This window comes from Nothoprocta perdicaria, unplaced genomic scaffold, assembly GCF_003342845.1.
Source record: "Nothoprocta perdicaria isolate Ctin4 unplaced genomic scaffold, notPer1 scaffold_400, whole genome shotgun sequence".
Lineage (NCBI taxonomy): Eukaryota > Metazoa > Chordata > Aves > Tinamiformes > Tinamidae > Nothoprocta > Nothoprocta perdicaria.
Genome location: NW_020455645.1, coordinates 1,870 through 73,958, shown reverse-complemented (window position 1 = coordinate 73,958; position 72,089 = coordinate 1,870). Strand labels below are relative to the sequence as shown.

The window sequence follows — 72,089 nt, the reverse complement described above, 5'->3', positions numbered from 1 at the left end:
GTCCAGTCCAACAGAGAATGGGGGGTCAGCRGCAGCAAGGTCAGGCACTGCAGCASGAGCCTCTGCCCCCCTGCCAGCAATGAGTGTGACTGTCCAGGGCCTGGTGGCCCTGTCCCTGCAGCAGGACCTCTGCAGAGGTGCCCAGCTCTGGAGACAGTGGGTCACGCTTGGGAAGATGCCACCTCCCAGGCTCATAACATCTGGGCTGGGGATGGGCCGATAGGGATGCAGCCCCCGGCATGCAGGAGTGATGGAGGCCGGGCCAGAACATCTCAGCCTGCCCAGGGCCAAGGTTGCATGTGGGAGAGGTGCTCACTGGTTGGGAGCTTCCCCTTGTGCCAAGACTCCCGCAAACGGGGATTGTTTGGTTGATTAGGCTTGGAGGGTGAGAGAGATGAGGGGTCCATTTCCTTCCTCTGCATGACTGTTGTTCCCTGGTATTCCCTGGTGTTTTGGGCCAGTCTGGCTTTAGCCTTGCTAGCTGCTCAGTCTCAGGCTGCTTTAGCAGCATGGGCTCTTGCATTGCACGTTCTTGCCTGAATTTGCTCCTTTTGTGCCAGATCATGCCAGGAGAAATGCCAATCTAGTCTCCCCTCCCGAACGCCTTATTATTTCTAGATGCAACTTCTATCCTTCTTCCCGTGCTGCAGCCCAGCATTTTGGTTGATGGAGATTTCTCTCTGCCTCCTACTGTTCATTTGCTCCGGGACATGGATTTATAGATCCATTGCAGGCAGAAGCATCTCAGACTTCTCCCATCCCCAGCCTCATCCCCAGATCTGCAGTGAAAAATCAGATTTACATATGGGTGAAGGAATTTTTGTTGCCCTTTTAAACAATAATAACAACACGTTTAATAAAAGAGGAGAAATCAACATGAGGAAGGTGATTTGCTTTATTTGGAGCTGCATTTTTAAGAGGCTTGCACGAGAGGGAGAAGCTCCAGAACAATGTATGTTCCCTTGCATTTCCCCTGCAGGAAAAGGTGATTCTGGCTAATTCGAACCTAGTGATTAAGCTGCCGTTTTCCAAGCAGAGTCAATTAAATGGCATCTTCCTTCCCTGCTCACTCTGCGGGCCTGGGCCGTTATTAATCAAGGCACAGGGGGAATTGCTTCATCTGCTTGTGCAGGTCGCACTCGCATCACTGGGAGCCAAGCACTGAGCTGCTTTTGTCTGATGGAAGAGGCTTTTCTGCCCACTGCATTCAGCAGGAGAGGCGAGCCCTGGACTGCTGCTTGGTCCTAGTGGCCTCCTGGGGCCCCTTCCCTGTCCCCTTCTTGTCAGGAGGGGACAAATCATATCCATCTCGCCCCATCCCTTTAATGCTGCTGCTCCTCTTTGCTTTGGGGAAAACCGAGGCATGGCAACGCATTTGATGCAGGGTGAGTGGGCTGGGAAACTCGCAGCGGATCCTTCTGCGAGAGCGAATTTGAGGCCCCAGCGGATGGGTGGAGATGTTCAGAAATGGAGTTGCCTTAAAGAACTGCAAGAGGTGAAGAAAAAGGGAAAGGGGACGTGAATTTGCAAAATTCACAAATTTGCACCAAATTTGCAGTTGGTGAGAGGAGCCAGGAAGCCCATGAGGTGGCAGAGGATGACAAATTGATGCAGGCAGTTGCTGGCAGTGGGAAAAGGCRGCAGCTTTGGCTTAGGGACCCCGTGCCAGGAGATGGGAGCGAGGACAGACCATGCTGCAGCTCCCCCTGTCTTCTCGCACCCATTGGGTGCCCAGGTTTGGATCCCAGGATCCCAGCCTGTCCCCTTGATCCATGTGCCCTGCAAAGCCACCTGGCAAGAACTCGTGGTCCTGGGAGGGTCATCGATGCAGCTTCTGGCCCCTAAACCCTTCCCAAAACACACGAGAGGGCCACGCAGCACGGACCCAGCTGGCATTTGCAGGAAAGTCCATGGGGAAAAAAAGCACCATAGCCACAGGAGTCAGAGGAGCAAGGGACTGTTGCACGCAGCAATTCAGGGCACGAGAGATGTTCTCTGCCCTTTGGAGGTGCTGCTTTGCACGAGCTATCGCTTGGAGCATCTTGACAAGTTTTATTGCTTTTTCTGGGTCATTTTTTTTTTTTGCATACACTCAGCAAAATAATAAAACAAAAATCACAGCTGCTCTGGCACACACTCAAAATCCTGAAATCCTGAAGAGCTTTTGGCTGAAACGTGCCAAGTTTAAAAAAAAAGAGAAAGAAAAAAGAAACAACCCCAAAAAACAAAACAAAATCAAGACAGTAATGAGATCAGCAATTTCCTTTTGCCCCTGCTTCATTTTCTCTTCCACCAGGATGCTGGGAGACTTTCCCTGCCGTCGATAGCTCCTCATCAGCCCCGATGCTGCCCTTGGGTCTTGGCAGCTCTGGCAAGAGCAGGAGAGGTTCTCTTCCCACAGCCTGGTCAGGATGCAGCAATGGGAGCCAYGTGATGACTACAGACCCTTGCTCATTAATTTTGACTAATGGAAAACCGAACAACCTCGCAGACGAAGCCACACGAATCATTCAAGATCCACAAAATAAATGCTAACGGAGCCAGGGTTTACCAAGACGGGCGATTCTGAAAGTCCATCKCATGTTCTCTTGGTGCTGGGAGAGGGAGGGCTGGGCAGATGCTACAAGGACTCAGGGGAGGCAAGGAAACCAGTCCTTGCTCGGTAGGACACCATCCTGCCCACATGGCTGTAGATCGGCCCATGATGCCCCCAGTGTCAGCCCCCAACCTGCACAGAGTCAGCTTGTGGGTCCCCAGCACACGGAKTTGGCAGCAGGGACATGCCCAGATCTTGCCCTCTTTGTGATAGACATTGTCCAMGCCAAGTGCTGTCCTGGGATAGGGCTTTCCTGGACACCCAAATGCTCTTGGGAGGAGAGAGGGAAAAGAAGGGGGGCTATTGTGCTGCTTGGGCAGCAGTTTTGCAGAGACCCAAATTTGAGTGGAGAGTGACACCGCATGGCCAGAGGCAGCAAGGCCCACGGTGCCCGGGGCACTCCAGGACAGGGTTGTCTTCTCTGCCTAAAAGGGCAGGTCGTCTTCTCCAGCTCCATCAGCAGGCTCCTCACTAAGAGAGATGGCTCCCCGTCTACTACCAGCACCCATCACTTGCTCTCCTGTCCTTCCTCTTCACACCGTTACTTGGGCTGGGTGTGGGAGAGGAGCAGGGRACAGAAATGGGAGTGAGAGATCCCTCAGGGATTTGGGGAAGCACAGGCCAGGAACAACCCCATTCCTACAAGACTGTGAGCCACGTGTGGGACCTTCTCTGCAGGAAGCAGGAGTTGTTCCYCCACCTCAAAGCCTGTTTCCTGGGGCTTGCTCTGCCCTGACCCTGTTGTTGCTGTGGTCATGGTTTTGGATCTGCTGCAGAGCATGAACCCCGGAGAGAAGACCTCTCTCTCACCCTTGTATTTACCTACAAAGCACCGGACACACGTACCTGCCCTGCAAACACAGCCTGGCCTGATGACTAATCCCTGGTTACTTTTAATAAATMTTTGGTGACTAAAACAAAAGTTTGTGCAGCCAAGCACCTGCTGTCCTGCGCTGACTCCAGAGAAAACCCAAACCAGAGGAAAGGAAACCTTCCCCTGCCTTCACTCTGCTGACCCTCTGAGGGTCAGCAAAAAGGCAAAAGCAAAGCCCAGGGCCTTGTTACCCACTGCCCTGCACAAATCTTAAGCGAGCCCTTTTGCTTGCAGGCAGCAGAACTTGCACACAGGTTCTAGCATCTCCTTGTGCTCCCAAAGATGATCCTCGCTGGATGGGAAGCTCCACATTCCTACCCCCAGCTCCCTGTGCAATTGCATTGCCTCTCCCGAGCCCTGAGCCTGGAGATAGTCTCCTGCTSTAGGCAGCTCTAAGGTAGTCACAGAGCTGCCCCAAATAACCCCGCGCTGCTTCTGTGTTGATGGCTCAGGGCTACACAGAGTCACCAGCATCCTTCTCCCACCTTGCTCTGTGCTCAGCTGCCACTTTCTGGTTTGATTCAGACGATCAACCACAGTCCCAAGGCTCYGGGAGCAGGTGCTGACTGACAGAGGCGATGCCGCTGCCGAGCTTCATCAYTCCAACAGGAGATGCCACAGCCACAATCAGCTGCCCAAGCTGAGGATGGCAGCAAAGTGGCCTCCAACATCCCCTTCTGTRTCCCCTTGCACTCACCACCTGGAGCCACCAACCACTGGCTGCTCTCCTACCCCTTTGCCATGAGCAGCTCAGCTGCAGCCCCTGATTTACACAGCTCTGCAGATGGGCCACACACTGGGCAACTCATTTGGGGTCTGTCCACATTCACACCTGAGGAGTTTCTGTTTGTCATGCTAATATTTTCCTGGAAAATGTTCCGGGTGCCAGTATAGGGCAGACAAAAAGTCACCGAAAAGGAATGTTCCTCTTTCTCTCTCTCCTGCTATGATCTTCATCTCCAAAGAGATTTTTTTTCCTCTCTTGTTAAGACCGGGGTTTGCAGAGCCACCTCACATCCGCRGGTGTTCCCAGACAGTTGACAGGACCAGCCTGGCACAGCTGGGATGCCGTGATGGAGAAGGGCAGCGYGGCAGCTCACAGACCCCAGAACCCACCGCATCCGCTGCAGAGATCGAGTTTCCACCTCAGCTCGGCAGTGCTGGCCTTTCTGGATGGTGCTTGTGAATGTGGCGGGGAAGGGTCCCACTGACCCTTGGCAGGGGTCAGCTCATGCACCAGGACTAGTGCCATGTGGGGGAGTTTATGGCCAGCCTGGTGCTGGCCAGAGGGCTTTAGTACAGGCTCAGTGAAGGGTTTTCCTTTCTGGCCTCTTCGGATCCATGTCTCCTGCCTTGTCCTTGCAGGGAGCGATCACACAGGGACGGCAGGCATGTCCATGTCCATGAAGGGATCACACCTTCTGGAGGCCCCAAAGATGCTGTGCACAGCCTCCACTGTAGTCCATGCTGAGGCTCCAGGTTGGTGTGGGTCTACCTGGACTCTGCTCATGAGAAAGCACAGGTGATCTGACCCAAATGTGAATCCTGGCAACTCCGGTGCCACTACAGCTGGCAAAATGGGTCTTTATGTGGGTTGGGATGTGCCGGGGCACTATCTTGTGCATCTGGAGGCAGAGATGGGCAGGAGGAAAGACAAGCAAGCAAGACCCCTACAGCAAAATTGTCCATGACGCTGATTGTTCMATCCTCCTGTTTCCTTTGCATGGCAGAGGACTAAAGTAATTTAGTCTTAGCACCTGAACCGGAAAGGTCTAAGGCCTCACCACTCACCCATCACTCACAGGAGCACGAGGGGTCTCACACTAGAACAGCACCAAGTTTTTCCAACCCTACCTTGCCACCGGGGAGCCGGGGGCGGCCGCTCTGCTGCCTTGTAGCCCTCTCTCCCGCTAGGAAATTGCTCCTGATGAAATTCAGCCCACACTTCCCCTCGCTCAGCTGCGTCAGGCTCCCGCGAAACGCGCTCCCCGCCCCCGGCTCGCTTGCCCTCCCTCCACGCGCGGGTCCTGCYGGGTTTATCCGCGCACGGCATCGAAGCCCTCTCGGCAGCTCCGAGCTCATTTTCATCAGCGCTTTGCAGGCGGTTGGGATTGCCGCTGTGTCACGCATGGCAAACGTGCCATATGCACCTGCTAGCYAGAAACCGGCCCCGTTGCCTCCTCTGCCCCTGGGACCCTGGTGGGTTCTTCACACTTAATGCAAATAATCGGTGTTCCCACCTCTGCAAGAGTTTGCAGCCTTTCTCTGGCAGATGGAGCAGCTGTGACATTCGACCTTGATGGAGCTTAAGGGCAAAAACCTGCTGGGGATCAAAGGGCATTGGAGTAAACTGTCTGGAGCTGAACAGGGAGCGCTTGGCTGCCAGGGACGTGGGGAGGGTGGTGGCACAGGGTATAGCTGTGCGCATGGCTCTTGGCAGTTAGGGGYAAAGTGAGGTGTCCTGGTTGTAGATGGAGGAGGATCTCTGAGGAGGTGGGTCCAATGGCAGTGTTTTATGTCCTAATATGAATAATATGAATATGAATAATATGAATGTGTTGTAATGTCAGATGAACAGCCTGAAGTCATGGATTTAAGCTGTAGCCATGCCTGTTCCCTTCTCTTGGAGCTGCCGGTTCCTGGTTATGGAGAAGACACGCATCCTGGAGCCAGAGACAGGGCTGTTGCACTCAGTTCACTGCAGCCGCATTCCCAGGCAATCTACCCAAACGTGCATGGGTGTATCATATAAAGATGTGGCAATAAGAGCCCATAGCTGTGTCCATCTGCTCTGTGTGGGATGGTCCTGGCCCCATTCTCATACAAGGATGTAGAGCCTGTTCTTAACCAATCCATGCATCTGCTGAAAGCACCTAGCATTGAGGTGCTGTCAGCAACTTCAGGCACACGGGATCTCCCYTCCCTGAGCCTGGCATGAAGATGCCTGTAAATGCCACGAGCCAGGAGATGTGCTCCTCCTGTATTTTTAATGACTCTCTATCAATTATGCAGTGTCTCTGATGCATCTCCCAGTCTCTTGGGATCAAAGTTGCACTTTGATGTAAATCACGGAGGAACACATCCCCAGCTACTGCTTTTTTTTTTTTAAACTTCACTTGAAAGGAGCCAACTTAAAGTATCGAAGTCCACAGAGGAAACACTACTCTTGAGCTGGTGAAGAGACATGCAGCTGGAGGCAGCTGCAGAGCAAGGGGAGGAAGAGGGCCTGCAGCTGTGAACATCTCATGTGGCTGGGAGCACGTGTGTCACAGCAAGCCATGTTGGGGGGGCTACAGCTTCTTTTCCACCCCTGTAGCATGCTGAGCCTGAAGGACCAACATGGCCAAGGAGCCCCCAGGGCTTTGCTAAGACTCGCTATGGGCCTTGGCTGCTCTCCTGAGACTGCTGGACCTTACACAAAGTTCAAGCACAGCCACTCACACACTGACTGAAACAAGCTGACAGCTCCATCTTGTATTTCGTGATCCCTCCATTTCCATGTTGGCAGCTACCGAKGGGCTCTCAGCTGCCTCCGTGTCTGCTATGTCCAACAATAGCCAGCAGATGACAATGGTGTGTAACACACTTTGAACCTCTGCTTCTCAGGGGCTTCCAAGGCTTGGTTCATTTTGCAGCTGCCCTGTCTCTACTAGTTCAGGGTACCCATTGGAAAGTTCAATGGTTGATGGCTACRCRGAGGTGAGATGTCAAGACCTGACAATTTTCTTTGTCCTCCCTGACCTCATCTGTACCAYGTCCAAAGCAGAAAATCAAGTGACYACAGGAATAAGCTCCCCAAATCCTGTCTCTTACTACCCCACTGATTTCAGCATATGGGATCCTKCACTCTTTGGCTCTCTCTTGCTTTTGTCCCACAGCCTCAGAGTGGGATGGGAGACACTATGACAAAAGACAAGGCAAAYTATGCTCATACACAGTGATGGTGATTCTTATTCACAAGCCAGGTGGGCCTATGAGGTCTAATTTGGGATGAAACATAGCTGACAACTTCTTTAATAATGAGGAAGATGTAGAAAACTTTACATTTTCTTTTAAATCTCATTGTTTCTCAGTGGTTTAATGCATTTGTCATGCCCATCTTGGGACTCCACTTCAACTGCAGGATGAAAAGGCTTACATGGTTAGGAAACAGATTTTAAGTATGAAATGATTTAACAGGAAGGGGGTTTAAATTTTCCAGGAAGGTCATCCACATATCTGAGCGGTGGCCTCCAACAGTGTCAGCCAATAACAGCAGGAAGAGGGCATATGAAATGCCCACCTTCCTGCTGGGGAGCCCAGCTTTTTTCAGCCGTTGAGAGGTCCCTTCTGGCTACTGTGCAACATTTTGCTCTTTCTGTCTCCAAATGCCCTTGGGTGTTGGGGGCTTCAGCGATGAGAGACTTTCTGACGTAATCACCAGATGAAGCAGCAGTGAGAGCAGGCAAAGMGCATTCAGCCTCAGGCTGTCTCCGTGGTGCTTTCTGTGCCGTCCAGATTCCCCCGGGAGGTTTCAGATTCGTTTTCCACAGATGGCAAACATCATGGTAGGCCTCAGTTTTCTCTTTATTCCCAACTGTCCTTGCTTGTCTGGAGCTCTGAACGAGCTGATTCTCTCCTGGTTGTGTAGGAAGGAGGAGTTCTTCTTCCCAATACTCCCTGGATCTTCCAGTGCTAGAAAGATTTGTTGAACAGGCCATGGAGGGTGGGAGTCTGGCCATGGAGAGTAGCCCTGGTGTGAAAATCGGCTCCAAGATTGGAAGCTGCTTCTCAAGCTTCATGCTGAGGGAATTGACTTTGCTGCTTAAAGGTTGTCTGCAGCCAGAGAAGCAATTACAGTTTAGCTGTCAACCGTATTGAGACACAAATGCCTTGGAGGCTGGAGGGGAGAGGCTCTCCTTTTGCCTTTGGTAACTCAGCTGTAGGCYTTGCACCATCCTGGTCTAGTCCTGAACCACAGAGGGCTCCACAGAGAACAGAGTGGAGCCCTGGGATGGGGGATAGCATCCCAAGGCCAGGAGAGCAGGGGSTGGGCTGGGCTGAAGAAGCTTCTGAGGAGCATCAGCGCTGTAGGTGAGAACCCAAGCTGTGCTGCAGCACAGTGCCTGGTGCTGGKCCAGCATTATTAGTCTCTCACTCTCACAGGCAACAAATCCACCCACGTACTGAATTGAAGGAAAAACTGTTTGGAGACAAGGCTTCTACCTGGCAAACGTATCCAAATAAATTAATTACCTAGCACCTCCCTATCGAATGACTCCCTCTGGAAGGTACCCATCTCCAGACAACACAGGCTGCCGCTGTCCCATTGACAGCACAGCCCAGCTCTTACCCACACCCCTCACCCCACTCCCCTCCCCAAAAGTGGGTGTCCACATCCAGCCTGCTCTTTGGCGATGCTTCCAGGCCCATGTCCACCATCTTCCTAAAYRGTRCCAGYTRGCRTGAGCCAAAGCCATGCTGGGGACCTACCACTGATTTAATGATTGAAGGCCTGGCTTAGTTACCAGTGAAGAAACGGGTGTAAAGGCAGCTCCTGCTAGCGAAGGCTGAGATTTTTCTCAGCCCAGACTGCAGGAGAGCCAGGAGCTCAGAGGTCACCCTCCATAGAGAGGACTGTGGAGGCACCAGGCCTCCTGAAAGGTGAGTTCCAGCTCTGCCTACTGCAACTTTGGCTAAGCATCCTCACTCCTGTCCATCAACTCCACATGTGAAACTGGGGTCAGTCTTGCAGCCCAGCACTGGGAGCTGTTTTCCAGCCTGGCTTAAGGGCATCTCCCCATGCACTGTCCCCAGAGGAGGGCATCAGGAAGAGCTGAGGCACCTGGATCCTGTTGTRCCCAAAGGAACATGGATCCACCAGGACTGTTCCCATCATGCTTCCCTGATCCTCATGCCAGACAGCCTTCTGTACCTCTCAAAAACACACTTAAAATGCAAAGCAGAGGTGAAGGTCACTACACCCTGCCCAATGCAACGAATTCTTAATCCAGCATTACGCAGGCTGGAATGTTAAATCTTCTTCAGGCCCTGCTGGAAGAACTGGTCCAGGMTGGAGTGATCTGGGCTAAGTCATGTAGCCCGTGTGGGAATGCTGTGGCCTTCCCTTGCCCTGCCACTGAGCCACGAGGAAGGAAAGGTTKCTTTCAGGCTCCCCTGTACCACAGGGCAAAACATGCACCTATCTGCAGCAGGATTCACCCGTCGGTGACTGAGCAGTGATTCTGTAACTCTGGACAGCAGACTTGAGTGAAGATCCTGGAGTCTGCACATCCACACTCGGGATATCTGTCTCCTGCAGCCACATGTTTGGCAAGATTTTGTGGCAYGTAGGCACAGAGTGACATCATCAAAAGCTGAATCTTGAGGCCTTCCAGGCATATGCTGTGGCTCCTGGGAAGAACAGCCATGGTCAAAGTGGCCTGAAAGACGTAAACCCTCTGCAGTACCACTGCAGGGAACAAACCGGCACCTGGGAGCTCGGGTGCTGCTTAGGGAGCACCGGGGTGCCCCTGCATGTGAGCTCTGCACGCATCTCAAGAGCTCTACAGGGCAGACAGAACAAGTTCTGGTACAAAGACCACGTTGCCTGAAGACACTACGAAAGGCAGAGATTGATTCATTCGTAGCAACRTCCTCCTTTCCCCAGAGCTCCAAGGGCAACTCTCCTGGGGCAGACACCACCTCAGCCTAATCWCCTCAGCCTAACATCAAGCATCGCGTGCTCCTTGACTGCCTTTTCCAACACTAGGTGCTCAAACACGCTGCAGAAGCAGAGAGGGGGACCAGGTAGCGGGGCCACAACCTCCTCTGCCACAGCAGAAGCCTCAAGCTCAGCATGACTCAATTCACCCCGTGGTTTCAGTGACAGCTCTGGCCACCTCTCCACCTCCAGCTCAGCTCTGCTCTTCTGTCACTCTGTGTTCGTGTCCCCAGCAGCATGAGGCTGTTTGCTGACAGCCTCTGTCAACTGACAGGCGCCCCAGTTCCACAGCCAAGCAAGCCTCATTTGCAGAGGAATAATTAGGGCTCCAGGCAAAGGGAAACTATTGCCGACTTCTGCATTTTCCTGAGCCACCCTCTCTGCTAGTGTTTTCTAAGTAGGTTAGTTAAAAGGGGCAGGATCTTTGGCAGGGCAGCCAATGCCCAGCTCACCAGGCTGCTGGGAGGCGGTGGGSTTTTACTGGGATATGGGAGTTGGATGGGTCAGAATATTCGCCCAGAATGATCCAGGCACAAATTCGCTGACRCTGGAGATGCATGGCAAGAAACGGCTGGAGGCACTCACAGGTTCCTCGTGGCCGTGGCAACGGGATGAGATGCAACAGTGTCCACTGGAACTGGGCACCGTGCCCACGCCAGGGGGACCGCGAAGGGACGTGCTCCATGGACAACAGCATCTTCCTGAGTGAAGGAACTGAGGGAGAGAAGAGCTGAAAACCCTTCAGTCCAGGAACTGCCTGAGTACTTGGCCAACATTTTCCTGTAAATTTTTTTCAGTTAAACTAGAATCAAARGATTTGGATCTGGAAGGACCAGATCATAGAGCATATTCAACAAATAAACAAATTTGGCTGAAAAATATTGAGAGTAAAAACACTGAAAAGTTGACATTTGCTACAGAAACATCCCTTTTTGATCATATTTATCCATCGTTTTAACCAGAAACTCACTGCTTCCTCGGATTTAACCACAAGTTGATCTTCTTAATTTTTATTCTAATCAGGTTTGCAAAACCTCAAGTCCTCCCCTAAATTTCATGAGTCTTGGGGAACAAAYCCACCTTGCTATTGGTGGTGCTGGGCCAGATTGTCCTTGCTCCCCTTTGCAAAGTCTGTCCCATCCTCTGGGTTTTGCTCAGTCCCATTCCTACAGCTCCGCTTTCCAACATCACTTTGCTCAGCTTGGCCARATGACTCTTAGTCACATTTATGCTCAGTCTGTCCCTATAACAAGTTTTACAGAAACTTCATCCAGCCAGGCTCCTACCCTTGCTAAAAGCTCCCAAATGTATTTCATCAGCAAAAAGGAGAGGAAGAGGGTGGGAAGATCAAGAGGAGATGCGTGTTGTAGCTGCTAAAGCAAACACACACGGATCATTGCCTGATTGCACTCCTCATCTGACAAAAACTACTAAAGCTTTATTAAACCTGAGCAGTAACAATAATCCATCAAACTACTGCCATCATTAATCCTTGGTAGTTGTTTCCATAATTAAAAGCCCCCTTGTGTCTTGTCTTTCTAATATAATTTATCAGATCGGAAGCACTCTTACATGGATGATCCATGACTTCRGGGAGGACATCTGCCTCATAGCCCCTGGCATTGAACAGTGTGTGTAGGCTGCCTTCAGTGCCAGCCTTTCCTCCACCAACCATATCCCTCATGCACAGCTCATGGTGTTCACCCTGGGCTGAAATTCCCTTTTCAAAGACCTTGCTTTGCTGCCTGGACACCCAGGGAATGTCAAAGTCAGCCATGAATCAGATCAATGCTCTACGTAAAGCTCTTGGGTTCTGATCCACATGTAAGCTACAGCCAAGGACAAAGGTTGCTCATGAGCAAGAACATCAAAAAGAAGCCAAATGTTTCTCTGAACATATAAGAGGRTGAGGTCAGTCTCAGAGGATTGTGCTTGTCTCACATGAGAGTTACATTAAAACTTTAAAACAAAACCAAATGTGACCCTAGGTGGGAATGACCATTCTTTGCTAACCAGGGAGGATAAATTAGCTGATCTTTAAATTCCCTTTGACCACGGGAGATGAAGTAAGAATGAGCTGAAACACGTGGTAGAAGATGCAGTTGAAGATTGTTCTGATGGCTCAGAGTTATATACACCTTGGACAATACGCCTTGTATTTTGCAGGAACTGCAGCCTCAAGTGGACAACAGGAGCCCTTGGAAATGCTGAGGACAGCATGCAGGGGACAGTAAGTCAACTGTGACCAGCTGAACAGAGCAGAAAGTCCACTGAGAGAACAAATCAATGACCTGCATCCCTGTCTGCGCTTTCAGCTTGCAGATTTTTAGGCAGCATGCCCAGATCTCTCCTCCCAGCTGGTTGAGAGGTGAGGAGAAGTCAGGAGGAAGAGTTGCTCACTAACTGCATTGATGGAGAAGGCTCCGTGCAAAGGGTCACCCACAACTACCAGAGGGTCACTCACAAGACACCCATGAGGTCTGTAGAGATGTCAGAGCAGGAGACACATAGTGAAGAGGTTCATGCTCCAGTAGCATCTCTAATCTCCTGCATGGTTGCTGAGACAGATCAGGGCATTTTAGGCAAGGAAACCAATGTAACCCTTACTGCCTGTCCAGTTCCTCAACCTTTACATAGTTGAAACATTCTAGAATGTGTATCTAGCAGATGGTGATTTGGAGCTGACTGCTCAGCTTGCCCTTCCTTACCTCCAGAAGGATGGGAKGATGAGAGATAGGATGACAATTGCCTTATTTTCCCTCCAGCATKCTCAGTCTTCACATCACCTCCCCCTTTAAGCTAGTATCTTATAGCATCTTAAATTAAATGTGAATAAACATAGCATGTTTCAAAGAGCAGGGATGAAGCTAATCAGACATTAAACTTAGTCTTTTATGAGAGTTACATCTAAATATATGTGCATACCAACATCTGCAGAATATTCTCTTGTGTTTCTAGAGGTTCCCCTAGAGTCTTGGGTAGAGAAGGACACATCACAGCCTCCAAACGAGGGAGATGTATTTTGTTTCCCAGCTGAGTTGGTGTGGGGAGGACCTTACAACATTCCAATTATTTTGCTCCCCTTGTGATGTGGAACAAGTCCCTGGATCTCACTTCACCTCCCAGCTGGTCATTATCCCAGCCAGACCAGCATCTAGCATTGCACTGGTCTCTGCCTTCCTCCCAGCTGTGACCAACAACCCAGTCCCAGGTCAAGACACTAGAAAAAGAYCAGCAGTGCTAATACTGACATGTGCTTTCAGTCAAGTTACACATTCAGAGCACAAAAGAATCACAAAGACCTGGACTGGAAACTGTTCTTCCTAGGCAAGAGCTCCATTTCTAAAGGCATCCTCCATGGTCAGGAACYCTTTGGCACTGAAACAATATTTTGCTCTAGTAGTGAGGAAATGCAGGAATGGACCTCACATCAATGAGGTTCAACTACCACAGCAACAAATCAGATCCAGTTACACATACAATTCTCAKTGGTGGCCAGCAATAGGACAAGGGGCAATGGGCATAAGCTGAAACCCAGGCAGCTCCATCTCCATGGGAGGAGGAACCTCTTTCCTGTGAGAGTGCCCGAGCCCTGGCCCAGGCTGCCCAGGGAGGCTGGGGAGTCTCCTTCTCTCGAGGTCTTCACAACCCGCCTGGATGCCACCCTGTGCCCCATGCTCTGGGTGTCCCTGCTGGAGCAGGAGGGTTGGACTAGATGATCTCTAAAGGTCCCTTCCAACCTTGAAYATTCTGTGATTCTGTGATCTGGATGCACCTCTCTACACTGCACAAAGCCTGTCTGCCCAACTCAAGTGCCAACACTAAAATGCCTCATCAACTAGCTTGCTGAGGGCATCCTTAGACCCTTGAATCCACATCAACCTTTTATAGCTGGTTCTAATAAAACCCCTTGCTCCCACCAGGTATACCACAGCTTAGGCCAAGCTCAAAAGCAGCCCAGAGCTCAGCACCCCTCCTGCCATCCTAATGACAGGCAGATCCCTTGAAGGATATACTCTGCCAGGTGATGAAGCAGATTCATAAGAACACAGCTCATCCTCATGGCCAGCAAGTACTGAATCCAGTGCTTGCTTAGGCCCAACCTCAGTCCTGCAGAAGGTGAATCACCACCAGGCTCATGGAGACAGAGTTGGACTAGAAAAACGCAGGTATTTATTTCAGATGCTGCTCAACCTGCTATAATAGGGCAAATAATAGAATAAAAAAGGAGGAGGGGAAGAAAAAGCATTAGGAGGCTGGACCAAAAAAGAAGAATTCAGAAAAAAAAAAAAAGAAAAAGGAGAGTAGGTGACAAATTATGGTCCTATTCCAGAACAAATGATTTTACCAGAAGTGAAGGTTTTGAGTCAAACTGTTTTATGTATGTGAGAGGTAGAGGTGTTTTCCTCGTTCCTAAATTATGTTTAGGGAATGAGGTTAAATGCTTCCAAAAGCCTTTCCTGTTCTTCCTTCTTTGCTCATTTCCATTCAGAGATTTTGCTATTGCAAATTCAGGTCAAGCTGCAGTGGTTTTGTGCTTCTTTAAACCACTTTCTCTGGCAGCTCCCGAATCCCTCTCTGTGCAGCCCCAAGCAAAACAACTGAGGAAGAGGGACCACAATGGAAAACCTTCCACTCGCAGCCTCCCCGCATAGGAGAAACACCATGGCTGGCTGTAAAGGACAGCACGACAGATGGGGCAGCAGCATGAGAGRGGGGCAACTGCAGCTCAGGAGAATTTTCACTGGAAAAAGCACAAAACACTCGACACTGAAGCAACTCTTTTTGACCCTGCTCTTGATTAGGAGCTTTAGAGCATGACAGTATTTGTTGTGAAGCTGCAGACTGCAGGGAGAATTGCTGCTTTACCCACTAGGCCCTGCTCAGAGCCCAACTACCAACAACCTACCTCTGACTAGTCGCCTAAATCCATTTCTCCATCCTAATTAGGGGCACAGAGCCAGCAGGCTCCAGCCCCAAGGAAAAGAGGCTGCTAATGAAAGGGGATCCTGGTAGATCGACCCACATCCTGGCATTTCCAGGCTGCAGGGCTGTTCCTGGGCTATACCTGCTGYATCCACTCTAGAGACAGGCCCATGGTAACCCACAAGTGGCTCCTAATTGGATTTGCTCATGCTAATTGCTATCATTTTTCTTGGTCTCAGCTAATCCACTTGTTTCCCACACAACTCCCACATCRCAGCTCTAGCAAAGAGCCCTTTGCAGGCCCATTGGCCCACATGTTCACAGCTGGGCAGTCTCCTCACTGTTGTACAATGRGGCTCTTGGTACCTCAGCCCCATAGGCACAGGCCACCTCCACTCACTCCTTCAGGCTCTCTTCAAATGCTGCCTTCTATTTCTTCATCCTCCTACCACTATCCAACTTCTTAATTGCTTCTTCYTTTCTCCTAATCCTCTTCCCCTTCTTTGTCCTGGGATATCTTTGTCTTCTCAAAGCACTTATGTTTCTCTAGGGAGTGAGCTAGAGGAGAGCTTTTTGTTCAGAAGGTAGAAGCAGGTAGATGGGCCTGGCCCTGGAGTCACCTGCTAAAGTCAAGTGGACCCCAGAGCAGAGATGCATTAGATTTGTTTCCAAGCATGGCGTGTTCAAGGCAAGTGGTGAACATGCACACTGGGCCATGGTTGGCAGCCATTGATGTTCCCAGTCTCAACCCTTCTGAGCTGTGGAAGGGAATACAGAAGTGCAGCTCAAAAACAGTGATTAGAAGCTTCCAGGACAAGAAGGGCAGCTGGTCCTCAACGCAACTCAATCCATCTTCCACAGCCCCAGAGCCTTGCTTTTCACCACAGTCATCTCAGCTCTTAGCACCTGTAGAAAGGATGAGTGGAGCCTGCACAAAAACCAGGCTCAGGCAATACTCATTCCCTGGGCCAAGGCACTACCCGAACAAAACAGGGGTACAGCCCACACCCCCTCTCAGGGGTTTCTAGGCCTCCTAGAGAGCAAGGAGGATACTGAGCACCTCCATGCAACAACCAGAGCTCAACAACCTGCTAAATCAGGGTGCTCCTCACGTGCCCCACAAACCCAAGGGGCTTCCAGTAGTCTCCCTCTACAGCCTGGGAAGGATCTCTCCATCTTCCCAGCCAAGGGGGAGATGCAGCCATGGACAGCAGTAAGAGGAGACATTCTGCAGAGAATCACAGCCTTTGGCAGGGACAGATTCTCCCTTCATCCCCGTGCTGCCCCAGTCAGTTACCCTATCCACCAAGACKCAGGTTAAAAAGAAGGTTCAGAGCCTCAAAAGAGAGGAAAAGGAAGAGAAGAAAATCCTGCGACACCCTGGTGAGCAGGGCTACCACAGAAGCATGCTGAATCACTATAAAAGCTCTTCAATAATGATTGTGTTTCTGTGACATTACAGGCCTTTTKCTACTGCAGCCAAGTGAGACCCATGCTCACGTGTGTGTTTAGGGCAGTTCATTCACAACCACACAGGATTCCCAGACCWGGGAACCTTGTTTCTGTGTTGCTTCTCTGCAGCCCTGCCAGGGCCAGGCAGCTGCTCCAGCAASTGCCGCCCCTCACTAGCCCACCCTGGCTGCCACCACAAGAGGGGGGCTGCTCTGASAAGACACCCAGGCTGTCACTGTCCTAACACCAGGGACAAGCAGCAGGGTAATGAGGATTTTCCTTGCTATTTTCTAGATCCATTATTCCCACCCAGAAGAAAGGGCTAATTAGAGACATAACCTGCCYTGACTTGGAGCACAGAGGGTTTCCTATGCATGGCCCTTAGCAAGAGGATGGGAGAGCACAAGCKGTTTCATCTCAGGTATCAAAACCAYCRGAGCTGTTAGCAGAAGCCAGATCTCCATTTACACACCTCCCAGGCTCCACACCTTCTCTCTCTGGGTTCTCTTGCTCGAGTAACCCTCAAATCACCCCCTTTCATCACCACACCTGGCCTCACTGGTAACACCAACATGCACCACCTACCTACTTGGATGCAATTCAAGGTGATGACCTTGGAATAACAGCTCTGCATCTAGTTCTCACTCCACCAAGCCATTTTACATGCACCACACYGATTTCTCCTTTTTAAAAGCAGAACTCCAGGAGGATTTGAACAGACAGGAGCACACAGGATCRATTTGCAGGTGATCTCAAAGAGCCAGATTCAGTGCAAGGCCATGGCCTGCAAATTTTAAAGCATGATCACTCTACAGCCTGGCACTTAGACAATGAACAAAGCCACCTCCTTAATAATGCTGGAATTTGAGGTAAAGCACAGGAGCAAGCATGAAAATCCTGCACAGATTTGGGAGGAAAGCCCTTAGCTAGCTGCGTGCCACTAAAGAATTATTTATCTCTTCTTTGAAAGTGCTGGCTGCAGAAAACCCAAGAGCTAGCAAACACAAATRAGGAGCAATTGAATTAAGGCAGAACCCAGTATAGTATCCATGAGTTGCAATATCAGCTCCTTTATCAGCCTTAGGATAAAGTCTTGCTATTATTCACGGGACACCAGTGTTATGGTAGTCACAGAGAATGCAAGGTAAGAGGCACACTTACATTTTGGAAACACCACCATGGTGGAGGTTATTGAACAGCTCAGCAACTACCCAAGTTTTGGGACTCAGGACCGTTTAGCATGCTAATGGTGTAAAAACTACTGGTCTAACCTGTAGGAAAACAGCTCTGTCCAGCCTAAGGCACAGCCCTTCCACACTCCACTGGAGCAGATACACAAGGAGCAACCTCAATGCCAGCTGCCCTACTAGCACCTGGCCTAGGGAAAACCTGCTTTAGAGCCCCCAAGAGATTTCGGAGCTGCAGCCCTAGGACAGATGTCCCGACTCAGCTAATAATTTCAAATGAAAGGATTTGAAAAGAGATTCACTGCTCGCCAGAGCAGCCCTCTGCAAGATTGCTTTAGCCCTTCAGRAAAGGATGCACAGACCACAACATGCCTCAAAGCTACCTCTGGAAGATAAAGCAATCTTTAATTAGAAAAAGATTAGCACGTGATGGCCTTTGATTCAGCTGAGACCCAGCAGGGGCTGGGAACAGGGACACTTCCAGCCTCATTACAGCCCTGCCTTTGAACTCTSTCAGGTTTAACTCCTGCTCTTTCCTGTAGCCTATAAGCAATGCAAGGTATGAGAACAAAACCTTGGGGTGTTTTAATACSCTCTGCTCCTTTCAGAGCTTAGGGGGGTGGAAGTTTACTCTTCCTCAGGTGTTTCAGCCCTAGCAGGGCTCAAATACAGAGACTACTATGTTAGCARGGTGGAATTTACCATCTTGCTGCCATGCTAGACCTGGCCAGCAGCATTTCACAGAATCCTTAAGGTTGGAAGGGACCTCAGAGATCATCTAGTCCAACCCCCCTGCACACACAGGGTCACCTAGAGCACGTGGCACAGGGTGGCATCCAAGCAGGTTTGGAAGATCTCCAGAGAAGGAAGGATTTGCACTGCATAGAGTTCAGTCTGCTGGAGAGCTCAGCTCAGTCAACAGAATATTCCTGCTGCAGGATGCCACAGTTATTTTAATAGTTAGAACACTGTTAGCCCAAGGGACTGCTTGTTCACATGCAAATCTAGCTCAAGGCAGTGACACAAGGCACCAGGCACACAGACAGATCTAAAGTGATGGAGCATATTCTCCTTGAGCCTCTCCCATTGCTCAGGTCACATTTGGAAGACAGAGCCTCCTTTCAGTTTTGGTTACCGTGACTTGGTCCATATAACTTGCTGGACATGTCTAAGTCATTCCATAGCTACAGGTTGTGTTCACACACCTCCTGGGCCAAACCTGCCTTTTTAGGCCTTGGATCACCTTCCACTCTTACACCAAGCCAGAGTCCTCTCTCTATCCATTTGAAAGAAGGAGCCTTACAGAAAYACACAGCCATAGGAACCAAGAAGCAGACAAGAGACCATAAGCACCCAGTGAGAAATACTCTGGGCTCTACACAGAGATGCTTGTTCTGTCCACCCTTCCTCCCCCTCCAAGGCTGGAGACTTGCTACCTTTCTTACTGACAGAAGTGTCATTTGCAGGGTTTCTGGGTCTGTAAAAAGCTTCCCCATGGGGCAATCCRATTGGAAGGTCCCACTGACATTCCAATTCCCACTTGATCTCTGTGGGAGAGCAGCTCTGTCCCATACCCTTGGCTAGGAGCAGCCATATGATCATGCCATCTGGTACACAGAGCCTGCCATCTCCAGAGAGCCAATTGCTTCTTGATTCACATGAAAAAAATAGGGTAATTTTATTGTTAAGTTCAAAAATATTAACAGAGCATTCAACTGGACAGTTTACTCACATGGCGCAGYGGCCACAGAGAACCAGGCACCTCATAGCCACAATGCGGAGACCTGGGCACAATGAGGAGATCAGAGTTCCTGTTTATCCTAGAAAGGAAAAGATTTCACCATGAACACCATTACCAGCTCCTACCAACACTGCAGGGGTGGTGGTTCAGCTTTGCTTTGCTCAGCAACTCTACCTATCCATTTTGTTGCAAGCTGAGCTGCTTAGCACCAGTGTGAATAGAACCAGAAGGTTATTAATAAAGTGCTCTGGGGCTAGAACAGTGAACTAGATGGGTCTAGGGCAACAGAGAAACCTATGAAGTGTCATTAGTGATGACTCCCACAGATTCTTTCCATTTTAAGAATGGAAGACATTTGGGCCAGTAAATCATCAATAGATACTTGTGACCTGCTGGTAGAGCCTTTGGGTCAGAAGTGGCTGGCACTGCGTACCAACCCAAGATGCTCAACAGGCACCTGGCAGTCCTGTCACACAGGACAGGGAGGTACCCTGGGCATTGAGCACGTCTGGCATCAACAGCATACTTGGGACTGACGACATTTCCTTCTCCAGTGAGGACGCCTACAGCCCCCATAACACTSATCTTGCCCACATGATAGTGATGAGGATACAGATCTATGCCTCAAAGGCTCAGGGATAACTGCTTCCCAAGCAAGAAGGCCTCTGAGCCCAGACAGCTTACCACACATCTAYACATCTCCCACTCTACAAAGAAAGGGTGCAATAAGCCATTACTTGGCACAGAAAAGTCCTCACCTCATTCTGCAACAAACTGCTGCTCCCTTTGTGATCTGCATCAGCTCCCTGCTCCTGGGAGCTGCCATCACCATTGCTCTCAGCCTGTGRCCTTCGGGCATCCTCATTATCACTGCTAGTGACATCTGGAGCGTCTTCCCCACTGCTGGAGACAGTTGGAGCCACCGATTGCCCCTCTGTGCTCACATCCTGGGCCTCTGGACTGTTGCTACCCGTGTTCTCCACCTGTACATCCTCCACCTGAAGAATAAGGGGGTACATTCAGCTTGCAGCTCATTGTAAGGACAGGAAAACCCTTAAGGATCTTATGAAGTTCAGAAGAGTTTGAGCAAGTCCAGACAGCTCTGATCAAGGTGAACAGGGAAGACCGGACTCCTGTAGCAGCAACCATACCAATATGCTTGCAGGGTAAGGATACAGGTCTCATGTCTCTCCACCTTCTTCACAAGGGCTTGTAAACACTTGGTCAACCACAGGAAGTCATGAAGGTCAGAGCCTTGGACTGCTTACCTTTCCTTTTGCTGCCAAGGAGGCAATGACTGGAGGATTTTTTTTGAGTGACAGTACTTACAGAAAGAAAATATTCTGCAGCAAATATCCTGCAGCCTGCACCAGTCCACTCACCTGGAGATTTGATGATTCCTTCAGCACTAAAGCCCCTTCCTGCTCTTCAAACTCCAAGTCTGTCTCAGTGTCATTCTGGGACCTGTACTCCTCACTATCTGTTTCCACTTCTGATGGCTATGGGAGAAAAGATTCTGTGAGAAGGAATGTACAGACCTCGTTTTGGAAGCAGAAGTGAGGAGACCATGCTAAAAGAGCAAAAACAGGCCAAAATGTACTTTGCAGGAATGCTCATCAAAAGCAAACATTAATGATGTCTGTGATATGGTGCAAGCATGGTACCCACACTCTTCAGACACTGTGGATGTGACGTTCAAGTGATTTTTGGGTAACCTACAGTCCCTGAGGGTATATGATAGAGGAAGCTTCTTTATAGCTCTCCACACAGCAGCTCAGCACAAGCGACTTTGCAGGTCTATGCAGTGACACTCCCAGTCTACAAAGGCCAAACATTTATCTCGCATGTGCTCAGGGCCCAAGGAACTGCTCTATCCAGCACCAGAACTTCATACCTCGTAGGTGATGTCTTCAGAGTCATCTTCTAGCAAGTCTTTCTCTAGCACCACCACCCAGGACTCCTGTTCTTCCAGAGCTACATCATCCCTCTTCCTCTTGTTTGCTTTGTTAGATGGATTGATCAGAGTTTCTAGGATTTCTGCAGAGATTCATAGGAGATATGATCATAACTCATGGTGAGTAAACACGTACATTCTTGTTTCATCACTTTCTACCCAGCACATCAGCTCTAGACTCAATCTGCTTTGATATCATTCGTAGTGCCCCCAGAAAGCCTGCTCTCTTACCTTTGGGCATGTTGCTCTGGCCCCAATCTGCTGGCAGATGGCCCAGGATATTTTGGAATCTCGTGGGGATGACAGAAGAGAGGAGGCGTGCTAGTCTCCCTCGGCGTTTCTTAGCAAGCCATCCAGGCCTGTTGGGAGACTGTGTGGGCTGACACTTGCTGACAATAATCTCCACAGGGACCACAAATCCAACCCAGACTGATACTTTYTGAAGGACCTTCAGCTGCAAATAAGAGAATTGCATTAGGCAATGAAAGACCTTCCAGCTCGTTAAATTCCTTAATGATACCCTAACAACCCGCTCTTGCAGTGTGCTGCTGAGACTGGAATCAACTTTGGCCACAGACAACAAATTATCTATCTTCTTCCCAGATATCTCCCAGCTCTTCTGGCCTAGAGGCTGAGAGAGATGTCAATACCACAAGACTCCACAGTCTGCTAGATCACAGCTTTCCTATATGCAAGAACAAGTTTCACCCAGGTGCTCTTCAGAGCAGGCACATCGGACCAGTGTACTCGGCTTCCCCACCAGCAACTAGTGCTCCCACCTTGTGACTGCTCAGCTTCCAGAGTCAAACCTGAAGAACAAACCCAGTAACCCCAGACTGGAAGAGCAGTTGGGCAGATCCTTAGGCTCTSATCTAGCAAGAGAGAGGCTGTTTAACTGCAAACAAACAAAAACAAACAAACAAAAAAACCCCAAAACAACAACAACAAAAAAAAACCCTTTCCTTCTCTACAGCTTGTTTGAGTCAGAAAAGCAGAAAAAACATAAAACACATCTATTGCTCAGAGCACAGAGCAAGCCACTGTTAGTAGAAGAGGAGAAAAGCAAGAACAAGCTAGGGAGGGGGCAAGATGGGATGGAATGAGATAAGGAGTAAAAAACAGAGCATGAGCAACACTACCTGCAGAGCATGGCAAAATGAGGCAAAAAGAAAATAAAAGAAAAAGAGCAGAGAGGATCAAAATACAGAGAGATGGAAAAGAACCTGCAGCCTCAGAATTTTATCCTCCTTTCACCTTCACCTCTCCATCAGCAAAAACACATCACCTACCAGGCTCTGGACAAAACTCAGCTGAAGAACACGGCATAAGAACCTGCTGAAGAGAGAGGAGGGCTCTTTGCAGATTACTTGCCTCCCCTAAATACAAAGGGAGAAAGGTCAGACATCCTCTACAGCAATTCCAACATTACCCCCAGCAGAAACCATCCCTTTAGCACCTGGAGGAGCTCTGCACTGGCACGGAGCATACCAGGCCTTGCTTGCTGCTCAATAAAGCCAAATACACTGAACTGGAAAGCAACCTGGCTTGGTCCACGTTGTGGCCAGCATGGTAAATGTAGGCCCTGGCCCAGCTGTTCCCCATTGCACTGATGACCTGCAGGCCCCACTAATCAGCCACGTAGCCTAGTGCTCTCTCATGAGGAGCTTCTCTAGCAAGAGTCCTGCTCTTGGCATTTTGTTTAAGAGAGATAGACCTGAATTAGGGGCTTATTTTTTTTGAATTTAGGTGTGTCTGTCTCTTGTTGGGAGTTTTGGGCTGCGCTACCGAGATGCTGATCGGGGCCACCTTCCCCTACCCCACGCTGACAGACATAAACGCAAGGCAGAGGGTGATGAGATGCCAGCAGCAGCTTTTCAGATGTGCAGCAGGGTTTTTTTGTGTCTAGATGCTGGTATGGTTTGAAAAATGTGGTGCTTCATTGCCCATTGCTGCAGTTGTAATGGCATAGGAGAATCCAAAAGTACCCTTTCAGCTAGTACTACTTGAGCACCCTTGAGTAGCACTTCTAGCAGCTCCATGAAAGGAGCCTGACCTGCAAACTCCTTGTTCTGCATGTCCAKGCACTGTGAGGGATGCTCACAATGCTTCTTTCTGAGCACTGGGCGCTGCAGGGACAGCTCTGCAGGCATCCTGCCCCTCTGAGCCCCCCATGGTGGGCTCCAGGGCAGCGCAGGCACCACAGCATCCGTCATCGCTCCGTCTATGCCCTCCCTTTGCTCCGAGGCTGGGAGGAAGCTGGGGCTGGGATCTATTTTAGTCAATAAAGATGAAAGGAAGAGAGTAAACCCGATCCTTTGAAACCTCAGCCTGATTCAATTAGCCAGCTCTTAGGCCTGCATGAAACGTGCATGCACACACACACACACACACAGACTCCGCTTCACAAAACAGAGGCATCTGACCCCCCAGCAGCATTTCCAGAGGCTGCTCTGCAGCAGAGCCTTCGCGTGGTAGAATGGCTGAGGTCTGGATGCCGTGCAGGCTGTGTCCTCTCTCTGCCGYACACCTGAAGGCCCCGCTGAGCATMCTCCTCCTCAGCCCTGCCTCGTGTGGATGGTTTGTCCAGCGAAGCAGGGATGCTGCCACATGCTTGGGCTAAACTGGCCACTGCAGTACACAGCCACGTGTGGGCTCGAGTCACGTTTCTGCTCTGATGGATCTTCAGCTGATGAGATTTCTACTGAGCAGATAGTTTGGGAGCAGAGAAGGGCATTTGTGGGTGCCACTTTATCATCTTCGGCTTCCACTCCGCTGCAAGCAAAGCACGAGAGCAGGCGTGGTCCCTGGGGTGCAGGGTGCAGAGCTGGGATAACAGGGTGCACATCTGCTGCTGCATCCAGCTGAGCAGGGCAGTGCTCAGAGGCAGCAGGCCACGCTCGGGGGAACCTTCTGGAGCTGAAATCAGCATGCCAACATCTGAGCCATTGCAGAGTGCGTGCAGCCCTGCCATCAAAACTGGTGCCACCAGCTCTGGGGTGGCTGCCACACAGTCCAGAGCCACATCGTTTCAGGTACCCATCTCTGCTGCCCCCATAGAAATCGGGACATGACTGTTTATGACGCTCTAGGACAGTCTCCTTGACTTGTCCACACTCCTAACCTCCACTGGTGCCCCAAAAGACTGTCCTCACTTGTGCTCCTATTGGAACCGTCCACAAAACTCTCTTGAGAACAAGGGAAAGAGAAGTAGGGGCAAGAACTGCAGGGAAGGGGGTGTGCAGGACAGGGTAACTTATTTCAGGTTACAACAGGCCAATGTGTGTTGCTGCAGGGTCAGCTAGACGGTGCTTGGAGTCAGACAAGGCGCTGTACAGAAACTGAGATGTTTTATATCTCTGCACAGTCTCCAGGGGAGGAAAAGTTGTAAAGCAGCCTTTATCCACCTGCTAATAGAGGAGACTTCATTAGCAAGCACTGATTGTCTGGGACTGGGGCTCGGTAATCCAGCTCTGTGGCTTTGCCGCTGCCCAGCTGCGAGAGAAGAAAGGACAAAGCCCTCTTTGATTTCAGCACGGCTAAGAGAGCGAGTTTCATGTTCCCTGCCTGGAGGAAGCACAAGGGCCGTGGTGGCCATGGCCACGCACAGAGGCCCCTCTGGGGAAGCCACCTGGGGCAGACCCAGGGACGCCGGTGACTGATGCTTACCTGCAACCTGAGCCTCCCCCAGCAGAGACAGAAACACAACGAGCCCGCGAGAAACAAGAACGAGCACAACCCAAGCAACAGCAGAGACGGGAAGAAGGTTTGGGGGGGGCTAAGGCTGTTGAAAATGTTGATTCACCTCAATAACTGGGTTGACTGAGGTGGAGAATTTCCTGATGGGAGATTTATTAGAAGAAGGGAAGGGAAGGGAAGGGAAGGGAAGGGAAGGGAAGGGAAGGGAAGGGAAGCTGCACAGTGATTTTATCTTGCTCTCCGCTTTCTTGCTTTGCTCTACCTGATGCCCACAGACAGATGACTCATCCCAGGAAAGGCCAATGCTGTCTTCATTTGTTCTTCTCCCCTCCATGAGCTGCTCCCTCTCTGCCCCGAGCTCTGCAGGGTCAGGCAGCTCTTTCCATTCTTTGCATCTTTGAAGTGTCCCCTCTCCTCATCTCCATGCTCTTTTCTCACGGGTGACAGGAGCCTGGGGGCACTAGTGGCCCTGCACGTGAGAAGGAGGGCAGGAGCAGAGGTTGGGGACAAGTGTCTCCTCTTGTGTCCCTCTTCAGCCGCCTCCCCTTTGTCGGATGGGTGATGAAAGGTTGGATTCAGACGGAGCAGTGAGCTGGCAGCAGTCGTCACGGAGCGTCACTGGGCAGGGAGCAATCAGGGCTGAGCGGAGAGCATAAATACGAGTTGCTGCTGCAGGGAGCCCTGCAGGAGCCACACACCTGACCAGCACAGCTGGCACCCGTCGCTCCAGAGATGCCGCATGGGAAGGTGATGCCCTGCTCCCGCTTGCTCCAGGACAAGAGCTCCAGGGATGTTTTYCACTACGTGGTGACCCCTGATCGCATCCCACAGTTTGTTATCCCCTCCTTGGAGAGCCACAAGAGGCCTAGGCGCTTGGGCGAGGAGAAGGGGGAGCCTGTGCGGACAGCCTGGAGGAGCAGCTCGGACCCCGTCACAGAGGGAGCACTCAGCCAGCCCCGCTCCAACGCTGAGCTCGCTGCCACGCTGGAGGCCATCCCAGACCCTGTTGCCCGGGCAGCCCTGTCCCTGCCTCATCTCCCCAAGATCACCACCCCATACGGTTTTGTCAGCCTGGGGGAGAGCCCGCAGGTCACCAGTGAAGAGGCCTTGTTTCTTCACTTGGACTCCAGCTATGCTCTGTGTCCTGCCTATCCTCACAGGATACATCCTGCCTCCCAGGAGAAGCCTCCAAGCTGCAGACAGCCTGAGCTGCCTCTTGCTGGTGGAAATGGTTGCTCCCAGATGCGTGGAGACCTGAGAGACTGCAAGCAGGCAGGTCCCCATGTCATCAGTCACCAGGATGGCAAAGGAAGCCGTGAGCCAAGAGGGCTTCCCATGCCCAGGAGACACACTAGCCCACTAAGAGACCTCCAGATAAGAGATGTTGTGGAAAGCAAGGAAGCCGAGAAGACTGAGAGGCAGCAGGAGACTTGGTTCCTGGAGGTGGCCTGTCAGAGGAGCAGCTCCAGCCTGGAGTTCCCTGCTGGGAAACCCAGAAAGAACGTGCTGCAGAAGATCTTCAAGAGGCACTTCAACCACCTTCGGCAGCTCACGCCTGTGGATTTCACTTCCCATTGATCTAACAAAGACGCTGCCCAAGGACTTGGGGAAAGAGGGGCTTTTTTTTCAAATGCCTTGGACTGTGAGGCATCTAGGCACAAGTACAAGGGCATTAGATTAGAAACATTCAAATGGYGTTGCTCTGTGGCAAGAGGCGCTGCAGGGCTGACCACTGACATCTGCTTTGGCAGCTGCAGAAGGAGAGACAGGATGTGGGCTCTGTGAAGCCCCCAGCACTCCTGATGCTGTGTGGGGCAGCTTGGGGGAGCAGAAGGCTTGCAGGTTTGTAGCTGTACAGTGTCCGAATAAAAGTAGCAGCATTTCCACTGATGAATGCACCTCTCCTTTTCTTCTTGGTTATCCCAGTTGTCATGGGTCAACAGAATATTCTGAGGGCAGTCAAAACTCTCCTGAGTCATACATAGCTCTTTGCTCCAATGCTTGCTTTGATCGCATCCCCAATCTCAGCGTGTCCTCTTATTTATTTTGCTACTGTCTGAGATCTCTGATTGAGAGAAGGTTCTCAATGGGCTAAAAGTGCTGAAAAACAGAGCAAGAGACAGTCGGCATCCCTCAAGACAAAATTGCATCAGGATGTGAGAGAAGAGCAATTATCACATTCAATTTAGAGCTGGTTTCCAGCTTTGGGGCTGTACGGTGGGACATTTGCAGGTGTTGGGACCCCTATCCCAGCCTGTCCATCCTACGTGAGATTCCTGATTTCAAGAGACAGCAGCTTTCCAAAAATAGTTGCCCTGCAGTCAACCCACAGGGTACAATCAGCAGCTGCTCTTAAACAGCTGCAGTAAAGCACATTTCACATCACAGGTCTCATAAATTACTTTTGTGTGTGTGTTTATTGAGGAGCAAAACTTGCAATGACAGATTGAAAGCATTAGTGGCGAGCAATGCTTTGGGGCTAATGGAGCGGAGCCTCCTGGGTCAGCAGCACTGGACTGGTGCCACATTATCTTCAGGGCATTTAATTCTCTGTATGGATCCCTTGAGAGAAGGAATTTGGAAACCTGGTCCAGATCCAGGTATGGAGCTGGAATACAGCCAGTTTGGTCATATTGAAAATCATACAAGTAGACCTCGGTGGAGGTTACCAGAGATCCCTGCAATAAGATCTCAAGGAGCAGAGAGCAACCAGGTTTTGTGATAGGATCATTAAATTGGGGGTTAACAAATGGTTTGATTCCCAACTCTCCTCGGCTGGCCGTGTGAGCTGGGCCATGGCCTGTCCTAACTCGGTGACTCAGTTTCCCCCGTCTCTTCAATCTGGTTAGGCAAAAAGTTCTTTGCAGGAACTGCCTCCCAGTAAGGATCTTGCACTGTGTGTTTGAGTCCTGACCTGCTATAAGGACCATAAGAAACAAGCTCTAAGAGCAGAGTACTCTCTACCCTCTTCCAGACTATACTAGTGCTAATAGCCACAAAACTTGACTTACATTAGTATGAAATGATTCTGCACCTTAGACAAACACAAGGAGCCCAGGCACGGTGGGACAAGATAGGCACAAAAACTCTTGAGGATTTAAATAGATTTCCAGCTCCTGAGGGCATCATCTCTGCTCACACTTAGGACTGAAAGGGCAGATCGAATCACCACCAATTAAGAAAAGAGCAACTGCCAGTTAGCCGAGTTGTGATATCTGAACGTGTCCATGCCCCAAGCTGAGCGACAAATGAGAAGTAAGTCATGCTACCCTAAAACTCTCTCCTTTTTCTTTAGATACTGAAGCTGCTATACAGAAGCTGCTGGTCTAACTTCCTCCATAATATTTCAGAATATTTAAGGTTGGAAGGGACCTCTACAGATCATCTAGTCCAACCTTCCTGCTCAAGCAGGCACACCTAGAGCATGTGGCACAGGGTGGCATCCAGGCGGGTTTTGAAGACCTCAATCTTCCAATAATCTTCCAAGGAAAAAAATTCCCAGTGCTAGCTCACTGAGATTACGGGCCTGCTGTATTTAGCAAATACAGCTGGGGTTTGGGGGCCAGGACTCCAGGGCTTGACTCCCTGTTATCTTGTTTTGCGACCTTCCTTAGCCCCCAGGAACATTTTGGGGCCTTTTACCTTGTCTGCAAACTAGGAAGAAAGATTTCTTTCCTCTGCTTCACAGCTGAGTTGCAGGGCTTCATTCATCCTTGTTCACAAGGCATTTCTGGTGCCCTTGGCAGGCTTTCCCAAGGCAAGAAATAATACGTTATCACTGCTTACTGTGGTATTCATTTCCTCCAGATATGCCAGCGTGGGGATTATCAGCCCGGACTGAATCACAAATTAAAGGCTGGTATAAAACGGTTACAGTGGGGATTACTGGGGTAGGCTTGGGCTAAGCAAGGAAGGAGACGTTTGTTCCCTGGAAGGCAGCACAGCAAAGGTCCTCTGTGGTGGTGCTTTGCTTCCCTGCTGTATTTCTGATAGGTGCCCGGGAACAGTTCATCCTTCCAGGCCATGAAGGGAGGAGAACATCTTCTGCATGAGCAACGTGCCTCCGAGACGTCGCAGGCAGCCGGCCTCTGCCCACCCCACTGCAGGCAGCAAGGACGTTRCCGTGCAAGGCATCGCTGGTGTGGCCAGATAAACAGTCYTTACTGTGCACTGAATATTCTTCCYGTGGCTGGCACATTTTCTAAGTGTTTCTGTCTGACTCAGTTTTGTTCTAGCTTCCTGCAGGTACAGACAGCAGCGAAACGCCAGGCAGATTACCCACTCATAATCCCACTTACCATGGGTTTAGCTGTGCTGGGAAAGCTTGGTTGTAAGGAGGTGGAATTCGAAAAGTAACCAGCTGAAATCTCCCAGGCACGTAAGGCCAGAATTGAGGACAGCTCTTTAAACGCTCTGCAGACGAGGGCTTCCCCTGGGAACTCTCACAGGGGTTTTGCTCCTTCTGCAGCTGCAAGAGCCCTACAGTCCTCCCCAAGTGCAAAGCCCGAGCAGGCTGTCTCGCAAGTATAGATCTTCTTTGGAGTATAGATCTTCTTTCTTCTTTTAGATCCTTCCCTGGAGGTCTTCAAAACCCACTTGGACGCCACCCTGTGCCACATGCTCTAGGTGTCTCTCCTTGAGCAGGAAGGTTGGACTAGATGATCTCTACAGGTCCCTTCCAACCTTGAACATTCTGTGATTCTGCGATTCTTTGCCTCTCCACACTGACTTTACACATTGACCTCTCTGAACGTCCAGCAACTGCAATGTGTGTTCCCCATGCTTCATTCCTGCTGACTTCATATCAAGAAAAAAATCCAACATCCAGCGACTTCAAACCTTCCCTTCCAGTCTCAGTTGCTCTAGGATAGCTCGCCAGGTCTCTGTGATATCAGCATCTCACCTGTTCTCCAGCCTTCAGTGGAAAACAAGATATATCCTCTTTCTTTCCAACCAACCTTGTTTCCCATGTGGCCAGGCTGCTAAAATCACTGGTCGCAATGGAACTACAGCCTGGCATCCTCCTGTTCAGGCTGTCTGGAGCACAGTGAACCCCTCAAAGGGATGCCAAAGGATCCCTTTGGGATCTCTTTGGGAGTAGAGTGAACCCCTCAAAGGGATGCCCATCTGTCCATGTTGACTATGTCTCGGTGCAACAAATTTCACTCACTGTTTCACCCACTCCCTTGGCCATGCCAGACTCAGAGAAGTGTCACTCTCATGGGACACTGAGTCCTAATCAGGAGTGGCAGTACAAAGGGAGCAGAGATCCTTTTTCCATGTGATTTGTATGTGACTAAACACCTGGCCTTCCCAAAAATCAATACAAAGCTCCTGTCTTCACCAACAGTTTCACAGTCGGTGCCCATGCCTTCCGGAGGAGATAAGCCCTTTGGTGCTCATTAGTGACATGGCTCCTCTTCCAGCTAATTGGGGCTGGAGAGGTCGTGTTCTGACTAAGAGATGGAGTTTGCTGCAGTGTTGGGAGTCACTGTGCAGGAAGTAGGGGCCGTGGTCAAAATTGGCTCTTTTCTCCATGACTCCAGCSCAGGTGGGGAGGCAGCTTCTGTTTGGGCTGACGAGCATGGAAAGCACCTGTTCTTGCCACCCTTGTGCTGAGCTGAGTGCATCTGGATAGTCTGTGGGCTTAACCTGCGCCTAGATGCAGTGCAAAGGTGACTGTTTCTCCAGCAGATGAGATTTCACCTCCTCGGATTTAGTCATTATTCTCACTCATTGGGTGAATAGGTTTTCTTGCTTGCTCCCATTACTGGCGACATCTGGCAGCCAAGCTGTGCTCTTTAGTCGGGCGCAGCGCGGGGCAAAGGCCCAGCACGACCTGTGGGAAGTGTCTCTGCAAGGCACGAGGCAGCAGCTGCTCCCRCGCACAGCCGCACTTCCATGTTTAAAAAGGAAGGTTAAAAAAGGAAGGCTGGTTTCAGGCGGCAGCGAGGTCTCCTGCCACAGCCGCAGTCTGCAGGGGCACGGGCGTGCGGGTGCAGTGTCCACCACATTGCTCCTCTGTTCAGGTGCTTATAGGTGCTTTACAAGGATGATCAGGGCACTGGAGCATCTGCCCTATGAGCAAAGGCTGGGAGAGCTGGGCCTGGTCAGCCTGGAGAAGAGGAGGCTGAAGGGGGACCTGAGCAGTGTCTATAGACACCTCAGGGGAGGCAGTGAGGAGGATGGGACGGCCTCTTTTCAGTGGTGGCCACTGATAGGACTAGAGGAAATGGCCACAAACTGAAGGACTGAAAGTTCTGCAGGAACTTAAGGAAAAATTTCTTGACAGTGAGGGTGCCAGAGCCCTGGCACAGGCTGCCCGGAGAGGCTGTGGAGGCTCTTTCTCTGCAGATCTTCCAAACCCGTCTGGATGCAGCCTGTGCCACATGCTGTAGATCACCCTGGGTGAGCAGRGGGRTTGGACTAGATGATCTCTAAAGATCCATTCCAACCTTAAAGATTCTATRATTCCAGAGATGTCCCTCATGAGGGAGGAATTCCAGCTGTCCTCCCCTCTTCAGGGTTTACTTTAGGCCTCAGCATGATTATTGCTCTTCACGGATTGCTGAGAGAGAGTCATGTTTGATTGCTTTCCTAGCAGCTCCTYTTGTTTTGAATATGTTCAAATCTCTCTGGAGAGGTGGTTTATAGCATGTATCTAGGAGGGATGGTGCACAGGGGAGCATGATGTTATCCCTGGACATCCATGCTCTATTGGTGGAGCCAGGCTTGATGGAAAAGCAAAAGCAATGCAAGTTCTGTGAAAATAAAGGAGGAAAAATCCTGACCGAGCTCAGCCTCAGGCAGCAGCTGAGATGTGCTGATGTGGAAACAGGAGCTCTTGGGGCAGTGGAAGGACTTTCAGTGGTTACCAATCAAAGCGTGCAGGGAAATGCGGAGGGCCAGGCTGCTGGAAAAATGAGCTTGCTCAGACATGACCATGTGGTAGCATTTCCTGGGCAGGGAGGCATACTGGTGCCCAGCACACATCCGCACACCTTCAACCTGTGGGAAGTTTTCAGGTATGATTGTAAGTGTGTCGAGCTCAGGAATAGGTTGTAGAATTTGCTGCCCCAAGTGATGTTACCCTGGAAATTGCAACGTGTGGCAAGYGCAATACCACTGGCATTTCCCCTGCCTGAGCAGATAGGATTGTGTGGAGACAGAGCAACAGAGACAGCACTTTACCTGCTATTAGGGATGCCGCAGCAGTGCTGCTGTTGTGACTAGATGGTGGCAGGCGGCTCAGATGAGCTCTGCTCTTTCAGCTGAAATTATCCTGGCAAGAAGTGCCTGGGAGGATCACATGCACGGGCTGTGCAGTAGATTTTGAGTCTACATTGTCTCTTTTTTGTACCAGATACCAGCTTTCCCCAGTTAGTGACTTCTGAACGTGGTAGCCRGCCTGGGCACAGAAGGGTGACTGTGAGCACTGCCTTAGCAAAACCGGCCAGCACTAAAGCCAAGTGGCTTTGCCCCTCTCAAAAGGAGTTGCCCACAGCTTCTTCTAGGCAAGCCCTCACCTGCAGTTTGAGCAGAGCTTGTTTGAACTTGAGCCTGAATAACATGACTGACCCACAGCTTCATGTTGCTTTGAGGCCACGGTTCCTCACTGCTGATACTTGGTTCAGCCTCCTCTCCAAGAACGTAGCAGATAAGGCGGCAGTGTGGTTGCAAGCTAAGAAAGAGGTAGACAGGGTAGTTAAAGTTAGATCCTGATGTCTGTCTCCTTTAGCAGCCTTCCAAAGCTGTGGACAAAACATCTGAATTGTGCCAAGACCGTCRTGTCTTTGCTCCACTGCTGGAAAGCACCACAAGGTGAAGATGAATCCAGACAGAATTTCCCACTGCGGCATCSTGGGAAAAGCAGCCCAGGGGTGCTCCACCTCCCAGCCAGGGCTTCCCATGGCCGCTGCAGAAGGTCTCTCCTACTGCAGAGTGCTTCCTACCGAGAAATAGACTGAAGGATGCAAAGCAGTAAGACGGTCTCTGCTACAGCTTGGTTCTCCGAGAAGAGACTCCACTTGAGACACTCCAGAGAGAACTTGCCTCTGTCTGGGAAGACACTGATTTTCCCACTCCAGCACAGTGCACACAGTGGGTTCYTGTCCTCACACACTGGCTCCTGATGGTGGGGACTCTGCTCTCCTTTGAGCTGTAATTTGTCTGCTCCCTCTGCTGAGGGCTGGAGCCAGCCCAGCTGAGATTGCCAGCTSAGTTAGAGGAAACACGTGGAAGGCATCTATAGGGATAACTCCAATTTTGAGTGCAGGGTCAAGCAGGGAAGCTGTTTGTTTGTTTGATTGTTTTGTCTTGTTTCTTCTAATTATCCACATAGACTAAACAAGCTGTTAAGACTGCGATCCAAAATAATTTTTTTCTATGCGTTGGCCTTTACATCTCTCCAGATGTGACCCTACTGAACAGCAGAGACCCATTTTTGTTTATTTGTGTGTATCTTCCTTCTGGCACCTCTTCCATGATGTTACCTAGACAGGGAAGATGTTCTGCCCACTGCTGGTTTTCCCTTTCTTCTGCAGCATGCAAACCCATCTAGATTTGGGGAAGATTCAGTCAGAGCGGAAAAGTCTTGTTTTGTAGAAGGCCAGTTGAGCCTTGCAGGGCTGCAAGGCCCTGAGAAGCTCCACGTCACGCTGCCAGCCCTAGTTTTGCAGCCCAAGGCCTGAGGGCACGAGGTCTCACCAGCGTGCGATGCTTTGCGCTTTGCTCTGCACCACAGCCAGAGGCTGAACATGGATGAAGCGAGCAGAGCAGAAGGGCATCACCCAACACCAGCTGCTCCTGTCCTTGTGTCCAGCAGATCGATAAGCAGTAGCTGAAAACAAAGTCCGTGTTTGCCTTGCCTCCCTTCTTGCTCATCCTCAGCCAAGAAGCTTTCAGTGCCAAGGGAGGTGAGGGCCAATTGCTTCAGAGAGGCCGACGGCTGCGGCGGGATGTGCGGAAGCTGCTGAGACGAGGCGAGGCGGTGGGAATCCCGGGCCGGCCGCGCCGGCAGGGATCARCTGGAGCGTGACAGGGCGGCTGACCCCATCGCTGCCGCGTCACGGAGCACGGCGAGGAGGGCAGCGGGAAGCCACCGCTTGCCGGGCGCAAGGAAAGCCTGGAGTGAGCGCAGAACGGCCGCTCGTGCTGCTAGCGACTGCAGAGCTGTGATTGCTGCTACAGGGAGGCCCTGGTCTCTGTGTCCAGCACCGGACAAACACAGAGGGGTAGCCAGAGCAGAGCAGGAATCAGGCTCATAGCTCATCCCAGCCTCTGTCCAGGTCCCTCAGCAACGAGACCCCTCAGCTGGCCACAACCTGCAGAGCAGGGGAGGGCTGGAGGAAGGAGAGGAAGGAGAGGAGGAGTCACTGCATGCCCAGTGTCCAACCAAATTTCTAGCCTGGGAAAATTATAGGCAGCTGGCTTGCAGATGTGAGACCTCTCTCTGAGCTGTATCCAAACTCCTCCGGGTTCAATGGCCCTCAGCAGATGCTCTCAGCTACTGGATTTATCCCTCTCTGAATGAACCTGTGTGTCACAGTGCCATCCATCAGCCTCTGCTCAGGACCACCCTCTACATGTGGCTTGTGAAGGCAGCCAGAAAGTGCACTTTGATGGSCAGCAAATGCTACTCTTGCAGATCSCTGCACCAAAAATCTGAATAATGCTCCCCACACCCCAAGTTCTCATCTTCTATCTCAACTCCTTCACACGGGCAATTGCATGTGAAACTACTGCTACAGAATTTTAAATCAGTACCGCCTTCCACAGCAAAAGCCTTGAGTCATGTTATTTTTAAAAGCTACAAGGTGCACGTTTGTATCTGCCTCAAGCTAATTGCTTTAAAATGAAAAAAGAAGCAGCAAGATTCATTATGTTACTTTAGTTGCCCTTAGGGCTGGGTGTATTGTGAGGGCGAATTTAATTTACCTAGGAGATGACTTTCTGTAGGGAATAAAGGAGAAGTGAGAAAACGTGCTGTGTGCTATTTTATTTTTGAACAGCATGGTTCTTTGTGAAAGCTCTTAGAGTAAGAGGCCAGGCTGCTGCAAAGTGTTGCGCTTGGTAGGTACCAGCAAAAAYGAATCCACATCTTTGTTTGTTCATGCAGCCTCTCTGTTGTGTTGCTGGTGCAAATACAGCAGTATCTGCTCATCYTAGGGGCTGGAAAATCCTTTGCTGGATGTGCAGGAATGGATGGCACAGACTATGAAATGTCTTGGTGCTTGTGAGCTTTATTCAGGAGTCACATGCTCTCAATGTGAGTCCTACATGGGAGCATCGTGCTCCTCTTCTACCAATGTTTCACGGGCCATGGAGAGCTCAGGGAAACTGGCACAAAAAGCTCTTTGGTTCACTCAAACCAGCACAACAGATCTAGTCCTGCTTTGCCACTGAACACACCAGAAGATTTTCTCCCTTGCTGACCCATTTCCTAAATTGCACTAGGTTATACGCCTCTGTAAACCTGACTTTGCTTTGAAGAAAACCCTGTCCTTGGAGCTTTGCTTTGCACACTCTGATTTATTTCTGAATGGGCCATTCCCACCACGAGCGGCCACCCTTGCCCCGAGCCAGATGCCTAGATGGCCCCTCGTGTACAGGAACAAGAAAATGACATAAATTCTGTTCCTAAACAGTGCCTAGCAGAGTCTGTTCAAGCTGGGCTTGCTACCTACTAGGCCAAGGGGAAGGTTTTGTAGCTCTTGGTGCCACTGAAGGATTTCACCTGGCTTTGAGACAGAACAGAAGGAGTTTGGAAATGAGGAACCCAATTACAAGATAAAAGTCTAGGTGTGAAAAGCACTGGGTGCGCGCTGCTTTGTGAAAATCCAGGCAGAAGCGCGATTTTCTCTTCTCGCCTTGTCTCTGCTCTGTCACTGCTCATGTCTCTGATGGAAACTCATCATTCTCCTTCTCCTCGCGTCTTCACTTCTCTCCCCCTATCGCTTTCACTGCAGCAATTTGGGGGCCATCTGTATGGCAGGCTGTGTCACACTTTTGCATTGTGCTGTTGTACTGAGCTTTCAAAGCAGGAGTCTCAGATTTCCTGATAAGATTCTATTCTGGGAAATACATTTCAGCAAGACCAACTGGGCTGATGGAGATTTAATCACTCCGTACTTCAGAAAAAGTCATGATAAGGTAATAAAATCAGGGTATTTATGGGCCTCCCTATTGTTCTGTTCTGAAAGGCGCAGAGCGGGGAAAGGAGAAATGTGCAAGGCGTATGGAGGGGTATTTTTTCCTGCTTCTGAAAAGCAGAACAAAGGAAGCCTGAGGATGGGCTGCAATGTGCAGAAGTGCCCAGACACACAGTCCTCCAAATGAAATGGCAAAAGATGTGAATATGATGAGTGGGAAGTCTTGGCAAAAACTTGYGAGAACGGAGAGCTGCACAAGTGCAAGTGTCAGAAGTGCTCATGGTTTTGAGGGCTTGAGAAAGAGGAGCTCAAGGAGGAGCCTGTTGTGCCTAACACAAGGGAAGGCAACGTCAAAAACAGTAGTTGTCATCGACCCATGCCTGAAATCTATTTCTGAGCCAGATGTGTCTTACTGTGGAAAGCCCATTTTGTCAGGGGGTCTGCGGTGGGAACTGTGGAGCTATGGAAACAACCTGCAAATTAAATCTACCTTTCCCCAGTCTCCCTAGCAGCCAGATTGTGACGTGACTAGTGAAATTGGATGTGCTGATGTGAGGCCTCTGCAAACTAATAAAACGCTGGTTTGTTTGGGAAAGATAATTTTGCATTGTGTTTTTATTTCTAGCTACATGTGGTCCCTTTGAGAGCAAGCCCACTTAACTGAGCTGAGTCACACACATATGCAGAGTGCTGCTTTAACCCTTGGCTCAGCTAAAGCAATTCTGTGATTTGGATGCACAAAGAAGCTCTATTGGAGTATCCAGGAGGGTAAGGGAAACACCGAGGAACTCACAAAACCCCTAAATCCGTGACAGCTTCTGTAGCAGGAATCTAGGAGCAGCACAAGACTCTCCCAACCACCTGGTAGGTTCAAGCTCATCCATGTTTATGTACACAAACCCTGGGGATGAGCCTAAAACAACTCCGAGTATRAGCCTACAGTAAAAGCAGGGGCAAACAACACAGCCACACGACCCTCCACCAAACGTGCTGGCCTCTATGCAGCTGCTTGTAGCCACCCTGCCGCACCAAAGCATCATTCCCGTTCCTTGCTTGTGGCAAACAACAGGGACGGGATCTTAGTTTATTTCCTAGTTTAAAAACAGTTTCTGCTCTATCCAGAGACATCAGCTGCCACCATCATTGATATTTCTTGGCCTCCATAGGAAGGCTTTTCAGTCTGTCCTCCCCTCGGCATGTCCCTCATCTCCACACTCATGCCTGGCGCGTTTCCCAGCTCCATTGATATTTAATTTCCTCTCGGCAGCTATATCCATCACCATCCGGGCTGCAAAAGGGCGGGCGGCCACAGCAGCCCTTCTGGGCATCTCCTGTTGTGCAGCTCCAGCCCTCAACTGCTCATGCACCTCCTTGCCCCCGAGGAGGAGGAGGAAAGGGGCTGCCTCCACACCGCTCTTTAGAGAGCTGCACGAGAGAAGCAAACCCACGCTCGGCCTTGCGGATATGCTTTACACATCTGCTTTCAGTAGGAGCAAGGAGCGATGCTCCTTTTAACCCTCACTTCCATCATCCCTTCAAAAGCAAATCTGTTAATGATAGAGCTGTCAGGGAGCTCTCCTGTTTTTCTCCTCCTCTTTCTCTTCTTCTGTTTTTTTTTTTTTTTGGCTCTGTCGCCTTGCAGCTATGCTCCGCTGCATGTAACCTTTCCAGAGAGGCAATTTCCTGCAGTCCTGGAGGAGTCTCTAAACCTGACAGCGCCATAAGAAACTGCTGGAGGCGACTAAACTCATCATATTTCTTTGAGGATTATGGTCCTCCAGAAGAGCTCCTCTCGCCCTCCCGTTCTGCAGGAATTTGCAGGCTGCTTTGCAGCCTCCTGCCAGTAAGTAAGACACATGGGRAAAAAAGACTGTTTCAGTCCTATGTGCTTATACGTCTGCAGTTGACATATTATTTAAGAATGGTTTAATCTAAGCTTTTATTACAGAGGAATGGTGATGAGGATACAGCTGCAGATACTATACATAAATAATAAGTCCCATTGATTTTAATTGGGTGATTCAKGGGCTTGATTCATGCACTTCAGATGAAGCACCTGCTTATTAATCTGTGGGATCACAGCCAGGGAATGCATCATCTTGCAGGATCTGGCCCTTAAAAACCATAACTTGCTCCAGTCAATGTGGGGAAGTAGAGCCCCTTTTAGTAGCAAGGGTTTTGAGATTATGTTGGGGGTTTATTACTATCATTCTAGGCAAGGTGCCTGACAGAGAARAGGCTGATTATATTTATGGAATAAATATGAAATAAAAGTTTATGGAGGCAATGGTCCTCACGAGGCTGGGGGACAGGGATGTGGACATCTCTGGGAAGCTGGGTGGAACTGCTGATTTCCGAGCTGTAGGTTGGACACGGCACAAGCAACTTCTCAGGGGGGCCCTAGAGATAAACCCTGATTGTCCACACAGGACATCTGCTCCATTCCAGGGGCCACATTTCAGAAGCCCGAGTGCCATCTCTGGGGTCCTGCCTTCAGCACGTGGACATCCTGCTCTCTGCAGATTGCACTCACCTCATACCCCAGGGTGTGAAACTACCTCACGCCCATGCAGCTGGAGCACAAATGTGCCTTCAAAATAGGCCGTAAAAGCACAGCAACCTGCAGCCCAACACCAGGTCCAGTCTCCTACCGCASAGAGGTGTGGCCAGGTAGGAAAGCTCAGCTTATCCTGGCCTGGGCACCCCAGCAGAGAGAGACCTCAAGGCAAACACTTCCCTCTGAGCAACACCACCGTGACCCCCAGATAGGTAAAACAGTGGTGCTGTGCTCCCTCTGCCTCCAAACACACACAACCCCCTCCCCGGTCTCTTGGGGGATGTGACGTGACAGCCCCCAACACCTTGTTCAGCTTCTGCTGCTGCTCTGCAGCATTTGGTGCCCTCCTCCGGCTCTCCGCTGCACTGTTCGCCTTCGGAGCCACGCTGCTGCAGATGTTGTCCAGTGCTCACAGCCTGCAAGCACAGGCAAGTGAGGAAAGCCAATCCTTGCTCTACATTTCATTTATTTTATTTTTTTTCTCCCGCTCCTGATGAGCGGCTCATGATCTTTGAGGTCATCTGTCTAGGTAATTTCTTTCTCCACTAACCTTCCTTTCTTAGTAAGCATGTATTTTTCTGTTACTCATTTACCTTTCCACTCTCCTTTCCCCTCTCTCTTTCAGTTTATTCCCAGCCTCATTTAGCTAGGCTAAGATCATTTTCTGCTTATTTGTTTTATGAGAAACAACCTCAGAAAACTTCCACAGGTACTGCCTAGGAGCAGCCACGAGCCCTACTTCTCCCCATCACACTCTCTCCAACAGATAACATCACCTTTGCAAATCAGCAGAGAAGCAGGAGCTATTCCTGAGTGATGGGGAGRCTCCACTACAGCACTCAGCACCAGTCATAGTGCCCAAGGAAGCCGAGTGCTGTATTTAGCATTTGCACTGGTTCAAAACAGGTGATGGGAGTTTGCAATCAGCTCTATCAGCATTTTTGGCTCCAGGGAGGTGACTGCAAGAAACCTCACACTTCCCTAAAGTTTCACCTTCCCAACATGACTGATTTTAATTAATACAGTTGACCAACACCCAAAGTCTAGGTTCTCCTGTAATTGCCTATGATGGGATTGCAGTAGATGGGGATCTACTGCAGCCATTTGTTATCGTCCTTCACAAGTGGCAGGATATGGATTTTGGGGAATTGTTTCTTTCTAATTTGGTCATTCCTAACATGTTTCTAAATTGTTTGTAGCTTTGGCTGCTTTTTGATTTGATTTGGATTGATTTGGATTTTGGTTTCATTGCAAGGACCCGAAGAAAAAGAACAGACRGTCCTTTTAATTCAGCCATAAAACACTTCATGCGCTCATGTTGAGGATACGAAACAACAYCATACAAAAACAGTGTGTTATTTCTCAGTACTTTATCAATATTTACTTGCTGATCCACATAAAAGAAACCAGGTAGAAACACTGGCCTTGAATAGGAACCGATTTTCGGCTGTCAAATATGCAGACCCTGCATTTGCAGCTGCACTTCACTGTGTCAGATTAAGCAAGGCTCTTCCACATTTCAGCTGAATCTGCTAGACAAAATCCTGCCCTGTGCCCCTGGGATTCATAAAAGCTTTCTGCCGCGATGGAAAAGGACAATTCCAGCTCTCAGCTCGACAGGTCCCAACGCACTGGGTTCTTGTGGGAATAGAATTGATCCTTCATACACAGGAATTTARAAGGTGAGAGCAAAGTTTTGCAATTTTCTTTAAGCACAGCATGACAATGTGGTCTTGCATTATTCATTGGATAGGCCTGACAGTATGTTCCACATAGGAGATTAATCTATACTGTGTTTTAAAATCTGAGTCTGCTTGTGCAAGAAGAATAATAATTAGACTACTGTAAATGTTAAAAAAAGAAATGTAACAGTAATTAAACCTATTTATCTTTCAAAGTTAGAGCAGCTAAGGTCCCAGGAAAACATATCATAGGACAATGGTATGTTTGTTTTTCAAATGACTTTTGTGAATTTAAGGACCTATCCTTTCCAAACTGCATAAGAGAAGAGGAGGTGGTATATAAAGGTGGAAAAAGCCTGAATATTGCACCAAATGTGCTCTCAGAAGTGAGGCAGCATACATTAATTTAAATTAAGTCTTAGCGTCATTACTATAATTTAAAGGAATAGTGAGACTCCATAGGGCCCAGGACATGTTTGGCTGCATACTACACCAATTATAGTGTAATGTAATGACAGTTTATTCCAGTTGTAAACTACAATCCTTCTGCCCTACCAGACAGAGTTCTTCTCTTTGTCAGTCAGCCCAACACTGAGAAGCTGGTGCAATTTGGTGCCTGTGAGGTGGACCAAAAACCCTTCACTATTAGGGTGTCTGCAGTCAACATCCCTTGCAGTGACCTCAGTGACCACGTTTGCTGCAAGTCAATGATAAAGGGCGCTCTACATCTGTCTGGTTCTGCTGCTCAGACCCCATCCAGAACATGCTGACTTGTACTGCACAGCAAGGCAAGCCGGGGTGCCCTGCGAGGTCCCTGCAGGAGAGCCGGCCCCACACTAGCTGGAGAGTCAAGCAACGGCAAAACATCAACGATATTCAAGAAACAGCTACGTGTATCTCGGRCTGGTGCTACTGTGTTGGCTTGCCGCCCTTGCAAGCATGCTGCTGTAGCAGGGTGAAATGAGCCTGCTCCATGTGCTGAGATGTCTAAGGCAGTGGCATCTGGCTCTGGAACAACTGAGGAGGTCCAATAGCAACTGCTGCAACCCAGGCAGGCTGTGAAGGCCAGTGGGAAGAGGTTAAATGCCCATGTTCCRGGCACAGAAAGGTCAGTGCCTCATGAATACAGAAAACCTTCCCAGGAGATCCTCTTGTGGAGTCTCCTTCTCTGGAGGTCTTTAAAACCCGCTTGGACGCAGCCAGTGCCACGTGCTCTAGGTGACCCTGCATGAGGATGGGGGTTGGACTAGATGACCTCTGAGGTCCCTTCCAACCTTAAGCATTCTGTGATTCTATGATTCTCTTTCTAGCCCATCAATGGCCACGGAGTCTAGGGAAACCATAGCTTCTAGTGTGATTAAGACAGGCTGGAAGGACATAGAGCCAGCAACATCYGACTTAAAAGAGCCTGAGTAAGGGTGACCTCTGCAGACAGAAGTGCTGACTGAGGCAGGACCGTGACTGCAAGCTGCCCGCATTGTCACCTTTCCTGTTCTGCATCCCTAACCTRAAGCTCACAGCACCCAGGGGAAGGCCAAGCAAGAGGCAAGTCAGCAAATGAAACAGGCCCGTGTTGTTCCCTTTGTGCCAAGTTCTCTACTCAGCCTTTTTTTTTTAAGGACAAAAGTCTTTAAGAGATGGAAAGTGTTGCACCCAAAGTTACTTCTAAAACACAGATGTGACCTGGACTTGACTGGAGGCTTGCTGAGGAAGAGGGTAGGAGAGAGGGTCTGGAAAGGGAAAAAAGGAGGCAAAATACAGACAACAGAAGTAGGAAAGACATGCAGAGTCACTTGAAGGATGAACAGAGATGTCTAAAGAACCAGATGTTAAAAAAGAGTCTGAAAACTGCTGTCAGAAGTAGTAGGTTGAACCGGACAATGAGGATAGAACACATTTGACATGAAAAAAAATGTTAGAAGCTTTAGTTTTGGTTAAATGGTAAGTACAAGGTTAGTCTGKAGGGATGATAAAGGAGGGAAATTCAGGCATTGACTGTAGTTGTGGTAGCTGAGGATTTTTTTAGGTAAAAGGAGTTGGGACAAAGCCTGCTGAATGGACCAGGCCTATGAAACTCYGAGTTCACAATGAGCCCTGTTCTGACTAAGAACTCTCAGGAAATGAAACTCAACCACCAAATCCACTGCATTTACACCTGTCTTGTGCTCCTCCGTGCACAAAATGCACCTGCTTGTCAAACAGCACCTCATGAGAGGTGGGAGGGAATCCGTCGTGGATGTGAACAGAGAGATTTGGCTGGTTTCCCTGGCCCCGCTTGTGACAGCAGAGCACACAGTCCAGCCCACTAGGTACACAGAGATGGCCTTTCCATCATCGGAGCTCCTGTACCAGTCAGCCTGCCAAAACCTGAACTGCCTTGTAAACATACAGTGCTCTGCACAGGCCTGAAAGCGAGGCACTGTGAAACAAGGAACGTATAACTGTCACAGAGCTTAAATTTATCTGCTTTTATTTATTCAGAGTGTTGATCCCCTAGTCTCAACATTTACATAGTTTTATTATAAGCAAGTTCCTAATCATTATGGAGAGCCTGGAAACAACATATCTTTACATGTGCAAAACCACAGTACGATTTTCACAAATTTTATCACAAATTCTGTGATTTCTGTTACACACGCTGATAAGGTTCTTCTTTCCTGTCCCTGACAAAATGTAGCAGCTATCAAGGAGGCTGTCAAAATCCATCTGGATGTTTTGGACTTAAATTCCTGCAAGCCTTTCAAATATTAACTTTGTTCCTAAAAAGAAACCTTCTTGGCTCTGTATTGTAAGAATACCTTGGGAAACACATCCCGTACCTATGGTGTTGTTAGCATAAATACGTGTAGGTCGTTTAAAAAGCCCTAGATGAATCTAACGTTTCAAAGGAAGCACAGCTCTCTCTAGATGCAGATGAGTTATATCATCCCTTGATGCACCACTGTATTGTCCAAAGATTTAACAGATACCTTGCTGAACCCTGAAGTCCTGGTCCCTGTCTTTGCTGACACTAGCTAGGAGATTCAAAGCACTGAAACTGGGGAAGCGACAGTGCTGATAAGGAGGGAAAGGGCTGGTGGGCAGTGAAAATTTTCCAGTGCTTTCTTTGTTAATGGTTATTCTTGCATTCTGGCCAGGCTGTAGTTTGGCTTGGTTTGCAGCAGAGAAATGTGCAGTTACAGCGAGAATGGGGCAAAGGAAGAGCCATGCGTGCAACACGAGGCAACGGTAACAACAGAAGCGGCAGCAGCTGCTCTTCTTTTCCCACCACGAGAGCTGCATATGGTTTGCAGGATTTATCAGCAGGGAGCTATGTGGCCAAGAGGGACACTGTTTGTCMGGACAGAGGAAGAGCATAAGAGGTGGAGAAGAAGTCTTCAAGCCTGTTACACAAGCCCGGCTCCCATGGCTGTAAATCACCTACTTTCAAAACCGCTTGAAGTTGTGACGTTAATCTAAACACAAACCTACATTACCGCAGAATTTCCCAAGCCTTGGGCTCTGTGCTATGATACTCCGGGCTAAACAAACTTCCTGTCTGCTTCAATCATTGCGACATTTTCAGTTCTACCTTGGGATGAASTTCAAGCCAAGGCAGCTGGACCTGGCTCCTTTCTACTGAGCAAACCATTCACATTGCTGAAATAAGCTCATTTTTTACATACGCCTCCTGTCAGCTGGCCTTGGTCTTTTCTCCACTTGAACCTGTGCTCAAGATCATGTGGYAAGTTGTGGAAATGGAGAGAAAAGGGATCCATCTACGCAAGGCAAATGTGGAGTTGATAATACGGCTGGACTTAGAAACCCCTTCCTCAGGATACCAGAAAATAGCTCAGGTCTCATAAGGTCCAAAGGCCTTTATTAATTAAAATCCTCACAAAATGAATTGATAAAAAATATCCTAAATTAAGAGCAAAGTTATATAGAAATCCATTTAGGACCAAGTTCTAAGCAAGTTCCCAATAAGAGACAAACGGAGAAGCAGCTGTGGAAATTAATCCAAATATTCCTTGCTGACCTCACAATATGACAAAATTCATTACAAAAATGGCATATAAAGGATGCAAAGTTGCCTATATTTGTACCTTTATCTGCTTGACTCAGTACAAATATAAAATTCATCAGTTGTGCTGAGAAAAGCTTTTAGAAATACACATAATTCAATTAGACCATCAAAAAGATGATCTAATCATGTCAGCTCAATTATTCAGACTAGGGCAAGCTAAAATCTTTAATGTTACCTAAACTGAAAGGCTTCTGCTGTGCCAATCCTTTGATAGTAATACTCAATAGAAAGAGATTCATTTAGACTTTATTATTGCTTTTCATTTTAACAGTAGGTATTCCGGATTTTTTTCTAAAAACCCAAAACTCTTAGTCTCATAATAATCACACACACACTGTAGAGCACTTTGCAGAATAAGAACACATGCAATGTGAACCGTGGCTCCCACAGGCAGGGTATTTTTTAACATTGGACCTGCAGACAGAACCTGTACATTTTGCATTGTTTCTGTGGCGGTATATTTTGACAGAAGCCATTTTGTCCTCTTTGGTTTGACGTCATGAGAAATCTAAATAATCAAATTATGATGCCTCTGCAACTCCCTTTTGCTGCTGTTATTGCTCATTCGCAGCTTTCTCCAATCTCACTGCATTCTTCCTTGTTTTGTTGTCAGTCGTTCCTGTCTTTTCACCTTTCTCTAGAAAAACAAACCAAAGTTGACAGTGYTTCTCATGGCTTGCTTGTCTGGCTGAACTTTTACCAGGGTCATTGAGAAATCAGCTGTATGCATAAAGGCACCTTGTATTCTAACTTCTCCCCAGTTCTACAAAAGGACACAAAATCTGACCTTGAGCAAAACCTTTTTTTTTCCAGCTCTGTTGTTTCATTTCTGATTCCGCCTACGCCCATATCCTCGCTTGCCCGTCAATCACGTCTACTGTTTTCAGTGGTTAAGGAACTAGGCTAACAGCCTGACTCTTATCAGGTACCTGGTTTACAGACATTACACTGAACAACGTCCCCACCATTCCCATAGTGGCTGCCACGCAAYGAATATATCCTCTGTGGAAACAAAAATATTGGGACAGATACACAGCGGGCACAAGGATGAGCCTTTCAAGCTCAAGCCTCACCCCTGAAGCCACCCCAAAGATACAGACAGTTTAGCCTTGATTAAACAAAGCTATAAGCTCTCTTCTTTTGCTACACTCAGCTGCTGCTCCCGGGCAAGCCCCAACTAGGTGCGGAGACGGCCAGATCCAAAGAGTGGGGAGCAGAGTCAAGGTGCCAGCTGGCTCTCGCTCTGGTTATTCTTCCGTTTGCTCATTTGATCTTGGCCAGTTCCAAAAGTCTTTCACTGCAGCAAAACAAACAAAAGGCAAACTAATGAAGGGCACAGCACATGGCAACGGCAATTTGAGTACTTTGTACAAGGATGTAAACAGGCTCTATCTGCACAGGTTCATCACACAACAGGGGCATTTTTTTGCTACTCTTGTTTTAACCCAAGGATCACGGAAGAGGAAATGGAAACTGCTGAGATACAGAGGATATATTCAGGCCAAAGTCATATCATTTTAAATAGCACTGCAGTTAAAAGTTTGCTCATTGATTAGATATTTTACAAGAGGTGAGAATCAAAATGTAGGAAGAAGTGCTAAAGTTTTGGCATGGAAAGAGATTAACAGTTTTATATCCTAACATTTTTTTGTAAGAGCCAGGATTATTGCATCTATTTAGTGATGATCTGTAAAAGATGCTGAACAGTGGATGTCATAAAATTATAGCTCACAAAAAATATTTAGACGTGGAAGGATTTTGAACAGTCTTAGATATGAGAGAATTTTAAGGAACTATAGAAGGACAGAACAGATGATCAGCTGGGCAGTAGGATGGCAGATAAAGTGATTGCAATATGATGCATTTAGATGAAACATTCAAGGTATTCCTAATCTTTATGTATTGCAAATCAACTAAAAGGCCTTGATGTCACAGTTAAGAGTTCATGAAGACACATCTACTCAGTGAAATGTTCTGACTGGAAAAGGAGTAAGACATGAAGTCATCTATTTAAATGTGAATTGTATGGAATAATGAAAATATTATAGTGCYGTATATTACAGAAAATGATACCTGCTTATCTTGAACAGTGTATTCATTCAGTTCTCCTCCTCTCATTTGGAAACTATAAATCAGGAAAGGAGGTTCAAAGAGAGCAAGAAAACAAGGCTAGAGACTTGGATGATTTCCACATGAAAAGAGACTGATTGGACTATCCCAGCCCTAGATAAGAAATTAATAATAGAAAAAAAATGAAATTCATTCACTAATGAGTGGGAGTGAAAAAAGTAAAACTGATCTTCCAATATACTCTGTGCTGTACTGGTAAAAGAGTAAAAAGAAGAAACAGATATATATTCAAATAACCTTGTCATCTGGTACCATTTCTATGTGTCTCCATTAAAATGCCAAGTTTTGATCTGAAAACTCATTAGCTGAATGTAGTAATTTGTGTCCAAGAATTTAGTGAAGTTCCAGAAAGAGCTTTACTTCTGTGTCAACTGTATTGCATTCAGCTGTGCTAACCGGATGATAATGTGTAAGAGAGAGTAGTTTGCCCATGAGAACCCAGCACCTTGCTTTCTGCAAAGGAGTCAAGAATGAGTCCAGAGTGTTGCTGCTTTCACAGCAGCATGAGTGGACGTGGCCAGTAGAAGGACTTTGAGGGTTATTCAATGTCTACTTCCGACAGGGACATTCTAGTTCATTTAGTGGGAAATGCCAAACACCCAAGTGAGTCTCCTATTCTGAATCGCATTTAAGAATGAGTTGGTACTGAGTACATAGGARGAACACGTTTCCAACACAGGCACCCAGATACCTGAATTAGACAATATGACAATGTCAGCTGTATGCTACTGTTTTGGCTACTAACACCTACCTCTTTTGCTACTGCAGCTATAACCCAAACTTGGGCACTGATCCAAGAGTTGCCTCCTCTTCTCACACATACTTGCAGACACACAATGCCAATTCTCACATTTGGAAATTAAAACAAAAATCTAATTAAAGTTTCATTCATCTGTGAGACTTCCAGAGTATTTCTCGGGATGGAGCTCACACTTCTAATATGTCTCTAAAACGTGATTCCTAAGTAACTTGCCAACACATTTTCTCTGGGAGACATTCAGAAATGCTTCTGTAATATCAAACGTGGTAAATGTAGGCTGCCATTATCAACATGTCAGTTCAGCTACCAATGTAACAAGACATGTGAACATCATTTCACATGTACATTCTCATTTCAGGCAATTTTAGGTAATTCCCTAACTTCCACCCTCTGGTTTTAAGATCTTGAAGAATAAGCATCACACTTCAACTCCAGGTGCAACCTTGCAACCTGAGAGTAGAAGGAGTCCCATGCTTGGGAGCATTCAAGAAGGACTCTCTGGGAAGTCTAATAGCCACCATGGGGTCTGCAGAGGACATCAGTGCTGCATGGCAAGTGACCTCGAGGCCAGTTGCAAGATGAAATTCACCTACAGGTCTAGATGTTGATCCCCAGGGGTGAGCTCAGGACCAGGCTGAGAAGCAAAGGAGGACCCTTGAGAGCTTCCCAAAGATGTCCTGCATTTAATAGGAACTCCAGTTAACTGGCTGCACGCCGAGCCAACACAGGCACCTCATATATGAACGGGCTCTRTGTTTGCAGTGAGAGCACAGCTCCTAATTTTTCCTAGAAATTTTCATTCATCAGCTGCTTTGAAAACAGAAGAAATCTGCAAGTGGCCAAAATTCAGTCTCCTCTACATATCAATRTGGACCAGACCTGGATCCCAGGAGCGCCCTGTGACTCAGGTGACCCCCAAAACGGACACTTCATGGTGCACTGCAAAGAGAAGCACAGAGTTCTAATCTCTCCTTAGAAGTAAAATTGCTTCCAAGCTATAGGTTGAAGGTTTAGATACATGCCTTTCCAGAGAAAAACAGGCTTTTGTAAGTCTCTCTGCTTTCATACAGTTTTCCATGAGGAAATACCATAACAGCCATAATTGCCCTTTTGAGTATTACCTGGTTCAAATGAAATATCAAAGAACGTTGTGGCAGAGGCATGTTGGGCAGCCATGGTGGGCTCAAGCTGTGCATTTCAGTCACAGTGTTCTGAAGAACTGGCAGAAACTTCAGTACCTGTTTTGAATGAATTGGCATGAAAAAGTCTCCGCACACTCAGTGCTTTGTTATTTATCACTCCAGAGCTGTATTTGTCTCATCTAGGTCCTGCAGAGGGTTTACCCAAGGAAAACCAAACCAAACGAAACCTGCCATGTGCTGAGGACACATCCCACATATCTCTGTAGGGATTACATCAGATAGTCTTAAGTGTCATGATATGGACAAAAACTCGTAAACCCTTGAAAGAAACTCCTTTTTCTGCAAATATCACCATGTTCTTAGATAATCCCTAAGTATTAATAGGAAAGATTTTAATCCTCAGAGAGAAATCCACACCTCAGAACCACAAAGTTACACTGACAAGGTGTTTTAAACATTAAACTAAACTTTCCTCCCTCACAACTTTCTGACTATTAAAAAAATATACATGCCATAGCTAGGACTACTCTTAAATCATTGTCTTCCTTCCTTCCTTCCTTCCTTCCTTCCTTCCTTCCTTCCTTCCTTCCTTCCTTCCTTCCTCTCCCTCTCTCCCTCTCTCCCTCTCTCCCTCTCTCCCTCTCTCCCTCTCTCCTCTTGAAGGCTATACACCCCTTTTCAGGCCACAGAGTGCCTAGCTTTAAAACAATAATTCTGAAACCATTATTTTAATTTAAAGCAATAATCTATCTCAGAAAAGCTCAGTTAAAATGTCCTTCTGCAAGCAGCTGACACAAGGGCTTCTTGCTGACAAGGGCTTCTTGTGGTGCAGAAATCTCACATCACATCCACCCCGATGAACTCTTCCTAGAGCTGGTAAAACAAATTGAGAAGCAATTAGAAAAAAATACTGATTTTTCATGCTGCAATATTTTAAGTAGACGGAATTTTCACATATTATATATATTTTTACACATGCAGAAAAGACATCATCTTCTGTTACCACTAATTTTTTTCAGTTTTGGGTCAGGAGAAGAGTATATATTTAGAAAAGGTCTCTGTAGGCAAGCCTGATGAGGCAACACAGAGGCGAGTGTTTTAAATCTTTAAATCATATATTTAAATCTTATCTGAGACTAAATATTTCAGGAGAGCAGAATGCCAAAGGTACATTCCTTAGTGGGACTGCAGTTTCCTGCAAGATCTGCAGGGAGCAAAGGAAGGAGAAGCAGGAACTGGAAATGAGGAGCGTTGGTGGGGACTTCTGTGAGGGACTTGAAACACCTCTGACACCAAAAAATATGCCTCTTTTTTCATGCATAAAGTTTTCAAAGTTACAAAACCATGCTGATGAAACCTTGTATTTAATATGTTATTAATGGGTTCTGTTCATTAGATTTTACAGATTTCAGAAACAGTCATTCTGAATACCTGGCACTATCCAATCAAAGGTGGAGATTTATAATGTTTAATGGATTAAGGTTACACCTACGTGGAAACTGAAATGTCTGTTTCCTTGGAAATCCTGTGATTTGAAATGCAATTTTCATTCCAGTGTGGAGTGAAATATCATATTTAGAAATGCAGTACAAAATGAAATGCTGAAAAAGTTTTAAAAAGTTGCTTGAAATATTGTGTTGTCATTTTGACATGCTCCTTTTATATTATTATTGTAATTTATTGCATCAAGGGATAATTTTCATGGCAAAATTTATTGTGAAAGGAAGAATGGAAATGTTCAGTTCTTGTCATTTTTATATGGAACATGTTAACATTGCATTAACATTTAACAGTTAACATTTGCATGCTTGACTTTGCATTCAGAATATAATGGGCAAAGCCTAGCACATTCCTGGTAAAAGCTCAGATTTCAATGAAACATTTTTTGAGGAGAAAAACGTCCTGGGGGAATGATGCCAAGGTGCACTGTGTCTCCGTACGGAGTTGGTCCTAGCCTAGTCCCACTTGGTCACTCCCGTAATGCTTTGCCTTAGCTTCAGTGAAGGCACTAGGGTGACAAACACTCCTTGGTCTTCAGCAGGACGTGCTCACATCACATCCCTTATATTCTTAATAACCACCAAGTAGGTTTAGCACCCTCAGCAAAGCTGGACAGACCTGCAGAATGAGCCCTTTCTGTTGCTTCACTGCATAGTTTTAAATCTTCTGGGAAGCTAGAGATGCTCTCATTGTGGTGGTTTGCACTTATATGAATCCTTGCTAGATTAAAACCACACAAGACCACTTGAATATCCTATCTTTATTTACCAACTATTGCTTATTTTTTTTTTAATGGGCCTCACAGCTGTGCTAGAAAACTGTTTCTTCAAGGTTTGCTGTGGTCCAGACTTTCTTTTTATGAGCAACAATCCATTCTACCTTAATTTAATGGGTGGCAATGACAGTTTATAGAATTGCCAACATTTTAATCTTATTTCAGTTTATCAAAAGCACTCTCCCAGTTTCTGCTTTACAGCTTCATTGGCCCATATTGTGCAAGGCTTACATGTGTTTATGTTATGGTGACAAATCAATGCCACAGCTCAGTTATATATGAACTGCATATCTATAGTTTGCAGGCTAAGAATCTGGCGCCAGTTTGCTAAATCCTTTTGAGYCCTTCATTCCCATGAATACCTGCCAGCAGTAAAACCCTAAAGCCTATCTTGCATTATTGCTGCGCCTTTGCCAAACAAGCAGGCTTAAAAGAAGGATTTGAGACCCAYAAAAATCAACCCTCCCAGCATGGAATCATCCATCAGCAACATCAGAACTATCGCTCCTTTGTTCCCTGCTCCTTAGGTGATGCTGTGATGGAAAGAAGTCATGGCCATGGGGACACGCTCATCAGAGGGGGAGGRAAAGAATTTGCCTGTGATCTTTTCAATCAGCTGATGAAGGGAACAGCAGAGGCCATAAGGGAACATTAGGGATCCCTAAAAGGCTAAATAAAAAGTTAATTTTTCAGTGTGCTTCGTAACGATTAATTCYTTTATGTTGCTGAAGGAGATTTTAGAAAGGGGGAATGTTGTGAGACTTTGAATCACTAATAATGATATCGTTCCCCAAAGTATGCAAGGAAATGCACACACTGCCTCTCGTGGCTCACAAGGGACAAACTCTCATGCTATTATGTCCCCCTGGGTATTTATAATTACCTGTCTCTCCTATCAAAGTTGGTCTGCCGTTCTTCATCTTTTGCTCTGTGCCACGAGTGACCTGGCTGGGCAGGGCATCTGGCACACTGGGGTTATTAATCTTTGCCCTTCCTCACACTTGCCCAGGGTAACACAGCTCAGGTGTGCTGCAAATTCGCCTGTGCCCACCAAGCTCTTGCAGCTGGTGGGTCCCAATAGCCCCATGCTACCCTCACCTCCAAGCTCTCTGCCCAGGGCACTTTTCCTGCATCTCCTGCCCCATAGAGCGCTAAAGTGGAAAATGAACGAGACAGGCAGGGGATTAGCATGGCTACAGCACCTTCAATAGCCAAACCGCTCATCCAAGGCAGAGCCCAGCATCGTGCCCCTGGGCCAAAGCATCTAGAACCTTGCACTCTCTCTTGCTGCGTCTAAAGAGAGTTTATATTAACACAGCATCACACACGTGGTCATTGAGTGAGGAATATTTAGGCCTGACAGAAAGTGAAGGTGCAACAGCTTCAAAATCAGGCCACTAACTGCACAGGCTAAAAATCCTTGTTTGAGGAATTTACTCTGACTTTTTTTTTTTAAGCTGATTCAGTACGATTGCACCATTCGCACCCTGGGTGCTTTCCTGGTGAACGAGCCAGGCACCTGCAGATACTTTACAGATCAGCAGAGCTTGCTGGTGCCTTTACACTGCAGCTCAGAGTGGTAGTGGGTCCCTGTCCTTCCTTAAAGGAGCTGGCAACAAGGGAATCCCTCAGGCTCCTTTAATRACATGAAAGCAAACTTAACTTGGTGGCAGAAAAACCTGTATGGGGATCAACCTGTCACCAACAAGAAAAGCCCTTTGAAAGAATGTAATGCTAGAAATGCAGGTATACAGGATTCACACACCTCCCAGGGCCTGAAACACTTGACCTTCACATTAAGACTTCTCACCACACCCCAAATGGAGGGGCATCCAGTATAACTTCATGCCTCAGGTGCTATTCTTTCCTCTGTACAATGAACTGAAAATGCCTCTCTATCTGCTTTCTCACTGTACTGGCATGTGCCTCTCCAACCATCTGGGCTCCATTGAGTTATTCTACTGTTAACTGTTTGATTGCCAAGGAGAGTAAAACAACCTTCAAATCAGAATCAGGCCTTGGATTTCAATATTCAGAGGTCTTGAGGTGTTGATATGATGCAGGAGAAGGAATGCTTGCAAAACTAGGAGACGAAATGGTGTTTTTGATCCACAGTTTTCAGTAAAAGCTCAGGGTATGAGCACTGATGGCACTGTGCTTGTGATTCTGTGAACTGTACAGTTTGCCCGGAGTAAGACTTTTTCTTGCAATTTCAAATGCACTGTAAAAGAGTTAATCTCATCCATGGGATTGTATTTCAACAGAATTCCAGCCATTTGTATTGTTTCATTTAAGAAAAGTTCTTTAAGCTCTTAATCAGATACAGGATTTATTCCTATTATTGCAAAGTGAAAAGAGGAAAAAGAACAAGCAAGCAGGTCTTTAGTGAGACAATACAGAGCCCCTCCTTGTGTTCACTGCATTGCATCAGCTTTAACCTTTCTGAAATCTCCTATTGAAGAGATGTCACCTAGAAATACCTGGCTTTGATAGTCAATGACTCAGAAGCTGAACAAAGCAAATTGATGTGCTCTGTGAAATGGTTCTTGGTGTTTCTGCAAAGTTTACACCTAATTAGTTGTGCAGGAAAGCTGAGCACGAATGACGGCGATACATTACTCCCAGGATCCAGCGACCTCTCCGCCAACCTGCTGCTGATCAGCAAGGAAGYAACCCCAACCGGTATTGCTGGGTCCATCCCCTCTGCCACGTTCCTCACCTCCTGTGTGCTCCCGGATCTCCTCAGCCTGCATCGTCCCTAGCGTTTCACCTAGGGAGAGCCCTCCAAGAAGACCCTGGGTGCACACTGGACATCACACCGACCCTGCTGTGAGGGTCCTGGTKCGGGTCAGACCCTGCATGGATGTGGTCGGGCTCCTCCAAAGCAGGAGACCGTAAGGACCAAGGACGAATGGGAGAGAGACGGCAGCTTTCCCCGCATTGCAGAGCTGCTCTTCAGGTTAGGAGGCTGCAGAGAACCTGTTCGGAACAGGAAGCACAGAAAGGKATTCTCCATCTCTTACAGAGCCATCTTCTGAGATATGGGTATGGGAGAAAACACCTACATTGGCTCAAATCATGTACCTTCTGACATACATCTTACAACAAAAAAAATGTTACATACATAATTGTTCTAGTAAATTAGACTCGTCCACATCCTAGTATTTCATCTTCAAAGGATCCTGAGGATAAAATATTCTCTTTCCTAGATATTCATGTCCCCTAATTTATCACACATATCTAAAAGAACGTCTAGACTGAAAACATGACAAATGTAGCCTTCCAAGACTGCAGTGGGGTGAATTCTGTGCGATTAGCTTTGCTCAACAGGTGTAAATTTGATATCCTTTTGTGTTGCATGAGGGCAGGAACTATGGAACCAAACCTACCAGAGATTTTGTGACTTGTCCTGTTAAGGGCAATCATTATTACCAGCAGTGGTATCATTACTGCCCTGTGAATGGCCTGGAGAAAACAAGACCTCAGGAGCCCTTTACGGCCACTGATGCTGCTAATAATCAACTTTCAAAGAACAGGTAAGAAATGGATTTTTCTCAATAATTGTCTTCAATTCCTTARGTAGCCACACAGGCCATTTATAAGAAAATTATTTTTCTTTTGTCTAAATGTTCCCATATAAATGTTTTCTTAATGGAATTTGCCCTCGTGCATTTTCTTTTTCAACAAAATGGCCAAAAAAAAAGCATTTTAAAAGTTATTGCTTGTAAATGAGTGCCCTAGAGTGGAAAGTAAAAGTAGCATTGCACATAATTTCCCTGTAGCTTCTTTTATGATAGCCAAGTTTAAAATAATTGCAAAACTAGTGCTTGAAAAATGCATCAACAAATCCCACTGTTTGGCAGCTATTGAGCTGCCAGAAAATAATACCATTGATTACAATGCTGGGGGAAAGACTTCAAGGTTTCATTATGAGCTGATCAATGTACAAATAAATGCTCAAACTTTTTCCAAAAAAATCATGTATCAATTTATTTCTAAAATCTTTCAGCCTTGAACAATATTCCTTTATGTAATTCCTTGTAAGAACCTAGCAGTAAACGTTTGAAAGTTTGGTATCTGAATGTTATTTTTGCAAATTATATAAGGAGAGGATTAAATATTTAATTTTTCCTCAGGCATGTGAGTTAAAAAGTTTCAGAGAAAAATCTAGAAGCAGATTTTCAAATTACTGTTTGAAGTAGGTGTTGCTAAAGGAAATTTCAAAGTTGCCACCAGCATCTTTCAGAATACTAGATTAAGAAAATCATTATTGCTGTAACATAATTAAAAAGCTAAAAAGCCTCTTAATGAAAATATATTCTACATATTGGAGCCCTAGCAATGCCTCCATACACAACAACAGCCTCACTATGCAAGACTATTTGGTTTGTCACAACAAACCAAAAACCCTTTTAAATCTCCAGCCATTACAGTGCATCATCTGTGTGCATGGAAATAGGCTCTTGGGAAGTCTTACATTTTGAGAAGCTTGGGAGCTATGAGAGCCTTAATAATGGAACTATTTCATAACTGTTTGTGTCAAAAGAACCCTCTGTGAAAGAAAATAACAACCTTATTGGTCACTACTTTCTGATGAGACAAATACAGAARCCTGGGCTACTCTAAGCGCACAGGTCTCACTGCAGCCTTTGCGAGCCAACGTAGTCCATTGAAAATAACCTGCAGAACAAAAGGTCCTGCAAACTCTAGGGCCATCAGACCTAAACCACAAAGGTGAACATCATTTACCCATATTTTTAAATCAACATTTGCAATGAGTTTGGTGGTCTTTTGGAGAGAAGTAAAGGATTTTTTTTCGTCTCCTAAAGGAATAGTAGAGGTGTAGACCCAAAGAGATTCCAGAGCCACACCTCTGGGAAGTCCTTGACAGCATTTCTAGGAGCTAGAGATGAATCAAGGGAGCCAGCAAGGTGCAGTAAACACACTGCCTGCAGTTACATTGCCAAGAAAGTTCCTCTGACCGACCCTCACTCCTTGRGTGCTGACAGGGGTGTCCTCTGAGTGCCAAGTCTGGTGGCTTCATGGAGATGTGCTGTCAAATTCTTGGAGCCAAAAATGGAGTTGGGAATGTTTGCTCCACAGAAGATGAACTGTGATACTCTAGTTGAAGATATTGCACTAAAAAGGAAAACAAAAGGACTTACAGATTCTTTTTCAAATTAGTCTAACTCTCCAGGTAAAGGAAATCATCCACTAGCAAGGAGAAAAAACACTTCCCAGGCAGCACAAGCCTCCTGAACCTYGAAGTTACTTTTTCCAGAGTTGTTCCACCCTAAAATGATCTCACCTGAGCCCAGAATCAGCCTCAGGACTGGGGCTGAAAGAGGGAGCCAGATAACAGCACATTCCTAATCCCTTTATTGCTTCCTTTGCTATTAAATTCTTAGTGACTGGTCAGTGAACAGGTAACATAGCTCCCATCACCTCAGGTTAGGCCCTGGAGTGTTAAGGTAAATAGCAGTTGTAGCTGCACTGTGTAAAATCAGTCCAATGCTCAAATTGCCTGGAAACTAAGATTTTTCATCCATCTACATGTTTGGGAAGAGTTGAAGATCTCTTTCAGTCCTCCAGTGTCCCAAGTCCCAGAAGAGAACTAGAGCCTGTCTCCCAAGAGAGAGGAAAAGTAGCAAATTTATTACTTGCATCTGCACTACTGCTCAAATATCATTCACATTATCTATGTTGGCAATAATTTCATTCACCCAGTAGTGTGCTTTTAAATACATGTTTTCACTGCAGAGTAGATAACAGCATTGAATATACTGGGAAAGGGAAATGAATATAATCAAAAGCATGTACAGGAAGAAGTGTATTTAGGTGTGCAAGAACATGGCCCAAAAAGGAATCCTAAGAACTGTCTTTGTCTCCAACTAAATTGGCCCTAACTGGTCTGAGCACTCCTGGAAAAATATCATTCATTATTGACACTGCTCAGCTGGTGACACCAAYCAAATTTGGTGCAATTTTGGATTTGTTCTGTACTGAATTCATTAAGTGGTTGGAAAGGTCTGCATCTCTCTTCCTTATACCTGCAGCATATGACATAGCTGTCCATAGGTGTCCACTGAGCTGACTATTGGCTGAAGGAAGAAAAATCTTACACAATTTGACCGCTAACGGCCTGAGTCTAACGTCTGAATGGCAAACCTGTTTTCACAGAATCACAGAATATTCAGGGTTGGAAGGGTCTTCTAGAGATCATCTAGTCCAACCCCCTGCTCCGGCAGGAGCAGGGGGCACCCAATTGCATCCAGGCGGGTTTTGAAGATCTCCAGGGAAGGAGACTCCATGGGCAGGGGAGCCTGTTCCAGGGCTCTGGCACCCTCACAGTAAAGAAGTTCTTCCTCACATGAAGATGGAACTGCCTGTGTTTCAACTTACACCCATTGCCCCTTGTCCTGTCACTGGCCACCACTGAGAAGAGCTTGGCCCCTTCCTCCCTACATTCCCCCTTCATGAACTTATACAGGTTAATCAGATCCCCTCTGAGCCTTCTCTTCTCCAGAGAAAACAGGCCCAACTCACTCAGTCTCTCGTCATATGAGAGCTGCTCCAGTCCCTAAATCATCTTGGTTGCCCTCCGCTGGACCCTCTCTAAAAGCTCCACATCCCTCTTGTCATCTCATGTTTTGTGAGATGACGTTGTACTACACCTCCCCGCACCATTGTATCATGCTGGTCACTCAGGCACATGCATTGCACTTCTCCCTTATCTACAAAACAGTGGGAAAGTGGRCTTTGTCACATCCCATCGTGCAGAAGGTCAATGACTCTTTTCATAGCCAGACACTCTTCTTACTATGTCCTTTTGATCAAACAATCCTGGCAGATTTATTTGCAGRAGCCCTTCTGGTTTTCCATGAGTATGTTAATTTAAACAGCCCTTGCTCACAAAGGACTTGGTTAAAAAATCTGCTTCATTGTACATCTGTGAGGGAAACCATTTGCTAAACAACAAGAGCAGCATTACTTACGCATCTTAATTTTACGCTCTTATAAAATTCCCTGAGACCCACTGCAAGTACAAATGAAAGCCTTGCTTTAATAGTTGGATGCAAAAATCTTACCAGCTTCTACAAACCACTGGAGAGTCTATAGAGTTCTGCCCCCAATCCAGCTTGTTAGGAAGGAATGCAATGGATCAGCCAAGAATCTGCATTAAATGAGCAATAATCTTACTGAGGTACAGGGATACGGAATAGCAAACTGTTAAAATGGATGGAGCTGATTAGATCTACCTCAGAGTTTTCCATCTTTAAAACCAGTATCTGTCTCTGCTCATATTTGCCTTGTAATATTTTTTAAAATTAATGTACAATAGGTGTTTATTTGGCAGATGCACAGAAGCAGGCAACAAAACATCCCCTAATGTATTATTGAGGCACAGAGAAATGTGTCTCTGTGACTCTGGAGAAGGACATTTGCTTTGATTAACTTCTATTTCTATGAACAGAACAGTAATGTGATACAAACCAGGTGCCTGTTCAGCCAGAGAGGAACAAACATTCYCCGAAACTTCTTTAATCCTCCAAGCAAATAATGATAAGAAACTGAATAGAAACCTTTAATAGGTTTCCTGCTTTTTTCTTGAACCAATCCCACATTAGGAACACTTTTGTTCTACGAATTGAATTTATATTTCATTTAATGGGGTAAAAAAAGACTTTAAAAAATGGAAACTTTAAAATAGGAGACATGTTTTAAGAACTTAAAGAGATAAGAATTAAATCCACATATTAATTCCATAAGAAAGGTTAACTAATATTATTTCTTTGATTCCATCTGCGTAGAAGTTTTATATTTGGAGAATGCATATATTTTTCCCTTACTTTTTCTTGGACTTGCTCTAAATACACTGCATGCATGATCAGTGTTCAAGGCAAGTCTTACAAATGGCATAAAGAGGACACAAAGCAAAACACTTAAATGTGGCACAGATTTGGGAATCCGATATAAAAATGGTTTCATGAAGCTCTATACTACCAGGATTTTGCTGCTTTCATTCTCCAAGATATATCATTTAAATTTGCAAAATCTTTATGTGACATTGCAATCTACACTGTAGACACACTTTCTCTGAGTATTAATTGGAAATAACCAACTCCATTATGAACTGATGGCAACTCTGATACTCCAGCCTGCCTCTCACTTCATTGCAACACCGTCATTAAATCCAATTGGAGCTGAAACAACTCTTGAAACAGTAGGATGCCCGTTAAAGGAGTTCTAGTTTTAGCTTACTTAGAGTTAAAAATAGTCTCAGGAACTAGGAATGGATGCAGAACTGAAGCCAAACCACAACATGAAACTTCTGCGCAAGGCAAATGTGTGCATATGTCTCATCCATCAACACAAAGACAGCAGAGTGCCCTGCATGGTATGGAGGTGGCACAGGAGAACCATGAGCAGGTCAGTTGTTTGAGATCCATCTCCTCTAAGGAGACAAGAGAAGAGGAAAGTTGCAGAGAAGTGAAGTTCAGGCTACTTGAATTGCAAGACTAGTGACACTCGGCTTACAAAAATCTCACTTCCTTCTTCAGGTGAAAAAAGTAAAGGGAAAGGCTGAGAGAGCTAGGCCTGTTCAGTATGAAGAAGGCTGACAGGGGATCTGATCAATCTATATAAATAACTTAAGGGAGGGAGAGAGGAGGATGGGGCAACCTCTTTTTGGTGGTGGCCCGCAATAGGACAGCAGGAAACGGCTACAAACTGAAGCAGCAAAAATTCCACGGGGATTTAAGGAAAAAATTCTTGATAGTGAGAGTGTTGGAGCACTGGAACAAGTTGCCAAAGAGAGGTGGTGGAATCTCCTTCCCTGGAGATATTCAAAACCCACTGGGATACAATCCTGTGTAACATATTCTAGGTGTCCCTGCTTGTGCAGGGGGATCTCCATAGGTCCCTTCCAACTTTAAAGATTCTATGATCCTGTGAAGTAGGTCGAGTTCACAACCAGTCTTTGTGAAGAGTATCTGTTTTCTAAAATAATGCAGAGCACCAGTTTTAAGCTTCTCAGAGAAACTTTGAATTAACAAACAGGGTAAATGTATGAAATAGGACAAAATCAAGACAGCTGGGAATCAAGGCACAGAAAATACACAGACATCTCCGTAAATGCGCTTAGTATGGGAAAGCAAGCGAAGATTCTAGTAATTAAGTGACACCATCAGACCTTACAAGGATGGAGGAAAATATATATCCTTAAAGTGCAGGGATGTGAAGCAAAGGAGGCACAATGCAGGAGAACTCTCTCTCATTCAGCAGTGAGGCAACTCCCTTTGCAAGTAAACTCTTGGAAACCCTTGTTAATGATCAGGACACAGGGCAGCTATTCCCTTTCCAAACACTGCAACCAATGAGCTGAATGTGGTGAAGGTGCCTGCAGTCAGCTCAGACAACTCCTGGTGTCACAGCAAGATGACGAGATGGTGTTGAGTATTCCTGACCCCTTTTGAGGGACAGACTAGCTCTGCTGGAAGCAATACGACTCTGGAAACAGTGTATTTATTATCCACTATCCAGTGAGAACTGCTTTTTCATGGAAGGAGACAAAAATAAATTGGTATTACCATAAATTATTTTTTACAAGCTGGACACATTCCCCAGGTGCCTTGAAAAAGGTGTAAAAATAATTGAAAAATCTTGAAAAAGATATTTAACAATTCATTTCTGGTAAACATCAATATAGAAGGGAGTTATGAGAAGCAACTCTTGCTTCAGTAGCCGTAAAACAGCCCTCTTTGGAGAGAATTATTCCCTATATGCTATATAAAAATTATGTTGTTACCATTTCGGGGAAATGTCTATTGCTTTCTTTACAAGAGGTGTGGAAATCGTGAAATATACAGAAAGCAAAATTTTACTCAGTCCAAGCATATGCATACATAAAAGCGTGTAAATCACCTCCAGAAATTTCTGAAAAGGTAGGCTAAAAGCCCAACTCGAAGGAGAGTGAGCTATACTTGGATCCCTGCCTAATGACAACCCTGCTGCATGAAGACGACAGCTCTCTGATTCCCCCATCAACTTAAAGCGTAGCTCCATGCTCATTTAAATTGTATTACAGAACAGAGCTGAATTTTCTGTTGTGTCCTTGTCAGCTATAGAATAATCCTAGAACTAGTGTTGCATAAGCCTTTACAACCTTGTATTTTATATTTCATTGACACAGACTGGAAAGATCTAGTTTGCTAATACAGACAATGATGCCACAAATAAAAGAATGCATTTTGAACTCTGCTGTTCTAAGTCATTAGAGTAATCTTACATTAATCATTACACATGTCGGCAAAAAGAAAAATCATCTAATATTCCATACTGAAAATGTCAAGGTTAATAATTCAACCAGCAGCAAAAAAACTGTTAGCAGAAAAAAGAAATAGACAAACAAACAAAAAAAACATATTGAGAAATGTTACAATATTAGACAAATAAAAGGAATTAAAAAATTATACTGGATGTATAATTTCAGTGAACACAACACCTGCAAAAGAACAGCATATTCTGCTTGTGCAATCATAGAACTACATTTTATATTGACATTTTTCAAGTAAACACACCATGCCAGCTTTTCTCTTGCACATTATATTTTCTCCAAACAACTTCAAGCAAGACCTACATTTATACCACAAAATGCTCAAAAAACCTTCAAACATGAAGCTTTTTCCAGGAGGTTGTGTGAAAATCAGCCTGTTCAACTTCAGCATGTGTGTCACCCAATCTGTACCTTGGCACTCTGCCTTTAGGCACTGTGTGCAGGAACCAGGAGCGGGTTGGTATTTAAAGCTATAATTCATCCCTTCATCACAGTGCTATTGGACTCATATCTTATAGTATAATGAAGATATTTTTTTCTATCAAATCTGACCATCTGTTTTGCCTTGAGCAACGGAATCACACCACATTAAATATATCTAAGGGAGAACCCCCTCAAATGCTCTTCTATATTTAAGTGTATCTCTCTTTTACATAAGACTATTAATTATAAACTAGATATTAGGATCATAATTTAATATTGATGTCTTTAGTAGAGCTCTTCCAAGCTGTTTAGTCCCTAAATCTGCTAAACACACCCCTACAGCTAGGTAGGTATTGAAGCTTCACTGAAGCCAAATGTTAACACGCTCTAGACCAGGCTTTGGCACAGGTAAGTACAGTGCTTTGACTAATCTCTAGCCTATCTGCAACTGCCATTACTCTGCCACAGCACAGTCCGCCATAGCCATGACCATCAGATTACTTAAAAAGAAGAACCCAGTTCTTTTCCTTCAAAAGAAAACATGGGGTTTTGCAAGGTCCTTTGTAGCTATGCCTGTACAAACTGGATATAAAATGCCACCCCCCATCCTCCCCCCCAAAAAAGACAAAAACAAAAACACCTTTTTTTGGGGAAAGAAAACTGAGCTTAGTTAGCTGATTACTCTTTCCTCATTTGTCTCTCTCGTTGTGAATTGCTCCAGCAAATACCATGTGTTTCGTTGCTGTCTGGTGACAAGGGCTGACCTCTCCCTCCACTCCTAGTACAAAGGCTTTTATGTTTTACATGTTGCTAGGAGGAAAGACTGGAAGGACTTTGCAGGGTTAGTTTTCCTACCGCCTCTTTCACACCCCAGGCTGTTCTACCTGACCTTAGTCTTTGCTCTCCACTAGCCCCTGCAGGAACGGGCCTCAAATTCAGGATTCAGTACAGAACTTAATTTGCAGTTAAACGGAAAGACCAAACGACTTGGTTAAATGTATCAGATTAATAAAGGAACATGCAAAGAAAAACATGTTCAGAAATAAACGACTTTCCTACCCACTGTCCCCTCAGTACGAGTTGGCATACATTTTAACACGAAAATCTCCATTGCTTTTACAGCAAATAAACCCACTGTATCTCACTATGGATTTTCTCACTGGCTGAATAAACACTAAAATATTTTAATGCAAGTAACATTTTGAAAACAGGAACTTCCCTGATTCTGTTGGACTTAACTGTACTGCGGAGGTCCCATCAGTAGAATGAAAAGCGTATTACAAGAAGATTGAGAGGTTTGCAATTGCTCTCTGTGTATGTATATTTGGAGGGAAACACTATGAAAAGAGAAAACTTATCAGTTATTTTTCTACTCTACCCTCATCTCCTGCCTCAGAATTTCATTGTTTTACAAAACTGATCCTCCAGAAACTCCTTTGAGAAGAAGATTTTACTAGATGGTCTCTAGAAGTCCCTCTGGACCTAAACTGCTGTTTAATTCTCTTAAGTCTCATTGGCCTATAGCTTACTTAATAGTCAAATACTTTTATCATTTGCAAAGACGTTCTGAAGAAAGAGTAACCTGGGTTGCTTTAAAAATATCTAGTTTTTAATTACTCTTTGATATTGCTTGCTATTGTCCTTATTTCACATATGCTGCACTCCACTGTTTGATGAGGTATAGGATGGCCTCTAGTGGCACAGAGGATGCACAAGTGAAAAACCTGTTTTGTTCCAATCATCAAGGTATCCACACAGTGAAGTTATAGAGACAAACACGCCTTACACTGAGAACAGGCTGGGCTGATATTAAGCAATCTCCATATACCTCCTTTCCCATTTCAAGCAGCACCTGTAACAGTAACATAGAAGATCACGTTTTCCATTTCAAGAAACCGAGCCACATTATTTTCTAGAATAGAATTTGATTTCATACCTCTGTTGAAGATAGGTACGTTTGGAAGACCTCTGCCTAATTAGCACGGGAGGGACTTGACCAGGTTGGAGACGTGTGATCAATGTATTGCTTTCATATCAAATGAGCTTGGTGATCTCATTCCAGGCCGCAGCGGAAGCTTTTGAACACTCCCAGTGCGCTTCTAGGACTAGTGTCTTTCCGTCATTCAGCTCTGTGGGTACCTGGACACTACCTGAAACAAGGGCAGAGGGATCTCTACCCTCAACTGCATTCCCTGCAACAACATTGGAAATTAGGAAATGTCATTTATTTCTGCAGTACCACAATGCAAATTCATCCCTGAAGGGCAATATAGTGGCAAGAGGAGGCAATGTGCATCTGCCGTCTTCTAGGGCAAATAAATGCCAGATTAGTGCATTTTCAGATGAAGACTAGGCAACATTTGAGGCTGATGTGCTCTGTGGGGATGCCAACCTGACAGAAAACCAGGAGTATTTTCTTTTTAATTAACTACGTCCTTTATATCAATATTTGAGGAAAAAAATGATGAAAAAAATGAAAAAAATGATGAGGAAAAAAAGTGTTGGCAGTCGCTCCTGCAAATCCAAATCCTCTCCATCCTACCTGTGAGAGAAGCAGAGGGCTGGGAAGTAAGAGACACCCAAATTACCTACTGTTTCTCCCATAATCCAATCTCCTCTTCTATGGTCTAGGCAACTGGTGCTATTATCACGTTTTCTGATGCTCCATCATGCTTACATTGCTTATGGAGACCCTCCCTGTTCCCAGTTTGAAAAGTAAACTTCAGCCCAAGAACCCCCTTTTTGTTTGCTAGAAAATCCAAGCACTTTTTCACTAAAGTTGTCACAAAGGTGCTTTGACGTACAATGGCTGAGCAGGGTGGTACTCATGCTCAGGAAAGTTTTGAATGGATGCACAAATGGGACTGCATTTTTTAACCATAAATCATCACTTCAGGCCCACAGGTTTCTTGTCCAGATAACGACAGGCTTCTTAAACTAGGCAGGACTTTAAGGTGTGTCAGCTGCTCAGCTAACAGAGCAACGTGCTTGCATTACCTGAGTTACTTCCATAACATTTGGAATTTGCTTTCAGAGGTAGCAGAGTTACAAGGCAGCTCAAGCAAATCTCGTTTGGACAAATAGTCTCAATGCGACAAAATGAACTGGAAACATCGTTCTTTGCAGTATTTTGTACAGCATATATTCATAGTCTTGGCCTTTTTCTACAGCATGCATGCAGGTAAGAATTACCTTATTTTTATTGTTTCATAGAGTCCTCTAGGGAAATGGTAGCATTTTATAATAAAGGATTTTTTTTTAAAGGAAATTGTCTATGTATGTTTATACGTCTAGGTGTCTACATGTAACTATATGTAGGATAGGACCAATAGCTAGCAGAGCGTATTGAAAATTTTCCTTCAGAATTTTTAATTATATGTGCATGTACAGACTGTGTTGGACATGAAGTTAGGGCAGAGCTTAGCTGAGAGTGCCTTATAGTGCCTTATAACGAGAAGTAATCACATATTTAGTGACATAATTGAACAATGCTATGTTTGCTGATTTCCAAATGAAAACTGTGGCATGCCGATCCAATTATTCCAATCAAAAAAGACTTTTTTCAGATATTTGTGTATTTCGGAAGGATCTTTGTAAAGATGAGCCTGACTGTATGTTCTCACCAATGGTACAAATGTTATTGTCCATACATAGACAGCCTATCTCACTAATTTTAAGAACCTTACTGTACATTTTTGTATAACCTCCATGCTGTGGGTGTCATGACAGAGATGCTTTCCCTTGCAAAGTGTGGATCTTCGAGTCACAGAAATAAAGTATTGTACCTAGAATTTCAGAGAGAGAGATCAGATGAGTAAATCAGCAAACTGCTCTTTCTTCAGCATGCTGTGCAGGACAGGTTATGAATTTCTCCCTCTGAATGCCACCACAAACCCATTGCACTCAGTTATACATGACAAGATTAGATCATAGTTTGTGCAAGGGGCCTAGGGCCAATCATAAAATGGAGGGGTTAGCAGAACCGTGCAGAACATGCAAGATGGGCAGGTAGACGTTAGGGTCGAGTTTTGCTAGAGTTTTGAATTCAGGGCTAGCTTAAGCAATGTGAATCATAGGTAGGGCTGGCTAGAAAATCTAGGACTTTATTAATGAAGACTAGGCAACAGGAGAATGGCAGTACTCTATAAAATTTAGGGAAGCAACTGCAAAGAGGGCACTGGCAATACTGTGAGAAGGATGTAGCAGGGCAGAGCAATGCGGACAGGGATTTTCATAGTGGGATTTTCATAGTGGGAGCGAATGTCGTCTCCGCATCATTATTTAGTTATTAGGTAGGTGACCATAACTGGGAAGGACTCGGAATAAATGGCAGCTGATGCTAGGGGCACTGGATCAAAGCTACAACATTCGCAACTAAAAATTACTCTATTTTTTTTTTGTCCTCAATACCAAAAGGGAAAAATGGATTTGGTTCAAAGAGCTACTTCAAGTAAGAGTTACTTCTAGTAACAAGTCAGTGAGTGATTTTAACATTTGCTGAAATGTTTGGAGATCCAGTTTTCTCAGGATTGTGCCCAGATCCCACTGTTGTGGTAGACAAAGGTGAGGTCCAGCACCTCTAGGGATTTTGCTCTCAGATGACAAATCTCCTATATCTTAAAATTCAGTGCATGGAAGAGAAAACATGTCTGCACTTTCTGTACACATAATTTGTCCCCATCCAATTTAGTACATTGCAAACACTACAAGTTAAAATTGAAGTCAAGCTTAGCAGTACAAATCTACTCTATAGCATAATGACAATTTTCTAGAAATAGAGGATTTAAACTCTATCGCAGGAAGCTCTCAGCTGGGGCTGTCAAACTGGTCACTGGTGTAGCAGTGTAGAACCAGTTATTACTGACCTTCCTAACTGCAAGGAATAGTTAGCAACTATTATTATTGTCCTGTACTAGGACAATCACCTCATCCTAGGTTTATCCAAGTGCAATTCTGTGCTAACACCAGCAGAAGGAAGCATTCAGTTGCAAATAGACAACTAAACTCCGAGAAATCCATTGTCATCTCAGCGTTCATGTCAAAGAAACAACCCTTACGAATCGCTTTTCACGTTGTCTGGGAAAGTGGTCATTACTGACACGGATGATTTTGATGCTAGCAGAAATGCAGGAACTATTTTGGTGTCAAAACTGAAGTTCACTTAAGGTCAGTTACTTCTTGCTAACGGTAAATTGTTTTGGAAGCAATATTAGTGGGAGCCTTTCTGAAGGGCAGCACATGCTTTCAGGATGAGTCTTGGCTTCATTTCCAATTACATGTGCACACAGCCCTGAGGTTCTACGAGGTAGATGCATTTGCAGGGTTGTTTCTTAAAAAGGACATATGTGGGCTGGTGCAAATGTTTAAGGAGAGGCATCGTGTATATAATACCCATTTTCTTCTTTTCTTATTCCTCCCCACTTTTTTTTTGAGGCATCTCACTTCATCAGGGGTCTGGTCATTGCCTTTAGATGACAGAGCAAGGGGCTGTGATAGGACCTATTTCTATGAGCAGATTTTACTGGCAAATTATTTTACTTGTATAATAAATATAATAATATTGGGCCCACATCTTGGCTTCTGACTGTGTAGCTCCTCCACCCAGGATTTTGATACCTGGTGGACTGAAAAAAATAAGCAGACTGCTCTTGTAGTTAAAAATCTGACAAAAAAAAAAAAAAAAAAAAAAAAAAAAAAAAAAACCAGAGGATTTATGTCCTTTTTCATGCACTTTTAAGATTATAAAAACTAGTTCCAGAGCTTGTTTCAGTTTCAATTCTTTTTTTCTCTCTCTCTCTCTTTTTTTTTTTTAATACTGAATTTCTCCTCACCTAATGACGCTCAAGAATGCTGGGAGGGTTTTTTCTTCTCCTCCTCTTTAACCATTTTACACAGAAAGAATAGAGTAACAGAAAGAGCGTATACAGAAAGAACGTATTAAAGACAAGCGGCTAGCCAAGCAGAAGCAAACTGTGAATCACAAATTGCTTCTTCCTTACTCACACCTGAGGAAAGGTCAAAGACATATATATTCAACTTAATCTAAGTGCTTGCACAATCATGCAAGAACTCAATACTTGTGAATCCCTTAGATCGTGATATTTGTGCTCACTCTAATTTCCAAAGCTTTTGGGCAGAACTCAATCAGGAAAGCTAGATTTAGTTTTGTCAGAAATATATTGTTCAATGATTTTCCCCGTCTTTGGAAGGTGTGGGGAAAGGAAGGGAAACTGGAAGCAGGGGGAGAACTTCAGCGGTGAGGAAACCCAATGCAAAACAAAGTCTGAAGTGTAAATTACTCTCATACCTTTTCATGCTGTTTTCATACCATCATCATGATAGATCAATCACAATAAAGCATTCAAGAGTCACAAAAAACTGCGTCAAACTTATGAAATATTGGCAGTGGCCCAAACGAGATGAAAAGCCTTTTAGTTATCTTCTTAATTCACTGATCATAGTAGACTTTCCTACGTAAAAGAGCACTGTCCAGTTATCTAATAATATAAACACACGAATTTGCTTAATTTTGGAGGCATAAGATGTTCCGACTGAATCCCACAAAGGTGTTCGTCTTAAGCTTTTTGTCTATTCTCTCCTTCAGCCAAGATATTCCAGGGACACTGAGGCTAAGCAAAGTATCTGCTTGCAGTTATGGATGGCACTGAGATAATCTTGGCCTCAAAGGAACAAACAAACAAAACAAACAAGCAAACAACAACAAAGAAAACACACAAAAAACATATCAGTCAGCCAAGTAGGATGAGAGAGGCCAAAGAGGCTTTGTTTGGTTAATTATAGAGTAATTCACAAAACAACATCACAAAGTATTTTCTCTGTATGCATAGAACGGTTATACTCCTGAAACGTAAAACTGTCAGCCAATCTACTGATCAAAAGTCAACCTGTTACGTGTTCACCTTGAACTTGAATATCAGAGATGAATGCATGATTGTGGCCTTCTTAAGGGTGTAGACCAGTCTCCATTCTTGAGCATTTAATGCTCAGATCAATGCACACTGACCTTTTCAAGCAGCAAGTTTCTTATTTACGTTACCTAGAGGGAAAGTACCATATTCTAATTTTAAAACCTTTGTGCTGTAAGGTACAGGCAGGTGTGTCACTTGCCAAACCCTCAATAAAGTCCTGGCATTATGCAAGGTACTTCAGTTTAAGAGCATTTCACTTCCACCATCAGACTCATCTTCTTCCCTTCGTTGTGAGAGTTATTTCAGTGTTATCAAGAGCCCACCAGATACTGAAGGGAATTTTGGGGTTCAACTGGTGAAATTATTGTCTTCTAAAGAACAAAAGATGGATTGGACAAGAAATATACCTCGATGTAAACAATTTATATATGTTATCCTAGCATTATTTTGCTTTTCAGGTAAGTTTAATTTATTACTTTGAGAAGAGAAGCTTTGTTGATATGTGTTTTTAGTTTTCTTTTTTTAAGTGAAATACTACTACTCAAAACAATAACCAAAGAGAACACATTGTGCTCATATCTGTGTAAGTGCTTTAAAAATCCTGTTGGCTTAATTCAGTTGGAATTTAACTTACGAGGCAAGTGAAAAAACCTTAGCCGTGAAATTTTCCCAGTAGAATTCTTATGTTGCACAGCATCGTATGATTTTATAATACTTGCATTTAGTTGAGTTTTTATTGGTTAGAAAGAAAGTAATGGGGAGAAGAACATGATTCTGACCCAACTTTAGTGAAAAATATAAATAGTGGGATTTTAATACTAAAAGTTGAAATGATCTATTTTTACTTAGAAAAATTGAGAATGTCTGCATATTGAAATGCACATAAATGACTATTTGCTTTTAGCAATTGAAGTTCCATCTTATATTTTATCAGAGAAGTGAATTTTAATGATTACTTGATAAACTACTTATGTACAATGCTAAGCTAAGCTTTTATTCAGAAAAAGACAAAATAAAATAGTGCATAGCATAAATGTTCCTAGAAAATAAGAAAATTATTTCAAGTTGCACACTTGAAAAAATGGTATCTGAAAATCAAGAATGATACTTTTAAGGCTAATAGAATCATGTAAGGGTCTGAGGTTCTAGAATGCCCAAGTTGCTGAAACAATTCAAAAATAAAAGTTGGCTTTATAAGTAACCCTGGGACAAATATAGAAAGTAATCACCTGAAAATGGAAGGGTTTTTTTTGATTGTTTGTTTCATTCAAGGTCAAAATTATTTGTGTCTTATATAGAAATTTTGCATTAGTAGCTATTGAAAGAACTGTAAATCTTATTTTCTGAAAGTTAAGACATTTAGCAGTTTAAGTCTCGATGATTTACAGACCAATCCTAAGAAAGATATGCCGGAAAATGCATGAAAATTAATGAAAAGAGGAAATTTCAAGTGTCTTGGTAAAATATACATATGTAACTTTAAATAATAAAGGCTCCAGAACACTCTCATGGTACAAATATATATATATTAATTTAAATCTTTCCCAGCAAGTCTTCTTTGTATAGTTTTTGTCTTAGTTGGTATATAAAAATCTGCTCAGAGCAGGAGATTTGCAGAAGGGATTTCATCCCAGAATAATATTTCAAATGGGCAGATTTTGGCCAGTTGACACGAAAACATTTTCTTCCTGCAACTGCAAGGCAAGAAAGAGCACAAGAAAAAAAAAAAAAAAAAAAAAAAGAGTTGGACGGTGGAAGGTAAATCCCCAGCTTTAGTTTACAGGAGGAAAAATATTCTCTTACTGCTCTACCAACTTCTGACTAAGATCAGAAATTCCAAGACACATTCTAGAATATGATGAAACTTTGATAATTTCGTGAATTCCTTGTGAATATTGCTCCTGTGGAAGAACTGGTAATCAATCCTATCCCTAGTTCTATATTTTGCCATCTGGTCTCTGGACTTCAATACGTGCTCAGGGTGCAGGCCCAAAAAGCTCAAGTCTTTTTCCCTTGTGAGCAGAACAAACATCAGCACGCAAAGGGCCACAAAATATCTTCAGTTTCCCACCTATGATATCATGAGAACATTGGCTAGGATTTGATAATGATTTCTTATATTTTAAATATTTCTTAATGGGATTGTGCTTTGAGTAGCTCTTCTGTTCCTCAATTCCTCCTCTGACGGTAGGGAGACAGACCAGCACGCCTATTTCTAAGTTTCCTGATGGGTGTCAAACCAAGTGTTATATAGCCAGATTGGTATGCCTCACAAGAGAGAAGCTTCTGAAGTGACACAACAAACCTGACTGGGGAGAAACTGGAAAGGCATGGGGTATGATCTTTGTAAAGCACTATTAATAGAAAGGGCCCCTCCTCAGAAGCATGAAATCAGGATGATTTTGAACATTTGAGTATCTGAGTAATTCCTTTAGGCTGAGGAAAACATGTATTGTATTGTCATTCTCTAGGTTAGATATGGATGAATAACAGGCTTTTTAGCTGCAGTTTAGTGAATTCAGAAAATCTGACAAAAATCTGGTATTAAAGAATATCTATTGTTTACATATAAAAAATAAATTTAGACTTGCTAAAAGTTTCTAAGCAACATATTTGCTACTTTTTGTATCAATTATGTTTTTAATTATTATTTTTTATCTCCGTTCAATTTTCAAAGGATAATTTTCTGCCTCACAAAGAGAACTTTGGTGAGATATATTCTGAACATAATGTCATCTGGAGTACACTCATATCTAAGCTCTTGAAGTCAGATGGTATGATTTATATCACAGCTTGGTTTCTTGACTTCTGAGCGAAATGTTAGTAGTATCTGAGAGCCAGAAGGCATATAGGCATGAAAGAAGACAATTAAAAAGACAATATAGTGAAAAAAAAAACAGCAAAAACACACATTGGCAGAGCTGGAAAGGTAGAATAGCTCTTATGTATGTAAAGTAATGAAGAAGTACACCCTAGAGCTACTGCATACATTAACTCATCAGTACCTGTAGCAGTAGTAGAGCTTCAGTTTGAAATGAAAAATGGCCATGGACAGAAATATTTGGAATAGCAAAAAAAGATATTTGCCAGGAATACTTGGTTCAGGAAACCAGGTAATTAGTTATGCAAAATGAAATGAGCTGCATCTGTATACCCAGACAGGAAAAGATTGAGAAGGAATGTTATCAATATGTACAAATAGCTAAAGGTAGAATGTAAAGAGGATGGGATCAAACATTCACAGCGGTAATCAATGAAAAGACAAGGGGTACTAGGTACAAAATAGAAGAGAGGAATTTTAATCTCCATATAAGGAAGAAATTATTTAATGTTAGGAATACAGAAGACTGGAACAAGATGCCAAGTGAGGTTGTGGAGTCTACTTCTTTGGAGATTATAAAAACCCACCAGGATGTGAACCTGTGAAACATGCTTTAAAAGTTCCCACTTAAGAAGCAGGGGTTGGACTAGATGATCTCCAGAGATCACTTAGAAAATCAAAAATTCTGT

The 72,089-nt window shown here is 45.8% G+C and overlaps 1 protein-coding gene across 1 annotated transcript; it reads right to left on the bottom strand.

The window, feature by feature from the left end:
- Nucleotides 1-19,360: 19,360 nt before the first annotated feature.
- Nucleotides 19,361-22,969, bottom strand: LOC112952694. Its single transcript, XM_026045595.1, has 7 exons — nucleotides 22,890-22,969; nucleotides 22,723-22,809; nucleotides 21,665-21,887; nucleotides 21,374-21,516; nucleotides 20,862-20,978; nucleotides 20,238-20,477; nucleotides 19,361-19,558 (listed from the first exon to the last, which is right to left on the bottom strand). The coding sequence occupies exons 1-7, from the start codon at nucleotides 22,917-22,919 to the stop codon at nucleotides 19,541-19,543; spliced, it is 858 nt and encodes a 285-aa protein (XP_025901380.1). The 5' UTR covers nucleotides 22,920-22,969; the 3' UTR covers nucleotides 19,361-19,540.
- Nucleotides 22,970-72,089: the final 49,120 nt, after the last annotated feature.